The 72,089-nt window shown below is 38.2% G+C and overlaps 3 protein-coding genes across 3 annotated transcripts in view; all 3 read left to right on the forward strand.

The window, feature by feature from the left end:
• Nucleotides 1–449: 449 nt before the first annotated feature.
• On the forward strand, nt 450–16,715 carry LOC108677029 (serine/threonine-protein kinase Genghis Khan-like). Its single transcript, XM_047881383.1, has 7 exons — nt 450–474; nt 1,156–1,220; nt 4,347–4,450; nt 7,813–7,915; nt 9,700–9,817; nt 10,017–10,198; nt 16,560–16,715. The coding sequence occupies exons 1-7, from the start codon at nt 450–452 to the stop codon at nt 16,713–16,715; spliced, it is 753 nt and encodes a 250-aa protein (XP_047737339.1).
• Nucleotides 16,716–39,811: 23,096 nt separating this feature from the next.
• On the forward strand, nt 39,812–50,487 carry LOC108677031. The gene is made up of 7 exons (XM_047881379.1): nt 39,812–39,869; nt 45,602–46,204; nt 46,586–46,911; nt 47,065–47,231; nt 48,280–48,414; nt 48,845–49,037; nt 49,770–50,487. Exons 1-7 carry the CDS (start codon nt 39,849–39,851, stop codon nt 50,008–50,010), a joined length of 1,686 nt encoding a protein of 561 aa, XP_047737335.1. The 5' UTR covers nt 39,812–39,848; the 3' UTR covers nt 50,011–50,487.
• A 17,778-nt stretch (nt 50,488–68,265) lies between these two features.
• Nucleotides 68,266–72,089, forward strand: part of LOC125178193 — a 4,175-nt gene continuing 351 nt past the window's right edge. Inside the window, exons 1-5 of the mRNA XM_047881380.1 lie at nt 68,266–68,868; nt 69,261–69,571; nt 69,719–69,885; nt 70,609–70,743; nt 71,195–71,387. Coding sequence (XP_047737336.1) covers nt 68,272–68,868; nt 69,261–69,571; nt 69,719–69,885; nt 70,609–70,743; nt 71,195–71,387 — 1,403 coding nt within the window. The 5' untranslated portion in view covers nt 68,266–68,271. The remainder of the gene's footprint in view (nt 68,869–69,260; nt 69,572–69,718; nt 69,886–70,608; nt 70,744–71,194; nt 71,388–72,089) is intronic.

A 72,089-nucleotide genomic window follows, 5' to 3' on the forward strand; every position in this document is an offset into this window, starting at 1 on the left:
GCCATTCATTTGCCGTGTGTGTTGCCGTGTGCGTTGTGTGTGTGCTCGAAGTCGCTCCTTGTGTGCGTTCCCACGGACTCACCTTCACCGCTACACGTCGTCCCCTCCCTCCCCCTGTCCTCTCTCCCTCCCCTTGTCCTCTCTCTCTCCCCCTGTCCTCTCTCCCTCCCCCTGTCCTCTCTCCCCCCGCCTCTCACTCCCACATTCCAGGGAACTACAGTTTTATTCTTGTAGTTTCTTCCCATTGTTGATGATGACTGCTGAAGTCGCCGGAAGCTCTTGCGTTTGATCATGTCTCTGCCTAATGAACCGGGCCTATACTTTCAAAAAAAGTTAAGAGATCGTAAGTTCATCCGCCAATAATTAACGACCTTTCAAGCAAAATCCACCAATCATAGACAAGAAAATAGAGCGTAAGTACTTACGTTCACTTAGCGAGTTTTGAAAGTATGGCCCCCGAGCAAGAAGCTCCTCGTAAATATTCGTACATGGACTATTTTGCCGACAACTCTCATGCGATGAGGTGTTCATGATTTTGTTCGACGCTAAATTTAGTGAATGTTGAAAATATTGGAGCACTTTGGTTTAGAACTCATCCCGTCATTGCATGACAGAGACAGTTTCCTCGTTTTCCTCTGGTGTGAAAAATAGCGATGAATGTATTCGAAATATATACGTGCGTTAGATTCAATAATATAATTTTTTGGTCATCAATGCGATAAATAATTTCGGAATAAATTCTTTTCCATTGAAAATTATCTTGATCAATCTGGCTTTTATACGTGTCGTGGTCAAGTGTAGAGCTTAACGTGTAACGAGCGAGTCGCAGTCAAGTTAAGCGTACCTGCTCTGGAGCTCTCGTTGCAGTAACTTTTATTGATTATTCAACTTTATTGTTTCTGATTTTATGCGACAAATTGATAAATCTCAAAAATTATTGGTGCTCGCATTAAATTTTTGCAATCCTTGGCACGAAATATTTAAGCATTGTCATGTTAATTTCCAAGAGTTAGATTTACTGCCTTTGAATACTATATACAGATTAACGGAAGCAATTGAGATTTATGTAGGATCTTTACGGACGGATGTTAATATTTTATACTATTTATATTAAATCATTCAATTTTTATACTGATACTTATTTTTTGCGTGCAGTGAAGCCCGTGGTGCAGCGCGTGAAGGCCCTACGTCTCACCAGGGATGATTTCGACGTCGTCAAGGTAACGTGCACATCACGGGTCAATACTTCTTATGGTTTTATGGCTATATTAATAATCGATGGCAGAGGCCATACTTTCAAAATTGCCTAAGTGAACGTAAGTACTTACGCTCTATTTTCTTATCTATGATTGGTGGATTTTGCTTGAAAGGCCGTCAATGATTGGCTGATGAACTTACGATTTCTTAACTTTTTTTTAAACTATGGCCCCAGGTCCTTTCATCTTGATAACCTCCAGCAGTCTCTATAGTTCTTGAGGAGATACGCAGTGATATATATCATGTTTGATATCATCCCAGTGGGCATTATTATCAGTAACGTCATAAAAGAGGTGCCGGTTCATGCCATTTGACTGCAAACTTCAAGATGGGCAAAATGAAGGGGCTCCGTGTGAATTTGAGAAGCAAAATTATTGGCCTACACAAATCCGGCAATGGTTATGCGTGCATCTCGAAACGCCTGAATATTAAATGATAAAGACAGTGGACGATAAATACGTTTGTAGAGTTCAGTACTGAGCACACACGTTGCCTGGATGAGGACGGAAGCCCAAACTATCGGGACGATAAGTTCCAAAACTGTGTCGTGGGATAAATATGAATCCAAGAGTGTTGAAGGATATTGTTAATTATAGATTAACCAGTGAGGGAACAAGCGGGAGGCAGCTTACCATATGCAGAGTTGTCTCAACATGGATGGCCAGCATGGATGCAGACCTCGACGAGTAGCACTTCTCACACGACGTCATGTTGCTGCTTGTTAGCATACTTGCAAGATCTTACGTGGGCAAAGAAGGAGGCTTTTGGCACCTAGTATTATGGAGTGAAGAAATAAAAATTGAGCTATTTGGACATAATAATATGAAGAAGATTTAGTGCTGAAAAGGCAAAGCTTTCCTTCCGAAGAAAACAATCCCAACAGTCAAGTCTGGGGGTGGGTCAACGATGTTTTGGTGTTGTTTCTCCTCAAGTATAGCACTGGCAAGTTGGTTCCAATTGATGTAATAATGAACTCGTATGTTTATATATCGATTTTGAAGGAAAACCTGCTAACATCCACTCTAAAGTTGGGTCTTGTACGACGATAGATCCTTCAGCTAGATAATGATTCCAAGCATATGCCGATAGCTACGACTACTAGGCTTAATGCAACTAAGGAGCCTTTTCTTCCATGGCCAGCAAATAGGCCCGACTTGAACCCGATTGAGAATTAATGGCAGGAATTGAAAGTTAGAATCAAGAATCGGGCGCCCAATAGTCGACAAGAATTGAAACTATAGTCGCATTTGAAGAATGGGATAATATCCAACCGGATACCACTACGAATCTCGTCAAATCTATATAGGTAATCTTGGTAATCTTGGTACTTGTTTGGGACATAGCAGTCCCAGGCCACGATGGATCGCCGCCTTTGGTTATCGTTCATCCGCCCTCATTTGGGCCACCTGATGCACGATGCTGTTGCTTGCTTCTCGCCGCTGGTAGTGTTGCAGGGGAGGTCGATCTGGGATTGTGCCCAGGAAAACGTCCAGTTGTCTCTTGACGGTCTCCAGGGTGAACTCCCCCTCTTTTAGATCCTTTGGTAGGGCGTTGAACAGCCTTGCCCCTGCCACGGAAAGTGATCCTTCCCGCAGGGATAGATAGAGACTGCCGAAGGTTATCATGCAAGATAGAAGGCCATTGGCATATCCTTTCATCTTGATAACATCGAGCAGTCTCTATTAATCTTTGATTACTTATATTACGGTACATATATGTTATTATTTTTTAGTATTATCCAACTGTACAAATAATTGTGTCTGTAAGTGCTGGGGAAATTTTACTTGTTTAAACGTTTTGAACATTACATTTTATTTTAAAAATGTAGTGTTATTTTCTCTATTACATACTGCTTAGTTCAATCCAATCTTACGCTCATACATTCATTACGTAGGTTCGAGTTATTCAAAAGAACATTGAGAAGAAAGGAGGGTACGAATAATTTCGTCTCTTAACTGTATTGCCGGTCGTTTTGCGATGCATTCGAGCTGACGTTTTTAAATGTATTGTTTTGTGTGCCTTATTTACTGGAATTGCGCACCTTTGCCAAAAGTGTGTTATTGCGTGTGTTCTATGATGACACATTTGCATTTAATTTACAAATATTTCATTTTACCCACTAATGACTTTGCTTCTTTCGTGCTAAATTGTTTTAAACTGACTTGTGATAAATGACCGTAAAATTGACGAATTAGTAAGCGAATATACACGCGTGCTCGAGGAACAAACGGTTTAAGTGCGTTAACACGTTGACTAAGATTGCTTCATCTTGCACTATTATTTATTTTTTTGTACTGTTTTTAAACAGGGTTGCCAGACGGTTATTTTTGCCGGACAAATTCCGCGATTTAGTTTATCTCAATTGCGTTGGCCGGCTAAAATTTATGATAGGGGTACTTCCTTATTAAATTTTAAGTACTGGAAAGAAAATAAATGGAATTTTTATAGCGGAACCTACAAATAAACTAGTATATATTGGGTTATCGGCCTTTTTTGGCCTTTTTTGTTCTCAGATTTGGCCGATTTTAGGCAACCTGAATTATGCACCACTTCGTCCTGGAGAAATATATTTCGTGGTACGCATATATACCACTTCGGAGTCAACGTGTTAATTGAGAATGGCCAAAATGCGTGAAGATGCAGGCAGAATGCAGCTAAGTTAAGATTGGAAACTCGCAGCACGAGTTTAAATTTACTATAGCCAATGGATCACTCGTTCTAATTTGTGCGGTCTAACTTTTACAATTTTTATTGTTTAGTTTGCGTTGACATTCTGATGAAGAAACATTCGCTGCAATTCGGGTGCACTTTATCGTTCGGCCCTCTTAACGAAACTTGAAGCGGAGTTGTATTTTGTATTCACACACGTCATTATATTTCTTTGAACTAGTATGGAGAAAATGTTGTTCGAAATTAGCTACCTCTGCGTTATATATTTTCTATTGTGTTACATTGTGTAAGAAACATTGTAATTGTTTGCCATTGTAATGGCAAACATTCTTGACATTCAAAAAATAATATAATTTGTGTTGCATCATTATAATAATAATAATATATTGGGTAGCTAATAATTACATTAAACGTATCAGGTGATTGGACGCGGCGCGTTCGGCGAGGTGTGCGTCGTGAAGCTGCGTGACACAGACAAGGTCTTCGCTATGAAGATCCTCAACAAGTGGGAGATGCTCAAGAGGTGAGACCAGCGCCTCTGTCAGCAACTGCTGCAGTCTGTATACAGTATATCAGGAATATGGGCTGTAAATATGATACTTCTGCATTTGTCATTTTTAACTTAGAGTTTTGCTAAATTATGTTGTTGGCTGTCTGAATTCAATAACTTGAATAATCGCTGTTTAATTTATATTGATCTGTTGTAATTGTAATGGGGCAGGGTAGCCCAGTGGTTACAGTTCAGAGTACTAGGATTGGAGCAGAGAGGTGCGGGTTCGAACCCAGCTCTGTACGGCAGTTTCTGGTCAGAATCGGCAAGAAGGCCGGGCAGTGAAGCATAGCAGAATTGTATCAATGAGTTGCGTGTTCGAGACTGTAACAAGTTGTGAATGTTCTGCGATGTTAAGAATCGGCGACAGGCGTACGTCCTAGTAAACGCTGGAACGCTGTTATTATTATTATTATTATTATTATTATTATTATTATTATATTATTGTATTTGAACATATGCACGTGCAACATTTTTCCAGTGCTGCTGCAAATATACCTACCGCGTGCACTTGAGATTACATCCCGTACCAGCATCAATTAATGCAGACTGTGATGCTCACACAATAGCACACTGATGACTTTTTGCAATCAATGTTTACGTTTCTTTATTAATGTTCATAGGTTAGCAGTATTACTGAGTCCGATCAGTGTTTCTTCAAGAGAACATCATCTTGTTATTTATACTTTAAAGCAGGGTTGTCAATGATTAAATCAAAATGATTAAATCATGTGATTAAATCACTTGATTTTTTTATAAAAAAAATCATGATTTTTTTGAATTTTTTGATTTTTTCATATATTTAAATATATTGAGTTGCAGTCTTTAATTTATATTGAGGTATTGTTATTCATGGTTTAGTATAAATGTACTATGAATGACAAATTTGTATATAAACTTGTTGCCTTTAGTGCGTATTAGGTTCCAATAAATTGAATGTTTTTGGTACAGAGGCATCAAGTGTGCAATAAATTGTACGTAGCTAGCAGCTTAGCTAATTCTTATTAGGCTATAAGTAGTCTTTAACTATTGACTAGGTATTTGTTATATATTTATTACAATATACAATTTAAATGTGTTAGCTAGCTTATACAGGGTGGGGCAGAACTGACTGAACAGTTTTGAGGCAAAATAAAAGAGTAATGGAGGTACATAAAGAAGAAAGTTTATTATCCTCAGGATTAGCATAGCATACCATAAAATACTTATGTTTTGAAAACAATATCAGGAAGATGGGGTTTGTTAGCTACATCACACTGTTGGAGTCGTTCTTGGAAGTTTCCTACAGCACGTTCACACATATGGCAAGGTATGGCCATAACCTCTGCTGCAATAATCCGTTCCCTAAGCTGTGGTAGGGTGTGAGGGCGACTTCTGAACCTCTTTCTTTTAGATGTCCCCAAAGAAAGAAATTGCAAATACTCGAATCAGGTGACCTCGCAGGCCATTGTAAATCACCCCTCAGAGTCTGGGAACATGCATTTCAAAACATTGAGTGACATTCGGGCTGTGTGAGCTGTAGCCCCATGTTGCTGGAACCACACGTCTCCCAATACTTCATTTTCAACAATGTTTTCCATCCTGGGCTGCAAGAAATTTTGCAACATTGCAGCATAGCGATCGGAATTCACTGTTACGGTTACCCCCTCCTCTGAGAACGACTCCAACAATGTGTTGCAGCTAACAGCCCCCATCTTCCAGATATTGTTTTCAAAACATAAGTATTCTAAATGGTATGTTATGCTAACCTCTAGGAAAATAAACTTTCTTCTTTATGTACCTCCATTACTCATTTATTTTACCTCAAAACTGCTCAATCGGCTCTGCCCTACCCTGTATATTGAGAGGTTGATATTGTATTGACCTTTTAGGGAATTGGAAAGATATTCCACCCTAATACGGGTGTTCTAATTGAAATATTTAATTTCAATCTTTAAATTTAAAACTAAAAAAAAATAATTACAATTATAAGACTATTTATATATATATAAAATAATTAAATGCAGTGAATGGATATAAAATATTTGAATTGTGCACAGGTTCATTTCAAACAGTGTTAGATTTTCTCATAACTCAAGTCTTGTTTCAAGTCGTATGAGGTTTGTTTGGTTATCGTTCAGTTTATGTTTAGTATTGTTTTATTGGTCTGAATTAAGTGGGAACAGTGCAGTCAGTCACTCAGTCACTACTAGTCGGTGTGTATAGAGGGTAGAGTCTGGTAGATTTATAGGACATAAAACTAGTAGATCTATTGATAGTGTTGTGCACTGTACTATCAGCTACCTATCTGTTATGTGACTCTTCAATGTTTAGAAGATCTGCATTCCTGAAGTGTTTTTGTATATTGAAGCCAGTTAAATGGTCAATATTTAGCTCCTTACCTTGCTCCATACAAACTTCACAAAGCTAATGAATAGACTTATCAATATTTGTTTACCCAAAAATCCCTAAGTGGTAAACACCACCTTGGCCTGTTGGCCATTATTGAAGTCAATAAGTGCCCTTTTTAGCCATACATTATGATCCATATGCTGTTATTGTTAGTAGGCTAATTGCAACATAAAAAAATAACACTTCAAAAAGACGATAAAACTGAAAAAATAAAAAATCAAATAAATGAAAAAAATCATGAATAAATCAAAAAATCGCCAACCCTGCTTTAAAGAAATGTTGGGCATGCGTTGCCGCACCAAGATCCCATCACCACGTCCCGCGCTGCTATACGTGCCAATTAACTGCGTGCCGATGCCTTGGCGATATTTATTTGTCCCTTACATGCACTTGCATTCCACTCAATAGTCGCAATTGTTAGAATTTTCCTAAAATATTTAGCATGTTCGGCCTATCCTGAAATATTAGCATATTCCGCTCTTTCTTTAATACACGACAAATCGTAATCCTCTTTCGCGAGACTCGAAACTATCTATGTTGTCTACAGGTATATGGATTCATCGCATTGTTTTTTAGAGAAGTTATGGTATTTGCAGTTCGAGATAACAACTGTAAATCAGCTTCTTATTTATATGCCAAGTTAAGCGTTTCTCATTTCCATACTGTTGCTTATTTTTATTTGCTTTGAACTCGTGCGGCAGAAATAAACTTTTCGCTCGTTTCATCTTGTCTATACTACTCAATGTAGGTTGTTATTGAAATATAGGTAGGTATCTTAGTAAAATATGTATAAATATGTATGTATGTTAGTGAAATATTCAATATCTGTTAGTGTCTTAGTGAAATATGTATTGTTAGTGAAATATGTATAAATATGTATGTTAGTGAAATATTCAATGTAGGTGTTAGTGTTGAGTAAACATAAATGATGGTATTGTGACCAGAGCGGAGACAGCGTGCTTCCACGAGGAGCGCGACGTGTTGGTGTTCGGTGACCAGCGCTGGATCACGAACCTGCACTACGCCTTCCAGGACGACACCAACCTGGTGGGTGTAGAACGCTAAGCGTCCTAGTGTACAGTTCATGAGGTCTAACTTTTGGTTGCTCAGCTCTAGTTGTTCTTAAGCTTAAACTGTAAATGACAATTAACTCGGAGTCATAACGATGATTACAGCCACGACTACCAATTGATTAAAATGGTATAAATGACAATTAAAAAACATGTGACCTGGTGGGTGTAGAACGCTAAGCGTCTGCCTGCCCAGTTCATGAGGTCTAACTTTTGGTTGCTCAGCTCTATTATTTCTTGAGCTTTAACTTTTGGTTTTTGATGTCTAAGTTTTAAGCTCTTACTATTCGTTTCTGAGTTCTAATCCTGGACTTAAGGCCCTTAGTGTATCTCTAGAGACATTATTTTTTGCTTTTTTACTTTTATTGTTGAATTATCAATTTATCAATTATCATTTAGTGTTGAATTATCAACGAATCCCATCGGCTTTTCTGACGAGAACGCGGCTTCAATTGAGAGTTGTTCTTAACTATACCAAAGCCAGGGAAATAAAACCAGCAAATATTTAACTTCTCACGAGTGACGTGTAAGCCGTCATATTCAACCTGTGCACATTCACAGATCAGCATCAGTAACGGCATCACTTAACCCTCTACTGCCGTATATCATTTTCAGGGAACATGACTTTCAATTTAAATTATAAGTGAGTACGTAAACTATTAAGTGTTGCAACCTGAGGACGTTTGTACGCAACAGAGAACATGTTAGAGTTGTCGTACGTGGCGGCAACCATCAGTGCAAGTCATTTTGCGCTCACCAGAACGTATCCTTTTTGGGAAGTAGGCGCGTGACAATATTGCTCCTACTCATGTCAGGCAGTAGACTGGTAGAGGGTTGAAGTATTGGTCGATTGAGACACGCTCTGGATATCTAGGCGCTTATTATGTTTCCAAGATGTTAATCTCCATTAATGTCTGATAAAAATGTAACAGCGTAATTCAGAGACTAAAATGTGTCATCTCATTAATCCATTTTCTTCTAGTGTGTAGGTACATATTTTCAAATAATTGTGGTGTTTTGTAGCCTAGCACCACAAATATAAAGGGGCTGTTTGAGTTTGCATCCTAATAATTATCGTTTTGGGATATTACCGAGACTCTAGAATATATTGTAATAGTATAATAGTAAAGTATTGCAAAGCTGGATGGTAAAGATAGGATCAAAATTTCAAATTTGATTTTCAATTAGTTATTTACAAGACAAATAAATTTTTTACGTTTGGTCATGGGAGTCAAATGGGAGTTCTATAGTTACCTGCGAAATGTTCGTTTGGACAGGGCTTTCTTTAACATGCATACACTAGGTTTATTTTTTAATTTTTTATAATGGGATTCCCGATACCGGTACTATATTTTTTTATTTCAAGCGATTGATTTACTACTTATTTTCGTTTGAACCTTATAATTCCTTCATTTTCAATACTGTAGCTAGGATCTTCATTGAAGTACACTTCGCTTATGTAAATTCTGAGTTAATTTCTCATGAACGTTTGTTTTATACACTTGAAGTTACGTGTTAAGTTTGTACGGCAGACGAGGCCTCCTTATTGTCTTCAACGTGTGCTAGGTAGTTTTAGTGTCACTATAACATTTATTATACTATACGTTGTCCTGGCTGTTGTGTTGTCACCATTGAATGAAATATTTATAATCATAATAAATATTTATCGTAATAAGTATTTGTCATAATAAATATTTATCACAATAAATATTTATCAAAATAAATATCGTGAAGCACTAACGCTGCTTGTGGTCACTGCAGTACCTGGTGATGGACTACTACTGCGGGGGTGACCTGCTGACGCTGCTCAGCAAGTTTGAGGACAGGTTACCTGAAGACATGGCCAGGTTCTATATTGCCGAGATGATACTTGCCATCGGTGAGTATGCCAGTCTATATTTCCACACTTAGTCAAATGATTTCCTGGATAAATGATTCCTCAATTGAATGATTTCCCCGCAGTGTTAAGATGCCGTGGTTCAGTTCTGACATTGCGCTGTGACGCTTGTGACTCGACGCAGACTCGATCCACCGGCTGCAATTGTGTATTGGGCCCTTAAGACTGGACTGTACCGCAGATTCGATCCACCGGCTGCAGTACGTGCACCGGGACATCAAGCCCGACAATGTGCTGCTGGACGCCAACGGCCACATCCGCCTCGCCGACTTCGGGTCCTGCCTCAAGCTGCTGGCGGACGGCACCGTGCAGAGCAACGTCGCTGTCGGCACCCCCGACTACATCTCCCCAGAGATACTCAGGGTGCGTGTCTTTTTGCTGGCCCCTACATTAACTTTTATTGCTATTATAAAGACTACATCTCCTACATCTCATTGCACCCCAGACTACATCTCCCCGGAGATACTCAGGGTGCGTGTCTTGTCGCTGGCCCCTACATCACTTTTATTGCTATTATAAAGACTACATCTCCTACATCTCATTGCACCCCCGACTACATCTCCCCAGAGATACTCAGGGATACTCAGGGTGCGTGTCATGTTGCTGGTCCCTACATCAACTTTCATTGCTATCTTATAGACCCTTTCTGACCATCACTTAAAGAGGTCGTTTATCTTCGGCATAATTTTAAATATTTTGGAAGTTTTTCGTATATACTTATTTATTTTTAGTAGGAAATTATTGATTCTAGTTTCATTTAAGTATTTAGACGGTATTCTAGGAGGCTGTTTCCTTATTGTAGTGGCACTAGAATTTTAATAATTTTGCCTTTTATTGGCCCCTGAATAGCAAATTGATGAAATCAAACAAATCATTTTCAAGCTTTTTTGTAACGGTAGAACATTTTATATTGGATGTTGTTATTATATTATTGATGGCTTGGATTAATTCTGGACATTTGCACTCGCATTTATTATGATTATGTCCAAATTGTGCATGATAACGGATTGAAGTTCAGAGTGTTTTGGATGGTCTCGACATTCTGCATGTATCTCTTAATTCAGTCCATAGGTTATGCTGTACACTAAGCCGATATAGCATCCAGCTCACTTCGTATAGCTTCAGGTCTCATATGTGCGGCCACTTGCATCAGTACGTACGTGAATAATAAAATAATATAAGTGAATAAAGTGAAATAGTAAAGTGAATCAATGCGCAGACAATTCCTTCCCAACATGTTGGTCCACGATGTCGATATCTTACAATTTCATCATTTGCTCTATCATCGTGACTATTTACGAATAGATTTATCTTCTCAGATAAATATTTCAAGTGTCTTCAAACCCGCGCACGCAAGCATTTTTAAAAGACTTTTAAGTTTATGGGAAATTATGGAGTATTTTCATGGTTTATTGTTGAACCTCTAGCCCGGCTTCTATAAATCCCTTAGGATAGTTGGAGTCGATCATGAACCTGGAGCCATACTTTCCAAAAGTTCTTGAGCTTGTCAGCCAAAAACTGACGGCTTTTCAAATTAAACTCATTAATTACTTACGGAAATCAGCTGCTACATGTAGCTACTTAGCGAGTTTTGGCCTGGGACCTATACTTTCAAAAAAAGTTAAGAGATCGTAAGTTCATCAGCCAATCATTGACGGCCTTTCAAGCTAAATCTGCCAATCATAGACAAGAAAATAGAGCGTAAGTACTTACGTTCACTTAGCGAGTTTTGAAAGTATGGCCCCTGGTTCATAATTTGTATCCATGAATATGAATCATCAGCATTACCTTCCTCTGGAGCCCTTTCTTTAATTTTCTTTGAACTAGGTAACTCGACTGAACCATTGAAATCTCTAATATCAGTTTCTTGTAAAGGGTTTTAAATTCCAAAACATTCTAAAAAAAACTTCATTCTTTGGAGTGATAAATCTTCATGATATTAGTTTTCGTTTGTTTTAATCGAGAATTGCTCCGACCATAGGTGTTACTTTTTTACATAGGTGTTCCCGCGTCACCAGCGACGCGGGAACTATTGACACAACGGCCTTTTTTTCTTGATTTTGTAATAATTGCACTTGTTTTGTTGTTTGTATGCACACATGACTGTTCTTGTGGCACTTGTTCTCTTGCGATCAGTTCTATACCTACGTACAGTTGTGCACAGCTCAGTTCTATACACTGCACAGTTCCTGTAATGTATTCTTTGTACTGTGCCCTGAGATTACTGGCCTTCCACTGACACTCCAGACGAAGTTCTCCTCAACTGTGAATTGTCTGTCAATTCTATTTTGATTACCACCTCTCTTTACTATGTCATTCAAAGTGGTTGAGTATGTAAAAAACACAGGATTCTATTTTTGCGTCTGGCAATGAACTCACCAAAAAATAATACTTCAATGGATTTATTCCTCATTATATTGTCAGTCTTTGAGATTCTCGAGACTGAACAACTTTATTGTTCTGACGCGTGTACGTGTAGCCTAGAGCTATGTCCTATGATATAGGCTCCACGTTTTAAATATTATATTAACTTGAGTCAAGAGCTCCGTGTGCGGCGTGTGGTGGCGTTACGAAAGTTTCTCATGTTGTTTTCTTTTCTGATGTTGTTTTCTTTTTGTGTAGGCGATGGGGGATGGCCAGGTACGTAGACCTGCATCATAAAGTCTATGTTGCTCTTCATTGTGTAGTAATAGCGCTTCCGTGCCGCGTTATCCTTACCAATGTTTTGCTTGTAGGCTTTTCTTAGTCACGGCTTTTAGTCTGTGCTGGTCGTTGTATTATGGCAGATGTAGACCCTCAGAGGCTTACACTGTTAGAAAAAACGGTGAAAAAACGGTCCCACTGGCGTTCTAGTGGCCGGTCGCCCCGTGAAAATAAACTGTTTTGCCGTTTTTATCAGATGTTTTACGGATATATAGCGTTAAATTAGAATAAAAACGGTGACACGATGTTTCTTTTCACGTGCCGACCGGCCACTGAAACGCCGGTAATACCGTTAACGGTAATTTTTCTAACAGTGTAGCTGCGTGTGTACCAACATATTCATCGTTCTTGCATCAACCATGTAACGAAATTCAAGTTTGCCCATATCCTGGGCAGTTGATTGTATTCGCTTAAAGTGCTAGGAATTAATATGCTTCTGAAAATTATGTGTACAAAGTGTGACACAAATGATCTATTTTGTCTCGTCCTCTTTAATTAAATGTGTGCTTCGGACTCAATTGTGCGGTTTTGTGGAGAACAGGCGTTGCTTTCTTTCATTTCTTACTTCTCCCTGATCTACCTACACTGTTAGAAAAATTACCGTTAACGGTATTACCGGCGTTTCAGTGGCCGGTCGGCACGTGAAAAGAAACACCGTTTCACCGTTTTTATTCCAATTTAACACCAGAAATCCGTAAAACATCTGATAAAAACGGCGAAACAGTTTATTTTCACGGGGCGACCGGCCACTAGGATGCCGGTGGGACCGTTTTTTCTAACAGTGTATTCTTATTAAGTGTGTGTGCGCGATGTTATAGTTGCTGTTAATTAATTAGTATTGTAATTAATTACTTACTAATTAGTAAGTAATTAGTATAATAATTAGTACCATTGCTGTTTGTTGCTGCCTCTAACCTTCGTCAGTGATACTGAAGGTAATAAAGAAACCCATTGTTTTCCATGACTTTGGCTCAATAATGGTGACAGTTTTCTCGATTATTTCGACATTTCTTTCTTTCTTTATTCTTTCTTTATTCTTTATTCACACAGGAGCATACAAAAAAATTTCATAACAAGAAAATGACAAAAATTTGGAGAAAAAAAATACAAAATGCTTCCATGCGAATGCCCATATAAGCTAAAAAGCTTCACAGGCGACATTAGCGATCTTATTCTTATTCTGTTTGTATTTTGTTTCAGACAAATGCGTCTGAAACACTTGAGGGTGAATGCGTTGGGGTGAAACACTTCGCTGTCGTCGTTTCTCTTTGCTCTTGTAACTCTAGTACGCTAGGCTTTTTTTAGCATTGCGCATTTTTGGACAAAATTGCAAGTATTTACATTTATAATTAGGTATATAATGCAAATATTTATTTTTTACTGAGCAAGTTATCATTTATGATCACTTGAATTGGTGCCTAAATTCGGCTCGATGCAATGTTTGCGGCTCCATTTTGAGGCAATGTTTGGTAACATGTCTCTATATTATTATTATAACATATGATTATATTAGTATTACTTTATTATTATTACTATATTATTACTATATTATTATAACATCAACGCGCTCTACAGTGACTGTGGCACTAAAAATATCATTCCGATTTTTTTTCTCGTGTTTAGCAACCGGGAAAGAAATTTTGATAATCTGATATTAATCGCCACATTGAAGTTAAATTGGTTAAATAAAATAAATAATTAAATTTATTTAATATTTACGAGCTTAATTTGAGGCAATAATGTTTTTCCCGTGTTTAACATCAGTGATAAATGAATACTTTGCTATTTGCCACGTAGTTTTTCAAAATTGTGTAAAAATTCCATGGCTTGATGTATGTGCTACTATATGGGCCATACGTTCTGGTTGTAAGTCTAACAATGTTTGTCTCTGCATTCCAAAGTGAGCTCGGTGAGGAGTTGTGTTCAATTTGTTATAGACCCAACTTTATGTGCAAGAACTTCTCGTCCGTCGTGTGAAGTAACTTGTAGTAGTGAAGTCCCTTTTTTAGCGCATTTTCTCATTTATGGAAAAAATGCACTATTGTGCTCGCCATGTCCGTCCGTCCGTCTGTCCGTCTGTCCGTGACCTCAAGTTTTCGTCGACGAAAAAATGCGCTCTCTGTCACTCACTGCAGTGAGTACTGAGTTATATTTTTACTTTATGTACTCTGATCTCGTGCTTTTGAGGACCATTTATTGAGGATCAAATATTGTCAGCCATAGCAGCCCATTCACCTAATTTGTGGTATCTGTTCATCTCTGTGGTATCTGTTAAGTTGGTGTGTTTGTGTGCGTTCGTTTCTACGAAAACTTTGTGTTTGCATTGAGTCCGGAGTTGGATTCTGTACGTAGCAATATCAGTTGTCCATGCTGCTGCTGTTCGATGTTTTATTTTAGCGTTTGTTCGTTTAGTCTGATATGTGTAGATAAATTCTTTGGCGTGAACGTTTCATTCATATCTTGCGTCTATTCGGCTTCCTAGTTCGCTTCTACTCTTAACTTTAAACATTGGCTCAAATACGAAACCCCTTAGGAGGGAATTCTGACGCGTGTCTGTACTAGTCAGAAGTCCTATGGGATTACACGCTTCTAGGGGGATTGTTCCTGAGCGCCCCGTCGCTGAACTTGCGGTGTCTGACTGCAGGTCTCAGTTGTGGGGTTATTATGTATGTAGGATTCCTTGCATTAAGTTATTATGTAGGTAGGATTCCTTACATTTCCCTCCTCTGTCTCTCTCGTGCGGGCGGCCCCGTGTAAGCGACCTCTTGTTCGAGTGTCTTCGTTTCTGTTACTTGTCACCTGTCCCTCCTTGTCACTTCGTCTCTTTGAGATGCTAACGCTGCTTCTTTCGAGCCAGCTTCAGCGGGCTGGACAATTGAGACCTTCCGCCCCTTGTGGGTGATGAACGATTCTGAATTTAAGAAACTTTTAATAATTGAGACCTCCCACCTCGTTGGTGATGTCCATCTGGACTTTTGGTGCGAGATAGCTAAACAGCTGAAGCAGTACAGTAGTAAACATGTGGGAACTTAACTAACTCAAGAACAAAATTATTGACCAGAATTGAAAAATTTTCGAGCGATATTCGCCCTTCCTACATTCTAAAAGAAGTAATTTTGTTTTCGAGAAAACGAAGCAACTCGTTGTTACCTTCGAAGATTCGTTAAGGTAATAATACATTAAAAAGTTAATGCAATAGCAGAAGAATTTTTAGTAGGTAACATTCTGCAGTTGCAATGCCATTTGTACGGAGCCATACTTGGGCCTTAAACGGCTTAACATGGCTTCCCTGTAGCCTATTTGCTGGGGGCTAAGAAGGTGACGAGCTTAACGTACTTCACAGCTTGTATTAACACAATGTATTTCGGCAACTCATTTCATTTATTTCATCTTGAATTGCATAAAATTGTGTTGTTGAATTGTGTGAAGTTATAAATGCTTTATCTATAACACAATTTATTATACACTTTTTATTAAGCATGTCTAAAAATGGCTGTTTCCTTGGTTGACTTTGGAATGGGGTCTTTTTTTCGAATTTCACGCGTGCGTTTAACCAAAAAATTGCCTTAGTACAAATAAGCCAAACGTCCTCAACCCACGCGCTCCGCAGTGTGTTCATAGCTGCCCTGCGTGAACCAAGTAGAGCAAGCGATATTATCTGCCTCTCGATTAGCGCCATGTTTCTTTTGACTTATATCTCTCTTCGGCATTTTAAAGATGAAGTTCAATGTTAGGCATATGTTGCATTCCAACCTCTGATTAAACCTGTTCAAGGAGGGACTATCAAAAAGATTCATTTCCGTTTGAGATACGCGAAATTTTATTCCATGACTATGCCATCGATGGCAGTTCAAAATCAAATCGTTAAATTAGTGTTAATTGATAAATTATTCTTCATTTGTCTAAATATTCATTTAAATCTCTGTATATTTCAATATACTCTAATATACAAAGTTTAGTGTATAATTGCCAGGTTGTAACAAGGCTTGCATGTTACTGAGTTTATTGTTGCATGTGGCAGGCGATGGAGGACGGGCAGGGGCGGTACGGCCGAGAGTGCGACTGGTGGTCGCTGGGCGTGTGTATGTACGAGATGCTCTACGGCGAGACACCCTTCTATGCTGAGAGTCTCGTCGAGACATACGGCAAGATTATGAACCATAAGGTGAGATCATGAACCATAAGGTGAGATAATGAACCATAAGGTGAGATAATGAACCATAAGGTGAGATTGTGAACCATAAGGTGAGATAATGAACTATAAGGTGAGATTGTGAACCATAATGTGAGATCATGAACCATAAGGTGAGATTGTGAACCATAAGGTGAGATTGTGAACCTTAATGTGAGATCATGAACCATCTACTGCGAGACACCCTTCTATGCTGAGAGTCTCGTCGAGACATACGGCAAGATTATGAACCATAAGGTGAGATTATGAACCATAAGGTGAGATAATGAACCATAAGGTGAGATAATGAACCATAAGGTGAGATTGTGAACCATAAGGTGAGATAATGAACTATAAGGTGAGATTGTGAACCATAATGTGAGATCATGAACCATAAGGTGAGATTGTGAACCATAAGGTGAGGTGATGAACCATAAGGTGAGATTATGAACCATAAGGTGAGATTATGAACCGTAAGGTGAGATTGTGAACTATGAGGTCAGCTACACTCTTCGGTAATGCTGGTCTCGTGCTGTAATTCCTGCCACTCCCTTAACTCTAGTCTCATTACATAAATAAAATCGGTACTATATAACGATTTCTTCAATGACGAAGTCAGCTATTAATACTTTCCAAATTCCTATTACGTATATAGAGCCCAAAAAGTTTTTACTTGTATCCAACCCGATTATATTAATACCATTTATTCGCAATTAACCTGGCGCTGTCTTATCTGCCAAATCCTAGATACAGAACCGCGAAAATGCGGCTTTCATTCAGGCCAGGCTGTTTGTTATCGGTAGCCCTGACCAAATCCCCCCTGCATTACCAGCCATGTGAACCAACAAAATTTCTGTGTTGGCAGAACTGCTTTGACTTCCCGTCGGACTTGGAATACCAAGTATCAGAGCAAGCCAAGGACCTCATGCGCAGCCTCATCTGCTCCTCTGAGTTCCGTCTCGGCAAGAACGGCATCGACGATTTTAAGGTGGTTATATTATACCACTTGTGTCGCTCTTACATTTAATATCATTTGTGTTGCTCTTACATTCAATATCACTAGTGTTGCTCTTATATTCTATACCACTTGTGTCGCTCTTACATTCAATACCACTAGTGTCGCTCTCACATTCAATACCATTTGTGTCGCTCTCACTTGCTCTAACATTCTATATCACTTGTGTCGCTATCCCTTGCTCTCACATTCTAAAGATTCTATGCCACTTCCGCTCTCATTTGCTTTCACATTCTATACCACTTGTGTCGCTCTCACTTGCTCTCTCATTCTAAAGATTCTATACCACTTCTATCACTCTCATTTGCTTTCACATTCTATACCACTCGTGTCGCTCTCACATTCTATATCTAATATTATATAAAATTTTTTGGTGCGGTCGGAGCAGCACCACGGCTAGTAAGTCAGAACCGTTGCCAGCGCTGTCAGGAGGCTATTGAAGCTATCAGCTTTTACGATACGCTGTTATACGATAGAAGGATACGCTGTTTATTCTCACTAGCTTCAGGTCAAGAGGCTTCAGGCGAGGTTCGGATGATTTTTTCCCAATGACAGGTTTGTACAGAAAAGATTTATTTGTTTAATGTCACCTGCCATATCAAAGTGAACATTTTGCTTGTTCCTCCAGTCAAATATGCGACAAAGGAAGCCTCCTTGGAGGAACGACCGCCACACGAGGCTCTGAATTAACTTTCAGTTATTCAGCAATAGTTTTCATCCTTGTACAAAAAACGATTAGACAGGACGCATCCGATATTTTGTATAACTTGACATGTAGTCTTCATAATTTTTGGTGGATTCGCTTCTAATTTCAATTTTCAGGGCAATCAAATGACGACCTGGTCAAACCTTTTTGAAAACTGTAGTGTTTGTTTCATGTACCCTGCTTAACTGCGTAACGGAAGTCTTCACATTTTATGCATACCGCACGTTCCGACGTTCTCTTCATCATTTATGCCAAAAATTGTGTTGACAATTTAAGTCTGCTAAGATTATTTCATTAAATTCTCTCTGGATACTGTCCTATTTCATTGCCAGCCGTGATTTCTGTCGCGTTAGAATTTATTTATATAGCCTATAAAATTAGAAATGAGGTTTTGAATGCAGGGTAGGATAAATTCATGCCAAACTGACGTTGTTTTCAGCGTAACTGCGCATTTACTTTCATCTACAGTGGGATGATAAAGCTCCAAGCTCCGCGAAAGTAGTCTGTATTGAACAACTTCGAAGCTATTGTGCGGAGAAATGGAAGGTTAAAATTTTAAGTTGCTCGTATTGTTTACTAAGGAAAGTCCGACTTAATGAAATTTCTTCTCATTCGTTTGAGTTCATCTGTTCATGTTTTGAATTTCGTCCGAAATATTTGATAAATGATGAACTTTTGTTTTATGCAAAAATTCTAGGTCATGAACTATTTTACACTAAACTGTAATGAAAATAAGTTTAATTCTACGTACCTATTCACCTCAGAACTATCAATCAGCTTGATTCTAGCGCACTCCGAAACGTTATAATAATTATGCGCTGGATGGTACAATTAGGTGAAGGGAATGAACAGTTGAAAGTTCGTCGCGCGATGAATTCTTTGTGTGGATCCTTACCGAATGAAACCATTGTAATTGTTTTTCAATGTGAACGTTTTTCACGTGTCACAGACACTGGTATCAAAAATGAGGTTGTAGCACGATTCTGAATTGCACTGAATTATATAGGTAATCTTGATAAATTGAAGATTTCGAATCGAGCATTTTTCAACGAAACATTCCATCGGCAATGATGAAAATACAATGCCCGAGTCTACGGACAGCTAGTAACAGGCCACTTTTCATATGGAATTTTTTCGAAACTTAATCAATAATTAACGAAATCGGACGAATCTGACAACATAGAATAGCTACTGGCGATGCGTTGATTGAAAATGAAAGTTTATTTCTTCGCGATGTCGCACAAAACAAGCGCTATCATTCGTATTCATAGAAAGATTCTCTAGTTTCATGGTCGAGTTACTCATGAAAGTAAGTTCAAATATTTTACAATTCCTATTGTAGAATCCCTACATCCTTCGGATCGCTGGTCAGACATTTTTTATTCAGCGCAATACTCCTCCCAGGTTACGTAAAGTCTATTACTAAAACATCTCGAACTGTCAGAAGTCAGACCTAACAGAGCGTTGCATTTCGTGTTGTCGGTAGTGGGCTCGGTCCTTTCCGTCCTGCATAGTTAGCAGCAGTCCGTGAAGGCTATGACGCTATGTAACGTGCTACATTTCTGTCGGTTGGCACTACTAGCCCTGTCGACTGCTTCTGTCCTTATCTCAGCGTCTAAATGCTTATTTTAGTGATTTGGGCGGTGACTGCTGTAGAGGTAGTGAATTTGGGCGGTGACTGCTGTAGAGGTGTCAAGACCCCTGAGCTCATCGGGTCGCCTGCCGAAGACCACAACTGCCCTGGATGTAAGATCAGAAAATATATTTCAAAGAAAGTAAGAAATTCATTGCACATGTGTAACATCGGAGACGCAAGCCTCTTTAGAAGTATACGCGGCAGGTGGTGGTCAAGGCCGGAGGAGGACAAAGCCGAGTGGTGCACGGCTGATTGGTGGATATCCGGAGAGATCCAAGGCGTTCGATTGAGGGCTTATTGGTGCACAAAATTGATGGTGCACAGCTACGCTGCCAGCTCATCGACCACTGTAGCTGACGTTGTAAACTAACCCCGACGTTTGACACCAAGTTATTGCAGTTCATGCCCCCTTTCAATCGCAGTTAGGTCTTTACAAAACGCGGTGTAATTAATCAAGTGCTATACATCTTTGTTATAATCCAGTATCACATATGTATGACTTACTTATCAGGTATCATAATCCTGACATAGAGTTCTATTCATGGCAAGGAGACAGTAAAAGTTAAATACTATTTACCATGTGAATACAGAACTGAGCATCCTGTGACATTTATGGCAATGGTGGCATAAACAAAGTAATATATATGGTTCATATAAATGCAGAAACATGCGGGAAATATGTCACATCCTGCGACATATTTCGCGCCTTATTGCCTGGGTATAAGTCGTAAATTGAAGTTTAGTTACTTCTTAATCACTGTTCAGCTTCCGGGTAGCAAGAATTATCGGAACATGTATCCCGGGGCTGGGAGGCCACTTAGTTCTTCCCGACTTTTTTATCTACGTCATTTTGACCTACCTAATTCGATCGCACGTATGTTTGCGAAGTGCTGCAATGCATTAATTATACTGTATACATGTGCTTCTATTCTGACCGATTTACATCCTCTAATAACCTCTCTTGACGTTGATGACCGATTGACTGGCTCTGTTCACAGAGTTGATTTCAAGTTAAAATGCCAAGTGAACCCTTTGTCATCAGTTTCAGGTATTGAACGATCAATCAGTGTTGGGAATTTACAATTTTCTCACACTGCTGGTTAGGCTGTTCAGTTTCCTTCCTTGACAAGTCGCGTGATTTACGAATTTTATAGATCCGAACTATCCAGCCCGGAGCTGTAGCCAGGGATCATAGCATAGCTATGATCCCTGCTATGTTGAATGCAGAGCTATGATGTTGAATTGATCCCATAGCTATGATATTAATTCAACCATGGCTCTGATAGCATTTTTGAATATCATTTAGCTGCATAGCATTTTCGAATTGAGTGATTGATTAAACTTCTTTTTATTTATGCATAATTTATTAATTTATAGGTTAATCGCGTACAAATTCTGTTGATTTAGTATACCTATACCTATTCCCATTGTTCCGGCTGCTATCTCGAATTTCTGTTGAATTCGTTCAACAATTTCTGAATACCGTACGTATATGCTGGTTTATAACATTAGATGTTAAGACGCATTGATTTCCAGACTTGCTTACATATTAGTTTACGTGCGGTAGGATTGGATTGTCTAACCCAACCTAACTATTGCAATAATTTTTGCGCCTAGTGTGTGGTATTAGCCGTATTACAGTATTTTGAATTCCTCAGTAAGTCGTAATTATCCCAACATTATAAATGTTCATTTAATTTTCCATTTGTTTTTTTATTAATGGGGACTTGGGAGGATATATCGGCCCAACTTTGAGCGAATAGTCGGTCGCGCAATACTAACCATGCAACGCTGCGCTCGAAGCTGGAGTTGGAGACGCGAGTTTTCATCGGCTCTGGAACGGGCGGCCGGTCTCAGAGTTTAATGACCATGTAATACGGTATCCCTCAAACCAATAAACGCAGTTCTATGAAATTTAGAACACGTCTTCATTAGAACCTAACTGTGATGTTAAGCTAGTGAAAAATTTCCATTCCCCTCCATTCGTGAGTTATACAGCAATACGGGCCGAAATTTGCTGTGAATAAGATATTTATTCTATACTACTGAACAGGTTTGAACGAAATTTTGAATATACATTCCTAACCATAAAACGGTGATAGTTAGCTCGTGAAGCCGAAGTAGAACACAGCAATAAGCACTTCAATTATCTTCAAATAGCTCGAATTATTCATAGAAATGTTAATTAATACTTTCCAACAGTGGAATTAACGAATTGCCGTATAACTCGCGAACGAAGGAGAAAGCGTAAAAATTTTCATGAGCTCAACATCACCATTATGACATAATAAATACATATACAAAGTTACAGTGAGCTCCGTTCGTTAGTTTGCAAAATATTTCTTGGTCACGGCAAATCAGAAAACTGGCCACAAAATCGGCTTCAGAAATGCTGGTCGTTTCTCCGTATAGCCTTAATTCCTGCAAGCAAACGAAGGCGTAATCGAAATAATTGCCACTCGCTTAACATCGTCGCTTAGTTACATTCAAAGGTTTGGTCAAACTTGTTCAGTAGTTCAGAAGAAATGTCTGGGTCACTACAAATTTCGGCCCGTTTCACCGAAGACTCGCGAATGAAGGTGGAATTGAGAGAATTTTCACGAGCCAAGCATCACCGTTTGGTCCTAATGAATACATGTACCAAGTTTCATCGAGCTGTTTGATTAGTTGGCAGTTATTCCTTGGAGACCAGCAGTGAAACCTGCCGCTAGTCCGGCCGTAGAATTGTTCGAGACGTGGCTTGGCCAGGAATATTTTACGATGCATCCTGATCATCGTTGCAACTGGTCAATAGAAAGCTTCGTTGTTAATAAGGAGAGGATCGGTTCCGATTTGATGAAGTAATATGTGTAGAACGTGTTGTGAAATTTTGTTCCAAAAATTAATTTCAAAAATTTGTCTCCAGTGTTTCAGCGGTCAAATTTTTCATCTTCCAATTAATGTAAGGTTTCGTGAAGAATCTTTCAGGTTCAGCAAAATTGTGCAATGCGCAACTTTCAATTTTACCTATCTGACATGACTGAATATGGAGATGTACGTTATTGCGACTCTCGTTTTTCCCTAATGCATTAAACGAACGTTATATGGCGCATGCAATGATCATTTTGAGCTCCACTCAGGCCTGATAATCTACCACAATTATTACCATCACGAATATCTCGGCTCTATCATTAAAACTACGCGTTGGATGAGACAACCGGTAACTATGCATGGGAGATAGCAAGTGGATTAAAATATTTTGCGCGTAACGAAAGGCACTTGTCTGATTGTAAGGGGGGAAGAGTGGAACGGGTTTGTTACGGATCTTGCTCGAAGTTTTGAACGATTCAATTTCGAAGCCGGTGGCTGCCGGTGGGCGGTGCCCGTGCCAGGCCGCCTGGCGCCTGCAGGCTCAGGGCCTCAGGCTGCCATGTGCGCATTCACGGAGAGACTGTCATAAGGGGCGGATGTGTGTTGCTGCGACAGCTCATCTTTTGAATTTTAGAAATGTCCGCGGTTAATCGTTCTGTGAGTATACCTAGTTCCATTAGCGCATTCTCAAACAGATTGTAGTTCTACCTTCTAGTATTTCTTTATCTTTCTGTCCATGCAAATTTTAGCTTGATGAGTAATTATCACTTTGCTCCTGCAAGTTGCAACTATAGCACTACACGAGATGAGAGGTGAAGACTAAGGAATAAGGTTATTGGGTTTGGCTGTAACTTGGGACTTGTGGAGGAAACTACAGGCGCATTGTAGCGCATCTCTATGGCCTCGGCCCCCTTGAGTTACGGCTGCTAAATACGGCATTGTAAAATCGCTCAATCAAAATTAAATAACGATAATGGGGTGGAGTCAACAGTCAATGGTCATATCATATGACAATTGGGAGTAGATTTTTGTATTCTCTGACGTAGAAGCTAATTTTTCATCCAATTGCTAGGTTACTAGTTGTTTTGCATATGAATTGTTAGAAATTTTTATCTAAAAATATGCATATCTCGTTTAATTATAATGTTTGTCGAGTTTTACACTTTAACGTGCATGGGATGATGGGAATACGATCTTACAAGACTACAAAAATCCATGTACCTAATACATTGCAGATTCGCATGTTCTCTTTAATACGACTTGGCAATAGTACGTCTTGACAATAGTAGGTACGTCTTGACAATAGTAGGTAGCTACGTCTTGACAATAGTAGGTGCGTCTTGACAATAGTAGGTAAGTCTTGACAATAGTAGGTAAGTCTTGACAATAGTAGGTAAGTCTTGACAATAGTAGGTAAGTCTTGACAATAGTAGGTACGTCTTGACAATAGTAGGTACGTCTTGACAATAGTAGGTACGTCTTGACAATAGTAGGTNATCACTCGTTTTAGTGGCATTACTTGCGGTTTAATTTAAACAGCATTAGCGTTGTGCTGCGTTGTTTAGAAATGGCATGCCCTGTTAAGTTGTTAACTTGACAATTAGTGAATTACACGTTTACTAAAATGACGAGTTTGGTATAATAACTATTTTGCTTCTTTGTTCTGGTGTATGTGCTGTAACTAGGTAGGAGTGAATTTCACGGACGGTGCATTTCAGTGACAAATGCAATCCTAAGTGAAATGATTTCACAATGCACCTAATTTTTGAGAAAGTGAGAGTAAATATAAGAGCCCTGATTTTGCAGGCTGTTGAACTACTGAAAATCAAACTCGCTTGATCTCGGTCAGTTTTCCTAGGTAGGTACGAAGCGTTTCTTCTGGCTATATGGGCAACTATTTGAAGTTGTATATACTATGCAATCAATGTTTTGTAGGGATTTGAATCAGTCCTTCGAAAAATTAGTCCTAAACGATTTATTTTCAGCTGCTTTTCATTGGTAGTTCGGGAATGAGCATCACCTAACCTACTGCTAGCCGGCTATTTGGAGAGAGGAATCCAGCGTAATTTGCGCCGCCCATTAGTAAGACAGTCACCGTATGACGCGCAATGAAAGTAGAGTGGAGCCGGCATGTATAAATAGAGATTTTATTGTGGATTACTGGATTGGAAATATCGACCAGCGAATATGCAAGTGAATATAAAGTGCAGGGTTATCCTAAATGGTGAACCAATTAGATAAATTAGTAGTTATCTAAGTATAAACTCAAAATGAATAGTTTGTAAACCAATAGCAAGAGAAAGATTCTAACTTTTTTCTAAATATTTATAAATTTCAATATTTAAACCTTGTGCTGCACGGCAAACCTCGAAACGTTTCCGTCTGTGCCAAACTCGGCGAGTCACTTTCTTGTTATAGGTAATGTTGCATGTGGATTTTGTTGACCCCATTTGTGTATATTGTGTCTGTTGACATTCCCCACTTGGGTGGAACGTAGCTTCATCGCTATAAACGAGCGATGAAATCGGTCATCGCTCGCCAGAAATCAGTCGTCCTCCAGTCTTTGTGTATCGTATAATCACAAAATTCTATACGCTTCTCTTTTTGATGTTAGGTTTCATAGCCTGCGCGAGTTGTAATCATTAGGGTTTAGGGGTGAGTTGTAAGCGATAGGCTAAAAAAACGTTTAATCTTTCTCTTTCCATTGGTTAATGAATTATTCTTTTCTGAGTTTATACGTAAAAATGTATAAAAAAAATTTTTAAAGACCACGTTTTTCATGTGGACTCAAAAGTAGAAAATAATTTTTCGGCAGCTACTGATCTCTGTTTGCTTTCATTCTCTTGGTCTTTTGTATTTCAGTTAAAATATTTTACATCTAAAACGAAAAACGTGGGGCGCATCTTCATTTAGGCATGCCTTAATTTCAATTTTGAATTCAACCACTATTTCTAATTATATCAGCAATACACCTGTCTCTTATACACATCTAGATGTGTATAAGAGACAGGTTTTACATGTTGTAAAATATTTTAACTGAAATACAAAAGACCAAGAGAATGAAAGCAAACAGAGATCAGTAGCTGCCGAAAAATTATTTTCTACTTTTGAGTCCACATGAAAAACGTGGTCTTTAAAAATTTTTTTTATACATTTTATTTTCTACTTTTTAGTTTTTTAAGTATTTTATTTTCTCATTTTTAGTCCGTTGCTACACACGAAACACGTTGTTGCGAGCCAATTTACTTGACTTGATGTACGTATCGATGATACGAAGCGTATCATCGATATACGCAGTCTAAACACGAATATCCTCTCGAGGATGACGTGCATTAAAGGTTCCAACCCCTGCTTGTGAGTTCCTTTAGAGTTTATACGCCTGGAAACGTGCAACAAATAATTGATTAATGTATTGTTATCGGGAGCTGAGCTTCCCTAAAAGTTTCAGAGCGCTAGCTAATGGGAAAGTTGGTGAAATATCGATTGCAAGATTTGATCATCACAGACACGAAAGCGAGCTAAGAAAAACGTAGTAATAATAAATACAAATTTGCAACAGTATCCTTCAATTAAATGTGATGTTGTAGTTTTCCTCGAGAATTTGCGAATAATTAACGAAGAAGTTTGCATTTCTACTTGAGTTAGAAAATAGGGAGAGCTGTAATTGTCATGACGCGCGGTGCCCACTTGAACTAAATCGGTCACCAGTCCGTGAACAGATAAAGATTATACTTAAGTGGAGGCATTGCCTCCGTTGGTAAGTCTCGGTGAAGACACTATCTTGAAAGTTCTGAGAGAACAACCTGTGATGTTAATGCTTTCGCAGTATTAAAACTTTCTGACGTAGGTTATTTCGAGCTGCATCTTAAATCCAATTAGTTGCATTACTTGCATACAACGTTAGTGCATTGATATTCTCACTATTTGGTGGCTAATTTCGCCATTATCCTCGTAGAATGGTGGTAGAAGTGTAAAAATTGTAGTCGTTTACTCGTTTTTAATCGGAAACCCTGGAATCGCAGAGAATTAAGTTGAATTGACGAGTTAGGTACGCTGAAATTAGAAGCGACGGGCTCTTTGGTTTAGTAGGGTCGTCGTTGGAGATTGGGTTTCTCCTGGCATGTCGACGATTCTCTAAATGTACCGTCTCAATCGACCCATTTAATATCTTGCAGCTCGGCATGCCATTGAACCTAATCCAATCCTCGATAATTGGAACTGTTTTTATCTATTATGTTCACTTAGCGGACGTTACGCACAATTTTTTTTATTTCGGCCTATGAATGTCAGAAGTAGTGACTTCACAGTTGAACGAATTTTTTAAAAGCTGTACCAGTAGTAGAATCGCTTCAGAATATTCCATTTTTAAATTTTTAGAGGTATTTACTTTGATGCTATTATTGTTAATTTTAATTAGTCATTATTATGCAGATTGTGGGCCTTACAAATGTTGAATCCACTATCAGGAAAATATTCGTGTACTCGATAATGAAAAAATTATTCGTTTGCGCAGCTTATCTATGTCCCACCCATGGAATTTAACAATTTAATTGAATAGTACAAACTAACGCGGAATATTGTGTAAAGTTCATAAATATTTTCATCATGAATTTTTTTAATTTGGATATTGTACTTGGAATATTGATCGGGCAAGTGTCCCAAGTGATGACCGATGACTTAAGCGCTAAATTTGCGTGGTATTTTTGGAAGAACAAGTTATTATTAATAGATTGATGAGTTGCAAGGTAAATAATCGTATAATTATTCAAACTCTCAATGTGGAATGAGTTTGGAGGCTGGAGTGGAGCATCTCGTTCGTGTGCGACATAATTGTTATGGAGCGTTTGAATGTAGATTCGCTGTCTTGATACCTCAGTTTTTCCTAAATAACCACGTCTTTTCAGAATGCTCTGCGCCTTTTTGCTGCATGATTTTTAACCTATCGCTCTGATGCATCTCGGTAACAAATGATTTCGTACAAGTAATCTGTTGACCAATTAAAATAGAATTCCACAGTTCCTCTTCGTATCAGTTCCACTCAGTTTCTGCGTATTGCTATGCCTCTTGAATGCAATAAAGCTACAGTTAACTCTCCTCCTAATTCCCTTGTTTCGAATTTACGCCTGAAAAACGTCCCAAATTTGCACCCTAGCATCGCCGTGAACGGTTACTACTGCATGCGCAGCTGCCGTGAAAAATTATCTTCATTCTCAACCTAATTAATCATGCAAATTAATTCAACTACTCGTTGGGATCAGACTTGGTTTCTAACTAATAACAAGAAGTTCAAAATTTCGTGATAAATAAAAATTCATAGCAAATGCCGTATAATAGTTTTCAGAGAATTGTTTTCTTCTTACAGAAGAGCAGAATGAACATGCGAACTCAATGCGAAGCCACTTCGAAGCCTGTTTCCCACAACGATAAACCTGGTGCGAATGCTGCTGCAGTAGCTCCTGTAAAACGTTCTGGTAATAAGCCTGACCACGACATGTTTCTTGCACTCGTGCCCTGTCGAATTCTGGTGTTTCAGGTGCCAAGTTGCCACTTGCTGCAAATGTATTTCAGAGCCGCATTATGCCCATGGCCAGATTTCATTACACAATTTAGTTGGTCAGGAATTGTTCGTTGAAGAAGTGAAATCATCCCTCAATGGTGAGCTCGGAAAGCAAAGGCAGTCTTGCCTGAAAGATTCGTTGAGCCTTTGCGACCAAGGATTGGAATTGATGGCATCGATAAAACCGCTCGAAAATGGACTATTGTCGTGGAAGAAACATCTCCTAGATCAGCAAATGAAAATGTCGGCTTCTAATTTTATGAAGACATCCTGCGAGACTACTTCGAAAGCGGAAGTTGATGCATTCCTGAAGGTCATGTCACTCTGTGATGTGGAGGGAGCAGCTCTTGCTTCAAAATTCAGTTTGAATAAGTTCAAACTATATGCCGTTGATGCAGATTTCAAGGTAAAATTCTAACAAGTGAGATATGAAAAATAGTTGTTTGATTGTTGAAAATTTTTGTTGTTCAATTATTTTCATTAGTTTTATCAGTTATCCAAACGACGTTCGTTGAAGATGTTATATGATATTGTTTACCCTCAGTGCATTCCATTTCCGATTTTCTATAGATCCGTGAGAAGCACGCCAAGGCGAGAGTAGTCAGAGTACGAATTGTCAGTTATTATTTGATATTTTGTTCACAGCACGAACTAACACTTCCTTGAAATGCCCGCAGTCGTTGCATCGACTTCTAGAAACCCAGAAAAAACGTCTTCTTCCTGAAGAATTTTTGCGTGTGGACCCAGAAATTGTTGTTGAATGAGAGAGAAGTAGCAAGAAGATAAAGCGCACTTTGCAGACCGTTCAAAGAGGCGAAATTGAAACAGTGACCGTGATATCCTCTGAACAAGAACCCATCCTTAATTTACCGGACCTGCTTATGAAATTGTATGAAGGGGGTTGTGAAATTCACCTCTATTTGTTAGATACTTTTCTCCGCGGCAGCTGTGACGGTTCTAATGATTCCGTGAGGTTGAAACATTTGCATCGAGAATTTGGGTACGTGAAATTAGTTTGCCGGCCTGTCACACGAGTTGATGAGTGTAACTTATTCATGACAAATTCTATATAGTCACTAACTGTTGAGAGCTTCTATCTTGTCACTGAACATCGGTAGTTGCGTTTTGAAAATAAATTTACATTTATCATGCAGGGAGCGCCTTGCATCGTTCTATGGTCACCTCACGTACGCCGCTTGGGCCAAGTTCGGTGTTGTTGGACTGCCGAAGCTTGGGCTGCATCTCCAGTCTCGAGTTGCGGTGACTGATGTCAACAAGATCCTGAATGACAACTTCGGTGCTGAGACTGACACTGAGCGAAGTAGGTTTTCTTTTCGATTGATTTGCTTACATTCATTGTATTTTTTGTTAGCTATCGATTTCCCAGTTAATTACTTCTGATCATTTAATTCAATTAGTTTAACATTTTCATTTGGAAATGGGTTGAAAAATGTACAGTTTTCGATGAAAAAGGACGAAAAAAAATTGTGTGCATTCGAATTCTTTAAGTATATAATTGATTATATATATAATTGTCTATCTACGGTATTTCATATTTTTACTCGTGATTTGGCTAAACAAACCGTGCAATTTTAAATAAAAAGCATGGCTCAGGGCCTCAGTATAAAACAGTAATTTATGTTTTCTGTTAGTTTGCTTGGAAATGTGGATTTTAACATCGTAAGTCGTTTTTATTGCCATAACATTTAAATTATCTTCAAACTGCAACATTAGATATTTGAAGGCAGAATTTAGGACACTAATGATGGACATTTATTGAACTGCTACAAAACACCTGGAAGCGAAAGTCTTTCATTATATATAAATCTAAATTATACTATTATGACAAGTATCTAGGTTGCAGTAAAATGAATATAACTTACCATAATTGGAAAAAGCAATCCGATTAAAAAAAGGTTATAAAATACTGAATTGAACAAATTGGGCTCCCCATTTATCGCAAAGAATATCGCAATGGCTGACGGTCGCACCATGCTAATGAATGAACGTCGGTGTTGTGTACGAACTCTAGCAATCATAATTTAAAGTAATTTTTTTGCAGGCCCTGGCGAAGCGTCAAATTGTGAGGGTGCCTCGTCTTCGTCCATGAGCAGAGCAGCGGTTTTGAGTGGCCGTAGGAAAATTGTCTCGAATCAAAAATTAGTCACAGTGGGGACCAAAGCGCTGTTCGTTGCTGGTACAGTTACTAATCGAGTGTCACGAATCCTGTCAGGCGGCCATGTTAAGCACCACCTGACTGATTATTTATTTCTACCTGAACCTTAAGACAGGGACTCGATGTGCGTAAGGGAAAAGTAAGACTTCATCTGCCTAGAGAACTTATCTGATGTGGTCCATGCTGACTCTAGTCTAGTACTTTTCCATCAGTCTATCGTTTAGTGAACGCCTAGTGAATATTACGTCTCAATTATAATGAATAAAATGAGACGCCTGCTGACACCAGACAATCCTGTACCATTATAACTTGTAAATCTTCTATTTTGAAGTTGTTTTCCATTTTTTATATTGAAAATAAGGTAATATGGGATAGGACTTGTTAAAAGCATTAGAAACGTCCGTATTACTTTTAGGCCGACTATAGAGTAGAAGTTTTCTTGTATTCGCGAAGTCGTTTATTAGTTGTCTGTCAGCTGATGTATATGCATGAACCCCCAGTAATTTGGTAAGATTTGCTTCATTAGTTTAAGGATTAGCTAAAACTGTGAATATTGTCATTATATTTAGATTTGTCTATTTATTTCTTATGCTATGTTTTGTACTGATTTCAGAAACCGGTCAAAAATCACCTACGAAATCCGTGTATTCATTACTGTCCTCTACGACCTTAAAGACCTACAAGGAGAGTCTTTACAGGACTTGTTATATTATAAGATAATTGAAATCCCTTATCTCGTTTGACTTATTTTATTGGCATGTGGTTGAAAGACAATTTATGAATTATATAATGATTATTATCCGTGTAGAAAAACTATAAATGAATATTTTGAATATTATATGTCGCGTACGGTATTATAATGAACTTTCAATTAATTTTAATTCTCGTCTAAAAGCCATTTGATACGTTTGATTCATATTATTTCATCGGATACTCTTTTCCAGTCAGCAATAAATTTCTCTTAAGATGCAAGAATATTAGACTATTTTTAAACGTAAAATAAGTCGTTCAAATTATGCCTGCCTTCTTAGATATTGCCATCAACAAGAGCGTGAGGGTGACCGATATTACTAGATGTCTCGATATGAAGCCCAACTTTAAGTTTCGCCTGCACTTGGTGAAACTGGAGGATTCCGACAAGGACTGGTGCTGCGCAGTCATCAAGGCTTTGCTTCCCGATATGTGTTACGATTTTGACAATCCTTTTGTTATGTGAGTTTGATCGTAACGTCTTGTACATATTTCTGCAATATATTTATAATTGAAGAAAATTTATGCAGATGCTGATGTTTGAGTGTTATTCATGAACTGTACATTGAGAGTTGAATTTTACCGGATGTGGATTTTTTTTTGCAAACTTGTTAAGTATTAGCTATTTCTAAAACAGTGGTTCACAAAAAGAGAGGAATTATCCTCTGTATCAATATTTGAGGGTAACTTGGAGCATCTAAAATTAGCCGTAAATTTCAGTGATGGCAACATGTGTGAAAGTTCTAACCTGAGCATGTTAAATCGACTACCAATGTAAAAGTTTGAGAGCTAAGGAGGCAGTTTTGCCCTTAATTTGCCAGCAGAAAATAATCAGGTCGTTTATTGGCTAGTAGCTTAGTAAAATCCCCAATAGGAATGACATTATTTATTACATTAGTTGTCTGATGCACTGTTACGATTCCTCAATTTACTCGTTTTACATTAGTTGTTCCTGATTTACGTTCTGATAATGGAAAGTACCTAGTACGGTCAAAAAATTTGCTGTCCTACATAAAGATTAAATTTCGAAGAATATAAATGAAATGTGAAATTTGAAGTTTGAAAGTGTGCTGAACAGAGTCATATTTTGCTTACAATTACAAAAACTACACTATATGTTTCTGGTTTATAGGGGATGTGTGAAGTTTTGTGTATTTATTCTTCATCAGCTAGCCTATAATATACTTTACTTTCAGTGACCACGAGCTGTGGATTCACGAGTGTGGAGCCTTATCGCCCGCCATCATGAGACAAGTGAGGGAATATTTGGCCGATAATACGGGTATTGAAGTCGTAATGGTGAATGCTCGATTATTCAGCCAAGTTCAACAAAAAGAGGTAACCGCCCCGTATGCCAGAAAAGATTTTCCTGGATATCATCGTAGTTTGCCAGTGTACTTCAGCATTCCACCGTTCTAATCTTTCATGTCCGAATGGGTGAAATGTTGAGCTCGCGTGAAGGCATGACAAAATTAAAATGCAACCATTGCATTTCTTTTTAGAGTTTCTCACTCTTATGCGAGTCACACTAGTTGTGCATGAAAAGCCATTCAAACTTTTGCTGCGGAGGCTGATTTTATGATTTGATTTGCGTCTGCTCGACGTTAACCAGTCTTAACACGTTGACTACGAAGTGGTACATATGCGTACCACGAAATGTATTTTTCCAGCACGTAGTGATACATAATTAAGATTGCCTAAAATCGGCCAAATCCGAGAACAAAAAAGGCCGATAACTCGATATATACGAGTTTATTTATAGCTTCTGATATAAAAACTCCATTTATTTTATTTTTGCAGTATTTAGAATTTAATTAGGAAGTACCCCTATTATTAATTTTAGCCAGCCAACGCAATTGAGAAAAACTAATTCACGGAATTTGTCCGGAAAAATTACCGTCTGGCAAAACATTAAAAATGGTACTAAAAATGAAATAATAGTACAAGATGAAGCAATCTTAGTCAACGTGTTAAGCAAATATTTAACCGGTTTTGATTGCATTAATTACCACCTTAATTACCGATTGACTAATTAAAACTATTTGGTTGCTATGAGGAAAAGCTTAAAATTATTTATAGGTATCTATTCTCTTACAAAAAAGCTCTCTAAATGTTCATTAGAGCTGTTACGTAGTGTTGTTCCTTCTTGAAAGCTTTTTTTTCTCGCTTTTTACGATGAAGAAAAAATATCAATATATTTTTTCGACTTGTCAACGAATGGGTCTGAACTTGAGTTTGATTATACGTTTTTTTTTTTGAGAAACTGAAAATTAAATAGTCCCCTTGCTTGTGTTGTTTCTTGATAATCTTTTAATCCATAATTTTTTGCTAGTTTAGTTTGGCTGTTGAATTTGGTCGGTAATTTGCTAAAAGTAATTGGGAAAACAATTTCCTGATTTGTCTTAATTTGCCATTGATTTCGTAGTTGCGTAATAAAAATGCATTCATTACCAGTCGTTGCATTGTTGCATTCCATTTTCTAGTTGAAAATGGACGAAAGAGAGGGATAATTACCATTTCGTTTAAAATGTGTATAAGCCAGTGAAGATAAATAGATTGGATCACACTAACGATATTTGTTATTAATAGAGAATCAATTGATAGGCCGAAATTCATACACCAGGGAAGTGTAAGCGTCTAGATGATCATGTACCGCAATATGTTCCTACTATTATGTTTTTTTATTTATGCGAACGTTTTCTAGCTTTTTGAAGGCGGTTATATTCAATGGAAACGCAATAGCAAATGATTTGTTCACTAACCCGTGTTTGCAGTGAACAATTCTTCCTACGTGCTATAAAGTTTATTGGAAGTTAGTAGCGCGACTAACGTCTTTCTAGACAGACAAGTAGACAGAATACATCACTTGATCAAAACCAACTTGGGAAGTATATTCAGTTTTTTAGGTAATTTTGTAATGTATAATTAAGGAGATTGATTTGAGGAAGCTGGCCGGAAAAAGTTTCGGGTTCAGAATGAAATGTGCAAGAATACTGTAGTGAAAAGGAAATTTTGCCTAGGTTGGCGATGGCAAGCAGTTTTGAATATTAATATTTCGAAAATTTTAAAGGCATGAAATTAAATGTTGGAGAAATAAGGGTTGGTTTTGATGCAGAAGAATGAATCTTCTCGGAGCCTATTTTCTATGCAGATCATTAGCAAAAAATGCTTTTTAGTTGGGCAGCAGCTCCCATTGTTCTGCTTGATGCGTGATAATTTACTTCCACAAATTATTTAATATAAGATTTTTTGTTAGTATGAAACCCATTCTAACATATTGAGCGGAAAGCGGTTTTCTAAACTCGAAGACCAGTTCATAGTTCATTTTCGGATTTTTTAGCCCAAATCTTAGCTAATATCATAGCAAAACTAATGAGCTCACAAATGTTTTGAATTAGATCTGACAAAACTGTGCATCGTGATTTTAGAGGAAAAAAATATTTTATTTCCATAAAAATTGTGAAGTTGAAAATCGTGAAAGAAATGGTAAAATTATTAGGACCTCATTTTATTGTGGAATAATTAAATTTGGCGAAATTCCGAAGAACTTGTGTTCACTGGTTCAATAAAATGTCACCATTAAGTCTAGTCTTAACTGTTATTGTAATTCGGCTATGTTTTAGGGCCTATTATTTTTCTACTTCATTTATTCATCTGTTTGGGTTTTAGGCGCTTGCAAAATGTGGCAGGTAATAATTTCCATTAAATCCAAATAACTGGTATAGGCGCAAAGGGAATGAATTTTCAGTTATTCAGCAACAGTTTTCATCCCTGTACAATAAACGTTTAGACAGGACGCATCCGATATTTTGTATAACTTGACATATAGTCTTCATAATTTCGGTGGATTCTATTCTATTTTCAATTTCCAGGGCAATCAAATGACGACCTGGTCAAACCTTATTGAAAACTGTATTTTGTTTCATGTATCCTGCTTAACTGCGTAATGGAAGTCTTCATATTTTATGTATACTGCACACGTTCCGACGTTTATCTGCATCATTTGTGTCAAAAAATTGTGTTGCCAATTAAAGTCTGCAAGATTTTTTCCTTAAATTCTCTCTGGGCACTGTCCTATTTTATTGCCAGCCGTGATTTCTGTCGCGTTAGAATTTATTTATATAGCCTATAAAACTAGAATTGAGGTTTTGAATGAATGCAGGCTAGGATAACTTCATGCCAAACTGACGCTGTTTTCAGCGGAACTACGTATTTACTTTCATCTACAGTGGGATGATAAAGCTCCAAGCTCTGCGAAAGTAGTCTGTATTGAACAACTTCGAAGCTGTTGTGCGGAGAAGTGGAAGGTTAAAATTTAAGTTGTTCGTATTGTTTACAAAGGAAAGTCCAACTTAACGAATTTTGTCCGAAAATTATTGATAAAATTTTTGTTGTATTTCGGCTATTAGTTGATGCCAAAATGTGAAATTTTCCACGTGTTCAATTGAATAAGCAATCTAAACTTCTTTCATTTCCCCTTACAAACCCATGCGAAAACCTCGAAACAGAATTATCAGTTTGTATTTTACCACAAGAAGTTGTGATGATAGAGCGGCAGGTTCTGTATCCTGTGACCTAAGTTGAACGCCAGTTAAATTACAAACTTCTGTCTCTATAAGAGGACTTGTCCACATGCATAAGAAGGCCACAATACTAAAATTGATCGAGATGAACTTTGTATTATACAGAAATTCTAGGTCATGAACTATTTTACACTAAACTATAATGAAAATAAGTTCAATTCTACGTACCTATTCACCCCTAAACTATCTATCAACCCGATTCTAGCGCACTCTGAAACGTTATAATAATTATGCGCTGGACGGTACATTTAGGTGAAGGGAATGAACAGTTGAAAGTTCGTCGCGCGATGAATTCCTTATGTGGATCCTTGCCGTATGAAACCCTTGTAATTGTTTTTCTATGTAAACGTTTTCCACGTGCCACAGACACTGGTATAAAAAAATGAGTTTGTAGCACGATTCTGAATTGCACTGAATTATTTAGTTAATCTTTATAATTGAAGATTTGGAATAGAACATTTTTCGAAACGTTCCATCGCTAGTGATGAAAATACAATGCACGAGGCTACGGACATTAACACGCCATTTATATTGTGGATTTTTTTCGAAACTTAAGCAATGATTAACGCAATCAGACGAACCTGACAACCTAGGATAGCTACTGGCGATGCGTTAAAAATGGAAGTTTATTTCTTCAGTCTTCATGATATCGCACAAGCTCTATCAATCACCGTCATAAAAAGACGCGCTGGTTTCATTGCCTTCCCGTCTTGCATAGTTTGGCGGCAGTCTGTGAAGGCTATGTAACTTGCTCCATTTCTGTCGGTTGGCAGTAACTAGCCCTGTCAACTGCTGTTCTGATCTCAGCGTCTAAATGCTTATTTTAGTGATTTGGGTGGTGACTGCCGGTAATCAGCCTCGACCTCTAAGCTCAGCGTCAAGACCCCTGAGCTCATCGACCTCTGTGGCTGCCGTTGTGAACTGGCCCCGACGTTAACGAATGCTCTGTATAGCATTCCTCCTTTCAATCGCAGTTAAATATTCACTAAATGCGGTGTACTTAAACAAGTGCTATACATCTTCGTTATAAGTCCAGGATCACATGATATGTATGACCTACTTATGAGTTATCATAATCCTGACATAAAATTCCTTTATGTCAAAGGTGGCAGTAACGAAGTTACTAACTATTTTTCATGTGAATACAGAAATGAGAATCCTGTGGCATTTATGGTAATGGTGGAATTAACAAAGTAATATACTTTTGTTCATATGAATACAGAAACATGTTCCGGAAATATGTCTTATCCTGTGACATATTTCCGCTTTATAACGAGCCTGCGTATAAGTCGTCAATTGAAAGTTTAGTTACTTTTTAATCACTGTTCAGCTTTACGAGTAGCAAGCATTCTCACATGTGTCCCGAGAGGCAACCTTAGTTCTTCCCGACCTTTTTATCTACATTAATTTTACTTAATTCACACGTATGTTCACAAAGTGCTGCGATGCATCAATGATACATGTGCTTCTATTCTGATCAATTTACCTCCTGTATTATAATCTCGTTTAACGTTGATGACTGGCTCTGTTCACAGAGTTGATTTAAAGTCTAAATGCCACGTGAATCCTATGTTATCAGTTTCACGTATTGTGCGATCAATCGATGTAGATGGAAATATCTAATTTTTCTCAGACTGCTGGTTAGGCTGTACTGTTTCCTTCCTTGACAAGTATCGCGAGTTACGAATTTATAGATCTAAAAAATGTAGATCCAAAATTTATAGATACAGTTCATAGTGGTAGCCAGGGATCATGTATCGTTTAATTTCGAATTGACTAATTAATTGAACTTATTCGTTTTTGCACAATTTATTGGTTAAACGTGCAAAAATTCTGTTGCTGTATTAAACAACTGTATTGTAGTAATTTTTGCACATAGTGTATGGTATTAGCCGGATTACAGTATTTCCAATTTCTTAGTAAGTCATAATTCTCCCAACATTATAAAATTATCATTTAATTTTCCATTTGTATTTTTATTTATGGGGAGAATATGCGTTGTCTTGATGGGGAAAACGTATCGGCCCGACTTTCAGCGAACTGTCGGTCGCGCAATACTAACCTTGCAACGCTTTACTTGAAGCTGAACTTTGATACGTGAGTTTTCATCGGCTCTCGATTGAGCAGCCTGACTGAACTGCCGTGGTTTGGACACACGTCGGGCAATTTTACGGTCGGACTCTCGGCCGGTCTCCAAATTTAGTGACCAAGTAATATCTCTCGAACTATTGAACGTAGCTCTATGAAACTAGGTACACGTATTAATTAAACAACTGATGTTTAGATAGTGAAAAAAATTTCCATGTCACGGTCATTCGGGAGTTGTAGGCGTAACCGGCAATAATTTGCAGTGACGAAGACATTTATTCTGAACTAATGGACAGATTTGAACAAAATTTTGAATATACATTAATATATATCCAACGGTTATGTTTAGCTCATGAAGCCGAAGTGGAACACTTCGCAAATGCAAATTGCACTTGAATTACCTGGAATCAAGTTCGAATTATTCATAAAAATGTTTATTCATACGTTCAGCAGTGGATGTAACTTATTGCTGTTACATCCCCCGGCCCAACGTTCTGATTTAACCTATTGCCGTTAAATCAGAAAACCGGCCTCAAAATCGGCCTCAGAAATGCCGCTCGTTTCTCCGTATAGCCGTATTTCTCGCAAGCGAAGGCAAAATGGAAAAAATTTGCCACGAGCTAGACATCACCCCTGGGTGGTTAGGAATGTATATATAAAGTTTCGTTCGAACCTGTTCAGTAGTTTAGAATAAATGTCTTAGTCACTATAAATTTTGGCCTGTTTCGCCCTATGACTCACGAATGATGAAGGTCGAATAGATGAAATTTTCACAAGCTAAGCATCACCGTTAGGTCCTAAAGAATACATGGACAAAGTTTCATCGAGCAGCGTTCATCAGTTTTACATTCTAAGCATCACCGTTAGATCCTAAAGAATACATGGACAAAGTTTCATCGAGCAGCGTTCATTAGTTTTACATTTCCTTGGTCACTGAATTGGAAGATATTCCTTGGGGACCGGCCATGAAATTGTACCGAATCGATAATTCTCCGGTGATTCGGTTGAAATTGTCCAAGACGTGGCTTGGACGGGAATATTTTACCATGCATTTTGATCATCGTCGCAACTCAACAGAAAGCTTCGTTGTTAATAAGGCGAGGATCGCTTTCGATTTGGCGAAGTAATGTGTGTTGACTTGAACGTGCTGTGAAATTTTGTCCCAAAAATTCATTTAAAAAAAATTGTCTCCAGTGTTTCAGTGGTCAAATTTTTCGTCTTCGAATTAACGTAATGTTTCGGGTAGAATCTTTCGGGTTCAGCAAAATTGTGTAATGCGCAATTTTTTAATTTTACATATTTGATACAACTGAATACGGGGAAATAAATTTATTGCGAGTCTCATTTTTTCTTAATGCATTAAACGAACGTTAGATGGCGCATGCAATGATCATATTGAGCCCCACTCTAGAGGTCTGATAGTCTACCACAATTATCACCATCACGAATGTCCCAGCCCTATTATTAAAGTTACGCGTTGGAAGAGACAACCGGTAACCATGCATGGGAGATAACGAGTGTATTAAAGATTTTGCGCCCAACGAAAGGCACTTGTCGGATTGAAAGTGGAAATGGTTTGGGAGACGGATCTAGCTGGAGGTGGAAATTCCTATTCGATTATGAAAAGTAAGAATGCTGACCACTGACGAGCCTGCGCCTGCCGGCCTGCGCCGTGCGGCGGCTGAGGCGGCGCGGGCGCGCGGCCCTGCTCATTCACGGAGAGACTGTCTTCAGGGTTGGATGTGTTGCAGCGATAGCTCATCTTTCCAATTTTTGAAATGTCAGCGATTAATCGTTCTGAGAGTATAGTTCCATTGGCGCATTCTTTACCCGATTGTAGTTCAACCTTCAAATATTTCTTTATCTGTCTGTCCATGCAAATTTTAGCTTGATGAGTAATGATCACTTTGCTCTTGCAACTATAGCAATACAAGAGATGTGAGGTGAAGACTAAGGATATTGGGTTTGGCCGTTAACTTTGGACTTCGGAAACTACAGGCGCATTGTAGCGCATCTATGGCCTCGAACGAGTCGAACCCTCGAGTTGCGTCATTGTAAAATCGCTCAATCAAAATTAAAAAAAAAATATTGGGGCGGAGTCAATGGTCATATCATATGACTATTGGAGTCGATTTTTGTATACTCTGACAGTCTGACGTAAAGACAAATTTTTAAACCAGCCGATTAGTTTTTTGCTTAGGCCTACAAATGGTTAGAAATTTTTTTTTCGAAAATTTGTGTAGGTACATCATTTAATTATAATCTTAAGTCGAATTTTACGTACATGGGATTTAAAGACTACGATCTTTTAAGGCTACGAAAATCCATGTACCTACCTACCTAGTACATGCTGATGCAGTCGCAGATTTGCAGCGCAGGTTCTGTTTAACTACGTCATGACATTAGTTTGATTCAGTCGCATCCTCGCATGTGGGTCTGATTATTTAATTCTATCCAATTTAGCCGCATGAATTTTTTTAATTTTAGATGTAATGAAATCGCTCCTTCAAGTGGCATTAGTAATGGTTTTAATTTAAACAGCATGTGCAGCAATTTTGAGCATTGTGCTGTGTGGTTTAGAAATGGCATGCCCTGTTATCAGGCTGTTAACTTGCTAATTAGGGAATTACACTCGCTAAAATGACAACTGACAAGTCTGGTACAATATTTTGCTTCTTTGTTCTGGTGTATGTGCTGAAAATTGGTAAGAGTGCATTTCATGGTCTTGGTGGTGCATTTCGCAATGCCGCTACCTATTTAAGTTTTGAGAAAGTGGGAACAAATATAATAGCTATGATATTGCACGCTGTTGAACTATTGATTATGGAACTCGCTTGATTTGTCAGTTTTCCTACGAAACGTTTCTTTTGGCTGTATGGGCGGGCAACACTACTCTTTTGGCTATATGGGCAACCCGCAACTACCTATTTGAAGTTGATTAGGTATAATATGGAAACAACGTTGTATAGAGATTTGAATCAGTCGTTTGAAAAATTAGTCCTAAACGATTCATTTTCAGCTGCTTTTCATTGGTAGTTCGGGAATGAGCATCACCTAACCTACTGCTGGCCGACTATTTTGAGAGAGGAGTCAAGCATATGTTGCGCCGCCCGTTTGTATGACAATTCCAGCCGTCGAAACGAAACGTTTCGAAAGTTCAAGCTAGTTGAAACTACTGTTTCAATTATTTGTTAATATAGTGTACTTCGAAAGCTTGAATGTAAAACGCGCATTGAAAGAAGAGCGCAGCAGGCATTTATACTAAATCGAGATTTTATTGTGGATTACGGGATTGGGAACATCGTTTAGCGAATATACAAGTGAATATAAAATGCTGGGTTATCGTAAATGGTGAACCAATTCGATACATTCGTAGTTATTATAATTTAAGTATAAATCCAAAATGAATACTTTGTACACCAATAGAAAGAGAAAGATTCAAAGTTTCTTTTTAATATTTATAAATGTTCAATATGTTAACCTTGTGCTCTGTGCTGCATTGCAAACCTCGAAACGGATCCGTTTGTGCCAAACTAGGCGAGTCATTTTCTTGTTATAGGTAAAGTTGCTGGTGGATTTGGTACACCCCATTTGTGTACATTGTGTCTGTTGACTTTTCTTTTAGGTGAAACTTAGCCTCATCGCTATAAACGATGCTTGCTTGAAATCAGGCGTCCTCCATCACGTGTATCATATCATCACAAAATTCAACACGCTTCAATTTGTCCTCAGGTTTTATAGTCTGCACAAGTTGTAATCAATGTAATCAATAGGGTAAGTTGTAATCAATAGGGTAAGTTGTAATCAATAGGGTAAGTTGTGAGAGATAGGTTAAGAAAACTTTGAATCTTTCTCTTTTCATTAGTGAATGAATTATTATTTTTAAATTTATACTAAAATATATACGAATTACGAAAATCGGGCTATCAGTAGCATTCAATTAAATGTGGTGCCCAAGTTTTCCTCGACAATTTGTGGGAACAGTTAACGAAGAAGTTGACATTTCTCCATAAGATGGAAGATAGGGAGAGCTATAATTGTCATGACACGCGGGGCCCACTAGAACTAAATCGGTCGCCCAAGTCCGCGAACAGATAAAGATTACTGCAGAAGAGGCATCACCTCCGTGGTTAGTATCGGTGAAGACATTGTCTTGAAAGTTCCGAGCGAACAATCTGTGATGTTGATGCGTTCGTAGGTAGAAACTTTGGGTGCGCAGCCGTAGACCAGCAAATTAACGCTCAAATCAGCCCTGGAACCAATATCAACCATCTAAATGCTATAGATATTGTCATCCTGGCACCTAAGCAGCTGTAGTCAATTGACCTATCTCACTACACGAACTTTAAACCAACACTGCTTCAGCACACAAGCTGCTACTCCACATAGTTAACGGTCAATACGTTGTTCTCCAATGCTTTATAACCCATACCATCACTTCTTACACATGCTGTTATCCCAAGTGTCCGCTGACCACACTGTATTGTCGCAAAAGTGAACTGCACCAAACGGTAATGTGTCATCACCTTACTTACTCCGCAAGACGTGAACCCAGCATACTTCTCATTAGCTCGCTGGTTAATTTCCATGAAGGGGATTTGTACCTTTGGCTTTTAACATATAATCTCTTAGTCTACTCTGCCCTTTAGCAGGCTTACGCACGGAAAGGAGGATGAAAGATATGCTGGTCTTGGGCTATGCTGGCCTCCGGCATGCATCCCGAAACTTTCAGGACCCAAGCCATCTCGAGTTGTCTCTTAACCAGTGGTGGGCACAGTTCCGCTAATCCGCTAACCGCTAATTAGCGAAGCTAACTTTTCCTTATCGGATTAGCTGTTCAGCTAACTTTGAAAACCTTTAGCGGACCAATTAGCTTCCGCTAAATTTAGTTCCGCTAACTGGTAGTCCGCTAAAAATGTTTTAAAATCTCTGATTTAATGCTATAAGTATCGTCGCCACGCCCACACTGACGGCTGACATCGTCATTATATGTTCGTCAGCCAATCACGTCTTGTGTTACTGGCAGTAACACAAGACGTCCTATACTGCAGTCCTCTGGTGGACGCAATGCTGGCAGGCATCACGAAAAGGTTGGGGTCCCTCCTAGAAGACAAGGAGTGCCAGCTGGCAGCGACCTTCCACCCCAAGTTTCGCCTGTTCTGGCTGGAAAAGCATAATCACAGCCATCTCAGGAGGGTACAGAAGGTCATGGAGACCGCCGTGGAGACAGCCCTGAGGGAGACCGTTGAGGAGGGCAGCAGCACCACCAGCAATGACGAGGATGGGGAAGATGACTTCTTCAGCAGCATTACTCAGCCCATGGAGTGCAGGAGGAGCCACTGGTCACTGAAGTCCAAGGCACAGAATTTGGTGATGACCTGGCTAGGAAGCAGCTCGAAGGAGGAGTTGACTGACGTTGCCTTCTTGGGCGAGCAGGTTTTGATGAACCATTTCGTTAAGTACAACACAGCCATCCCATCCAGTGCTGCAGTTGAGCGCCTGTTTTCCATAGGCTAGGACATCTTGAGTGTCAAGAGAACCACCCTGTCAGATGCCAACTTTGAGAGGCTGATGTTCATGAAGGGCAACAATCACCTCGAGGAGATGAAGGCGAAGGGCAAGCCAGAGTAAAAGGAGTGTGTAACCCTGATGTAACCTTAATATTTCTTATTCGTTTAATAAACTGTATGTTGAATGTCAACTAATGCCTAATTTCATTTGTTCATTTAATTATTTATGTTACGTACATCTTGATCATCATCTCATCTTGGCATGCTACATCTTTTTGGAAAGCTCCTTTTCAAGGCTTAAAGTTCAGCTCTATAGGCCTTTTTTTTCAGAGTTCCCTCCCAAAAACTAGGCCAAATCTTAATTTATATATTAAAAATTAGCGGTTAGCGATTAGCGGCAAATTCCACTACATTTTTCGGTATTTATCGGTTGAGCGTTATCGAAGCTAACTTTTCAGTTAGCGGATTAGCGGTTATCGAAGCTAACTTTTAGGTTAGCTGTGCCCACCACTGCTCTTAACTCCAATTATTTACATACAACGTTAGTGCATTGATAATCTTACTAAAGTTACTATTTAGTTGATACTTTCGCCATTTTGCCTCGCAGAACGGTGGTAGAAGTATAAAATTTGTAATAATTTTTAATCGGAAACTCTGAAATGGCAAGACGAGGATAATTACAAGAATTAAGTTAAATTAACGAGTTACGCTGAAATTAGAAGCGTTGGGCCTTGATTCGGCCTCTTTGGTATAGTAGGGTCGTCGTTGGTGATTAGGTTACTCCTGGCCTGTTGACGATTTTCACAATGTTGCATCTCAATCAACCTATTCAATATCTTGCAGCTTGGCATGACAATGAACCTAATTCAATCCTCAATAATTGGAACTGTTTTTATCAAATCTTTTGTTCACTTTGCGGACGTTACTCACAATTTCTTCAGTTATGAATGTCTGAGGTAGTGACTTTACAGTTGAAAGATTTTTTTAACAGTTGCACCAGTGGATGTAGAATCTCTTCAGAATATTCTATTTTACGATTTTTTAATTTTTTTAGATGAAATTACTTTGGTGCTATTAATATTAATTTTAATTACTTCTTATGTAGATTGTGTGCCTTGCAAATGTTGATTCCACTATCGGGAAAGTATTCGTGTCCTCGATACTGAAAAATTCTTAAGTTTGCTCTGCTGTTTATGTCCCACCCATCGAATTTATCAATTTGGTTTAATGTTTTAAATTAACGCGGAATTTTTATAACGGAATTAACGCGGAATTTTATAAATTAATTAAATTTATAAGGCGAATTTTATAAATTTTGTCAAGTTGATAAATCTATTAGAGATGAATTATTTTATATAGATATTGTACTTGGAATATTGAGCGGACATGTGATGATCGACGAGCTAAGCACTTAAATTTGTGTGGTATTTTCGGAAGAACGAGTTATTATTAGATTGATGTAGTTGCAAGGTCAATAATTATATAATTAGTCCAAACTCTATGTGGAATGATCTTGGAGGCTGAAGCGGAGCATTACGTTCGTGTACGACATAATCGTTATGCAGCGTTTGAATGTAGATTAGCGGTCTTGATACCTCAATTATTCTTTTCTAAATGCACAGCAGCTTTGTTGCTGCATGATTTTTTACCGATCGTCCTAAGCATCTCATCATGATTGAGTCGACAGAAAGCTCATTTGCGTGCAGGTAACAAATGATTTCATACAAGTAAATCTGTTGACTAATTAATATCGAATTCCGCAGTTCCTCTCCGTATCAGTTGCACCCAGATTTTGCGTATTGCTATGCCTCTTAAATGCAATAAAATAAAACTACAGTTGACTCTCCTCCTAGTTCCCTTGTTTCGAATTTACGCCTGAAAAACGTCCCAAATTTGCTTCAAGTACACGTTAGGATCAGACTTGGTTTCTAACTAATATCTAATGAATTTCAAATTTCGCGATTAATAAATATTCATAGCAAATGCCGCATACTTTTCAGAGAATTGTTTCTTTCTTTCAGAAGAGCATGATTAACATGCAAATCCAATGCGAAGCCACTTCGCAGCCTGTTTCTCCCAACGACAAGCCTGGTGCGAATGCTGCTGCAGAAGCTCCTATGGAATGTTCTGGTGATAAGCCCGACCACGACATTTGTTTCTTGCACTCGTGCCCTGTCGAATTCTGGTGTTTCAAGTGCCAAGTTGCCACTTGCAGCAATTGTATTTCAGAGCCGCATTATGCCCATGGCCAGATTTCATTAAAAAATTTAGTTGGTCAAGAATCTTTCGTTGAAGAGGTGAAATCATCCCTCATTGGCGAGCTCGGACAACTAAGGACGCTTTGCCTTGAAGATACATTGGACCTTTGCGACAAAGGATTGGAATTTATCGCATCGATAAAACCGATCGAAAATGAACTATTGTCTTGGAAGAAACATCTCCAGCATCAGCAAATGAAAATGTCGGCTTCTAATTTTATGGAGACATCCTGCGAGACTACTTCGAAAGCAGGAGTTGATGCATTCCTGAAGGTCATGTCACTCTGTGATGTGGAGGGAGCAGCTCTTGCTTCAAAATTCAGTTTGAATAAGCTCAAACTATATGCCATTGATGCAGATTTCAAGGTAATAATTAATTAATTCCTCTTTCGGTTCATTTTTTAGCCTGTTGTGTTTCTGCCGATTTACATCGCAATAGAAATTATCAACTCAATTTGATGTATTGTTGACGATGGTAGGAAATTTTGATCAAGTGAGATATGAAAAATAGTTGTTTGTTGATTAAAATTTGAAAATGTTAGTTCAATTATTTTCATTAGTTCAAAAATGATAGTTTTGTTATAAAAAAACATTCGTTGAAGATGTTATATGATATTGTTTACCCTCAGTGCATTCCATTCCGATTTTATATATATCTGAGAAGCACGTCGAGGTGAGAGTATGAATGGTCAATTATTTAATATTTTGTTCACTGCACGAACTAACTCTTCCTTGCAATGTACGCAGTCGTTGCATCGAAATCAGGAAACCCAGATAAAACGTCTTCTTCCTCTTCCTGAAGAATTTTTGTGTGTGGACGCAAAAATTGTTCTTGACATTGAGAGGAGCAAGATGGAGCGCATTCGGCAGACCGTTCAAAGAAGCAAAATTGAAACAATGACCGTGATGTCCTCTGAAAGAAAACCCATCTTAAATTTATCGGAACTGCTCTTGAAATTATATGAAGAGGGTTGTGGAATTAACCTCTACTTGTTAGATACTTTTTTTGGGGGCAGCTCTGGCGGGACTAATGATTCCGTGAGGTTGAAACTTTTCCTGCACCGAGAATTTGGGTACGTGGAATTAGTTTGCCAGCATGTTACAGAGTTTCACATTTCACCTGTCTTGCGAAATTCTTTATAGTCACTAATAACTATTGAGCGCTTCTCTCTTATCGCTGATCACCGGTAGTTGCGTTTTGAAGATAATGAACATTTATCTTTCAGGGAGCGCCTAGCATCGTTCTACGGTCACCTCAAGCACGCCGCTTGGGCCAAGTTCGGTGTTGTTGGACTGCCTAAGCTTGGGCTTCACCTCCAGTCTGGAGGTGACTTGGCTGATATCAAGAAGATACTGAATGACAACAGCGGTGCTGAGACTGGCACTGAGCCAAGTAGGTTTTTTGTTAAGTTGATTTGCTTTCATTCGTTGTATCTTTTGCTAGCTATCAATTGCCTTGCACTTAATTACTCTCTGTTCATTTCGTTAAATTAGTTTAAGATTTTTGTGGAAAATTGCTTGAAAAATTTACGATTTTTGATGAAAAGGTTGGACGAAAAAATTGTGAACACTCGGATGTTTTTAAGTATATAATTGATTATGTATTCGACATTATATATTCACTGTTTTTTGATTTGGCTAAACAAACCGTGTGATTTTGAATAAAAAACATGGCTCAGGGCCTCAGTAGTGTAAAAGTCATTTGTAAAGTAAAAAGTGTCATTTTTGTTTTCTATTAGTTTGATTGGAAATGTGTAGTTTAACATCGTAATAGTCTTTTTTAGTGCCTGACAATAGAATTATTCTCAAGCAACTGGAATCTTGCATATTCGAATTTAGTATTTAGGACACCGACAGAAATAATAATAGCGGTTTCAGCGTTTAGTAGGCCGTAGGCCTGTTGCCGATTTTGAACATCGCAGAACATTCACAGCATTTCGCGGTCTCGAACTCGCAACTCCCTGCTACAATTCTGCTTTTGCTTAACCGCCCGGCCTCCGTGCTGATTCTGACCAGAAACTGTCGCACAGAGCTGGGATCGAACCCGCGCTTCTCTGCGCCAATCATGGTACTCTGAACTTTAACCACTGGGCCACCTGCCCATGTGCGATTGATGCAGGGTGGTAGCAGATGATGTGCGATTAAACTGCTACACAAGAGTACTCGCTAGTACATCGAAAGTCTTCCATTATATAGGAATTTAAATTATACTATTATGACTAATATCTGGGTTGCAGTAAAATGAACATACTGTACTTACCGTACCGAGAAAAAGCTATTGGATTTAGAAAAAACGAGTTTCAAAATACTGAACTGAACAAATTATGCTCCCCATTCATCACAGTAAATAACACAATGCCCGGCGGTCGCACCATGCTAATGAATGAATGTTAAGTTTTGTACGAACTTCAGAAGTGATACATGAGGTAATTTTTTTGCAGGCCCTGGCGAAGCGTCGAATTGTGAGGGTGCCTCGTCTTCTTGCAAGAGCAGAGCAGCGGTTTTGAGTGGCCCTCGGAAAGTTGTCTCGAATCAAAAATCTGCAACAGTGGGGACCAAAGCGCCGTTCGTTGCTGGTACTGTTACTATTTGTCATGAATCCTGTACAATTATAACTTTTAAATATTCTATTAAAAGTCGGGTTTTCTTCAGTTTTTAAATTGGAAAAAGGTAGTATGGGATGGGACTTGTATTATTAGATAATTTGAAATCCTTTATTTCTTTTGACCTATATTTTTTGGCATGTGGTTGGAAGACAATTCATGAAATAGATAATGATTATTATCCTGTGTAGCAAAACTCTAAATGAGTTTAGCGTATTATAGCATTTAAACGTTCAATTAAATTTGAATATCGGTTCTAAGCCATTTGATACGTTTGATTTTTATTATTTCTTCGGATACTTTTTTCCATTTAGTAATAAATTTCTCTCAAGATGCCAGCATATTTATTATTTAAGATGCACTATTTAAACGTAAAATAATCAAAATATGCCTGCCTTCTTAGATATTGCCATCAGCAAGAGTGTAATAGCGACCGATATTACGAAAAGTCTGGAGGTGGAGCCCAACAGGAAGTATCGCCTGCATTTGGTGAAACTGGAAGATCCCGACAAGGACTGGTGCTGCGCAGTCATGAAGGCTTTGCTTCCCCGGAGACGTTATGATTTTGACCGCGTTTTTGTTTCTGGAGGCGAAGTGTGAGTTTGATTGTGATATCTACGTATTTCAACAATATACCGGTATTTATCATTGTAGAAAACTCTTGCAGATGATGAGGTTTGAGTGTTTTTTGTAAACTGTACCTTAAGAGTTGAATTTTACAGTATATTGAGTTTTTTTAGCAAATTTGTTAAACATGAGCCGTTTCTTAACCATTGGTTCACAAAAGGAGGAAATTATCCTCTGTATCAATATTTTGGGAGTAACTTAGAATCAATGAAATGCAGCCGTACATTTCAATGGTGACACGTGTGAAAGGGCTAATCTGAGCTTGTTAAATGGGCTAACAATGTAAAAGTTTGGGAGTCAAAGAGGCAGTTTTGCCCTTAATTTGCGAGCAGAAAATAATCAGGTCGTTTATTGGCTAGTAGCTTATTAAGATCCCCAACATGAACTAAATTATTTATAACATTAGTTGTCTAATGCACGGTTACGACTCCTCAATTTACTCATTGAATATTAATTGTTCCTGATTTACGTTCTGATAATGGAAAGTATGCTCAAAAAAAATTCGTTGTCATACATCAAGACCAAATTTCGAAGAATAAGAATGAAATGTGGAGTTTTCAAGTTTGAAAAGTATGTTGAACAAAGTCACATTTTACTTACAATTACAAAGACTACACTATTTTCAATGTTCCTGGTCAGCAAGTCATGTGTGAATTTTTATTGATTTATTGTTCATCAGCTAAAATATGTTTTACTTTCAGTAAGCACGAGCTGTGGATTCACGAGTGGGGATGCTTATCGCCCGCCACCATGAGAGAAGTGAGGCAATATTTGGCCGATTATACGAGCATTCAAGTCGTGAGGGTGAATGTCAAGTTATTCACCCAAGATCAACAAGAGATAGTAAACGCCCCATATGCCGAAACTATTAGCCAGTCATCTACAAATAGTGTGCCCGTGTATCGTAGGTTGCCAGTGCAATTCAGCATTCCACCTTTCTAATCTTTCATATCCGAATGGGTGAAATGTAAAGCTCGCGCGAAGATATGACAAAAATTCAAATGGAACCATTGCATTTATTTTTAGAGTTCTCACTCTTATGCGAGTCACACTAGTTGTGCATGAAAAGCCATTCAAACTTTTGCTGCGGAGGCTGATTTTATGATTTGATTTGCGTATGCACAACGTTCACCAGTCAATGATCTATTTAACAGGATTTGATCGCATTAATTACTTTTATTTATTTATCACTTTGATTACCGATTCACCAATTGAAACTGTTTTGTTGTTAAGAGAAATAGCCTAAACATTTATAGGTACATGTATATATTCTCTTGACTAAAAATCTCAGAGTACTCTCTAAATGTTCACTGGAGCTCTTATGGAGTTTATTTTTCTGGTCATGCTATCTCATCTCTAAATTTTTCTCAACTGTTTTAACTGGCTATTGATACGAATTGTTTTAGCGGGCAACGTGTACTGGATGTGCGTCTATCTCTAGATATCTCGCGAGTTGATAGCTTGGAGCCGCCAGAAGGTATGATGGAGCAAGGTAAACAGCGATGGTTACGCGCAGATGTCATAAGCGTATGTTGAAGCTGTAAACAGATCCCATTTTGCATGGGCAAGACGTAGGTGCATGATGCAATACCGTGTGTGCTGAGGTGTGCAAAGGAACCAGGTTATTTGGAAAGCTGATATATAATCAGGCTTGCACTCTGAAACGGATTATTTCTTTATAGTTAAAACACTCTGGTACTTTCTGGAAATTTCAAATTTAACGGCGGATGTTGTTCATTTCACTTATTCTTTGCTTGGTAGTATGTTAGTATTATTATTTTCTTGCCTTTTATCTATATTGTTCCGGGAATTTCTTCGTTATCCAGAGTTGTGAGCGTTTCACTCTGACAACAACGCACGAGACACGCGTTAAGAGTCGTGACAGGGATGCTGCGCTTCATTCATCTTATTGTTTTTACACACGTTCTCACGGGGGTATTTATTTCCCGTCTTAATTTCCTCCACTTTTCGACTCGGGCCAAAATTGTTGTTCCTTCTTGAAAGCTATTTTTTCTCGTTTTTTCAGAAGAAGAAAAAGTATCAAGATATTTTTTGGAATTGTTAAAAAAATGGGTTGGAACTTGCGTTTGATTATGCGATTTTTAGGAATGGAAAATTCAGTTTCCCGTTGCTAGTTTTGTGTTTCTTCATAATCATTTAATCCATCATTATACTATTATGTAGGCCGTACAATTAAATTGGAAATCTATTTCCTCATTTGATTTATGTCTTCATTCGCCATTTGTTTTGTAGTCGCGTAATAAAAAATGCATTCATTGCTAGTCGTTGCAAAGCTTGTTGCGTTCCATTTTCTAGTTTAAAATGGGCGAAAGAGAGGGATAATTACTTATTCGTTTATGATGTGAATAAGCCAGTGAAGATAAATAGATTGTAGCACATGTACGATATTTGTTTGCTGTATTTTTTGTGGAAGATTTATTTTTATTACTATAAAATCAATTGATTGGCCGAAATTCACACACCAGGGAAGAGTCAGCGTTATAATCATGTACCGCAATATATTACTATTATTGTGTTTTTTTTGTTTGTTTGTTTCTAGTTGTGCGTACGTTTTCTAGCTTTTTGAAGGCGTTTTCATTCAAATTAATGGAAATGCGATAGCGAATATTTGTGCACCAACCCGTGTTTCCAGTGCACAATTCTTCCCACGTATATACTGTAAATGGAGATGGACTATCAATTTTATTTCAACATGTGCCATCAATATTCCGACAAGTAGACGGAATATATCGTGTGGCCGAAACCGTCTTGTGAAGTAAATTTAGTGTCTTTGGGTAATTTTGTAATATATAATCTAGGAAATTGGTTTGAAGAGATTGGTCTTAAACAGTTATCGGAGTCAGGAATTCAGGATGAAATGTGCAAGAGTAATAGGGCAATGTTGCCTAGGTTGTAGACGACAAGGAGTTTTGAATATTAATATTTCGAAAATTGTAAGGGCATGAAATTAAATGTTGAGGAAATAAGGGTTGGGTTTGATGCCAAAGGATGAAACTTCTCGGAGCTTATTTCCCATGCAGATCATTAGCAAAAAAAAAAATGCTTTTAGTTGGGCAGCAGCTCCTATTGTCCTGGCTGATGCGTGATAATTTACTTCCACAGATTGTTTAATTTGAAATTTTTTTTTACTATCCATTCTAACATATTGTGCGTAATTTGAATTTTTTTAATATGAAATCCATTCTAACATAATGAGCGGAAAGCGGTTTACAAAAGTCGAAGACCAGTTCATAGTTAATTTTCTGATTTTTTTGCCCAAATCTTAGCTATTATCATAGCAAAATTATTGAGCTCACAATTGTTCTGAATTAAAACTGACAAAACTGTGTATCGTGATTGGAGATCAAAAAATATTTTATCGTGATAAAAATTGTGAAATTTAAATCGTGAAGCGAATGGTAAAATTATTTGGAGCTCATTTTGTTGTGGAATAATTAGATTTGACGAAATTTAGAAGAACTTGTGTTCACTGGTTCAATAAAAGTCGAGGCTTAACTGTAATTGTAATTCGGCTATGATTTTAGGGCCTTTTTTTATTCCAGTTAATTTTTGCACCAATTTGGGTTTTGGTCGATTGCCAAAGGTCGCATATGTTGAAAATGGTAAATTCTGATACATTAACCGTAAATTGGTCATTAAGTGCATGGTACATCTTGTGCTACAATTAAAACTCAAAAATTTGTGGATCCACAGCTTCATAGCGTTAGCAGTTATGTGGCAGGTAATGATCCATTCATTCAAAATAACTGGTATTGGCGTAATAGGAATGAATTTTCAGTTATTCAGCAACAGTTTTCATCCCTGTAAAATAAACGTTTAGACAGGACGCACCCGCTATTTTGTATAACTTGACATGTGGTCTTCATAATTTTGGTAGATTCGATTCTAATTTCAATTTCCAGGGCAATCAAATGACGACCTGGTCAAACCTTATTGAAATCTGTATTTTGTTTCATGTATCCTGCTTAACTGCGTAATGTAAGTCTTCACATTTTATGCATACTGCACAACTGCACACGTTCCAACGTTTCTCTGAATCATTTGTGTCAAAAAATTGTGTTGCCAATTAAAGTCTGCTAAGATTTTTTCATTAAATTCTCTCTGGGCACTGACCTGTTTTATTGCCAGCCATGATTTCTGTCGCGTTAAAATTTATTTATATAGCCTATAAAATTAGAATTGAGGTTTTGAATGCTGGGTAGGATAAATTCATGCCTAACTGACGCTGTTTTCAGCGGAACTACGTATTTACTTTCATCTACAGTGGGATGATAAAGCACCAAGCTCTGCGAAAGTAGTCTGTATTGAACAACTTCGAAGCTGTTGTGCGGAGAAATGTTACACAATAAAATGTTACACAACAATACGAAACTGTTGTTCGTATTGTTTACAAAGAAAAGTCCAACTTAACGAATTTTGTCCGAAATTATTGATAAAATTTTTGTTGTATTTCGGCAATTAGTTGATGCAAAAATGTGAAATTTTCCACGTGTTCCATTGAATAAGCAATCTAAACTTATTTCATTTCCCCTTGGAAACCCCTGCGAAAACCTCGAAACAGAATTAGCAGTTTGTATTTTACCACAAGAAGTTATGATGATAGAGCGGCAGGTTCTGTACCCTGTGACCTAAGTTGAACGCCAGTTAAATTACAAACTTCTTTCTCTATTAGAGGACTCGTCCACATGCATAAGAAGGCCACAATACTAAAATTGTTAGAGATGAACTTTTGTATTATACAGAAATTCTAGGTCATGAACAATTTTACACTAAACTATAATGAAAATAAGTTTAATTCTACGTACCTATTCACCTCTGAACTATCAACTAGCCTGATTCTAGCGCACTCTGAAACGTTGAAATAATTATACGCTGGGCGGTTCCCAAACTTTTTCAGGCTGGCGCCCCCTTTGGCTCCGTTTGAATTTCTCGCGCCCCCCACAGACAAACGCCTATTTCTTGAAATTTAGTACGCTGCAATTTTAAAAGATGGAGATTAAACACAACTGTGTATTTCACAAATACAACCCCATTTAGTGAATCAATATGTTTTTCAGCTGTTTTAACTGTTTCGGCACTAGAAACCTAGGACGGCCGGTCTCACGACCAATCTCCAAATTCAATTATCAAGTAATATCTCCCAAACTAATGAACTCAGCTCTATGAAACTTGGAACATGTATTCATCAGAACCTAGCGGTGATGTTTAGCTCGTACATTTTTGTTAAATTTCACCTTCATTCGTGAGTTACGCGTATATTGCGAAAAAGGCCGAAATTCGCAGTGATCAAAGAATTTCTTCCAAACTATTGAACAGATTTGAACGAAATTATGAATATACATTCCTAACTACCAAACGGTGATTTTTATTTCACCGTCATTCTTGATTTCACACTTCCTTATATTCGGCCCGTATCGCCGGGTAATTTGTTACTTAAATTCGCGGCGATCAAGAAATTTCTTCTAAACTACAGAACAGATTTCAACGAAACTTTGTGTATAAATAACCTAGCCTCTCAACGGTGACAATTTTTCTATTTCGTGACAATTTTTCTATTTTGCTTTCGTTCGCGAGTTATATAGATATAGGAGGAACGACCGGCTTTTCTACCGGTCGGTTTAACCAAGACCCTTATACGTACAGCCGTATAACTCGCAAACGAAGGCAAAACGAAAAAATTGTAAACTTCACCTTTGCTGAGGTTAGGTATTTAAATACTAAGTTTCGTTCAAATCTGTTCAGTAGTTTGGGAAAAATTTCTTGATTACTGCAAATTTAAGCATGTAGGTATTGCTGTTTTAATCACAAATGAAGGTGAAATGAAAAAAAAAACTCGCGAACGAAGGCACAATCGAAAAAATTTTCTTGTGCCAAACATTACCGTTCGTTAGTTAGGACTTTAAATTCAAAATTTCATTCGAATCTGTTCAGTAGTTTGGAAGAAAATACTTGATCACTGTGAATTTCGGCCCGTATTGCCATCTAACTATGGCAAAAACAAACGATGGCACTATTCAAACAATTTTCACGAGCAAAACATTATTGTTGTGTCCTAATGAATACGTGTACCAAGTTTCATCGAGTTAAGTTTATTAGGTTGAGAGATATTCAATCAATGATATGTTCAATCAATCGATCAATCAACCCTTGAACATTGAATTTGGAAATTGGCCGTGAGACCGGCCGTTAATTTGTCCAAGACATAAACCCAGGAGAGGTTAAAAAACTGATCTGGGTGAGAAAACCATCGCTGGGAGTCATGTGCTGCACGTGTTGTTTTCAAATCGTCAAACAAACGTTCGAACTTCTGACATTGACTTCGGACTACCGCGCCCCCTATCGCCCCCCTTCCGCCCTCTTCTTCCTTACCGCCCCCCAAAATCTTTCCACCGCCCCTAGGGGGGGCGATATCGTCCACTTTGGGAACCACTGATTTAAGGGAAGTGAATGAACAGTAACAGTTGAAAGTTCGTCGCGCGATAAATTCCTCATGTGGATCCTTGCCGTATGAAACCCATGTAATTGTTTTTCGATGTAAACGTTTTTCACGTGCCACAGACACTGGCATCATAAATGAGTTTGTAGCACGATTCTGAATTGCACTGAATTATATAGTTAATCTTGATGATTTGAAGGTTTCGAATAGAGTATTTTCAACGAAACGTTCCATCGCGGGAGAGCAGCCGTGCACCACCAATTTTGTGCACCAATAAGCCCTGAATCGAACGCCTTGGATCTCTCCGGACAACTACCAATCAGCGGTGAACCACTCGGCTTTGTCCTCCGGCCTTGCATAAAACCTGCCGTGCACCACCAAGTCGCGGATCGAATAGGACTTCCGGGCATCGTTAAATTACGTAATTTTACGTTCACTGCATCTGAGGTTAGGTTTCAGATGGCATAGTTCTATTCCAAAATTTATCGTCCTTCAACGAGTGGTCATTCGACCGAGGGCTGGTTCGACGCACGGCCTATATATGATTGTCCAGAAGTGTTGAAGGCTACGCTCCGGAAGACAGGAATCATGATGGTCCATTACATCCAGGGCAGTGGTGGTCTTCGGCAGGCGAACCCCATCGCTAGTGATGAAAATACAATGCACGAGTCTACGGACATTAACACGCCATTTTTCTTATGGAATTTTTTCGAAACTTAAGCAATGATTAACGAAATCAGACGAATCTAACAACCTAGGATAGCTACTGGCGATGGGTTGAAAATAGCAGTTTATTTCTTCACTCTTCACGATTTCGCACAAGCGCTACCAATCGTCGTATTCATAAAAAGATGATCTATTTTACAACACTTCTCTTTAACTTCACTTCTTGTTTGTCTGTCTGTTTGTCTGTCTGTCTGCTACAAATCTTGTAATCTAAATTTAATACAACAATTAATAGAATAAATAATTTTGAAAAAAATTATATATTAAAAATTTATATATTAAAAAAATTGAAAAATTAATTTTTTCAATATTCGAAAATTGAATGAGAAATTCATGGTACATCTTTAAGATTGGAGACACTGGATTCTTTGGAAGTGTTGTCTTTAAAAAGTAATTTTTAAACGTATATTATTATTCATTGTCAAGTTACTGATGAAAATAAGTTCAAATATTTTACAATACCTATTGTAGAATCCCTAGATTCTTCGAATCGCTGGCAAGATATTTTTTATTCAGCGCAATACTACTCCCAGGTTACGTAAAGTCTATTACTAGAACATCTCATACTCGAACTGTCAGAAGTCAGAGCTAACAGAGCCTTGCATCTTGTGTTATTGGTAGTGGGGATAATAAGTTGGCATTGGTCCTTCCCGTCTCGCACATTCTGGCGGTAGTCCGAGATGGCTATGTACGTGCTTTATTTCTGTCGGTTGGCAGAAACTAGCCGCATTTAGACTGTCACAGCGTCTAAATGCTTATTATAGTAATTTGGATGGTGACTGCCGGTAACACTAAGCTCTGTGGAAAGACCCCTGAGCTCATCGACCTCTGTGGCTGACGTTGTCAAATTAGCCCCCGACGTTTTGACCACCAAATTATTGCTAGTTCATGCCCCCCATTCAATCGCAGTTAGGTCTTTACAAAACTCGGTGTAATTATTCAAGTGCTATACATCTCTGTTATACATCCAGAATCACACGATATGCATGACCTACTTCTCATAATCCTGACATAGAGTTCTATTAATGACAAAGTTGGCAGTATTTAAGTTATATACTATTTTCCATATGAATACAGAAATGAGCAGCCTGTGACATTTATGGCAATGGTGGCATAAACGAAGTAATATACTTTTGTTCATATGAATACAAAAACAAATTCAGGAAATATGTCCAATCCTGTGACATATTTCGCGCCTTATTACGAGCCTGGGTATAAATCGTCAATTGAAGTTAAGTTACTTTTTAATCACTATCCAGGTAACGTGTAGCAAGCGTTCTCGCAAGATGTATCCCGGGAGGACACCTTAGTTCTTCCCGATCTTTTTATCTACGTCAATTTGACCTAATTCGCACGTAGGTTCATAAAGTGCTGCAATGAATAATTATACATGTGATTTTATTCTGATAAATTTACATCCTGTAATAACCTCTCTTAATGTTGATGACTGACTCTGTTCACAGAGTTGATTTCAAGTTTATATGCCAAGTGAACCCTTTTGTCATCAGTTTCAGGTATTTAGCGATCAATCAGTGTTGAGGGAAATTTACAATTTTACAATACAATACACTTCTGGTTAGGTTGTTCAGTTTCCTTCCTTGACAATTCACGTGATCTACGAATTATAGATCCGAACTATCCAGCCCAGAGCTGTAGCCAGGGATCATGTACGGTATACTGTATAGAATTTTCGAATTAAGTAATTGATTGAACTTATTTTAATTTTTGCACAGTTTATTGGTTAATCGCGTATAAATTCTCTTGAGCTAGTACACCTATACGCTATATTATATTCCCATTGTTCCGGCTGCTATCTGGAATTACTGTCGAACTCTTTAAATAATTCCTGAACGCCATATATAGTGGTGTTTAATATTAGATGTTCAAACGTATTGATGCCCAGGCTTGCTAACACATTAGTTTTCGTGCGGTAGGATAGGATTGTTTAATAAAACCTAACTATTGCAGTAATTTTTGCGCCTAGTGTAAGGTATTAGCCGGATTACAATATTTCGAATTTCTTAGTAAGTCATTATCCTCCCAACATTATGAAATGTTCATTTAATTCCCGTTTGTGTTTTTATTCATGGGGAGAAAGTGCGTTGTCTTGATGGGGAAGAAAGTATCTGCCCAACTTTCAGCGAACTGTCGGTCGCGCAATAGGAACCTTGCAACGCTTTACTTGAAGCTGAACTTTGAGACGTGAGTTTTCATCGGCTCTAGATTGAGCATCCTACCTGAACGAACGGGCGTGGTCTGGACAAATGTCTGTCAATTTAACGGTCGCATTCGCGGCCGGTCTCCGAATTTAATGACCAAGTAATATCTCTGGAACTAAATAACCTCTTGATCCTTCAGAGACGAGCCCACAGCAGTTTTGTTTTTGTAGTAAAAATTCGCACTTTGCTAGACCAACTTGGCCAGAAGAAGCTCCAGGCTGTGCTGCCCAGGCTGGACTTTCAATAGAATCCACAATCTCGTGTGAGGCATAGTGCAGGGCATGTTAGTAGCCATTAACCTGGGATGAAATATGCATATATCGCTCAAATAAATCTCTTATATTATTCATAATTGATTTTACCGTCCAGCAGCTCCATCTCTTAACATCGCTGTTCTTTGCAATGTCTTATTTTTGGCTTTTTGCCCACAGTTGCGCGAATCCTGAGCACTATTTTGTCAGGGGGCTACCTTGGACGAGTCTCCAGAGCTCCCTCAGCTCTCAAAGAAGAAAGAAAGAACTAAAGAACGTAGCTCTATGAAACTTGGTACACATATTCATTAGAACGTAACTGTGATGTTTAGCTAGTGAAAAAATTTTCCATGTCACGTTCATTCATGAGTTATATGGCGTAACGGGCAAAAATTTGCAGTAGCCAAGACATTTATTCTAAACCAGTGGTTCCCAAACTTTTTCAGGCTGGCGCCCCCTTTGGCTCCCTAGTGAACTTTAGCGCCCCCCACAGACACATATAAAAACATACGCCTCTTTCTTGAAATTTAGTACGCTACAATTATAATATATAAATGTTAAACACAAATGTGTATTTCACAAATAGAACCCCATTTTGTGAACCAAAATGTTTTTAAGCTGTTTTAACTGTTTCAGCACTAGAAACCTAGGACGTCTCGGGCAAATTCACGGCCGGACTCGTGACCAGTCGCACGACCAATCTCCAAATTCAATTATCAAGTAATATCTCCCAAACTAATGAACGCAGCTCAAGAAAACTTGGAACATATATTCATCAGAAGCTAACGTTGATTTTTAGCTTGTAAAAATTTTTAAATTTCACCTTCATTCGTGAGTTATATTTCGATAAAGGCCGAAATTCACAGTGATCAAAGAATTTCTTCCAAACTACTGAACAGATTTGTACGAAATTTTGAATATACATTCCTAACTACCAAGCGTTGATTTTTTTTTGGCTTTTAAAATTTTCGATTTTAATTTCGTTTGCGAGTTTTTTTTTCATTTCACAGTCATTCTTGATTTCACACTTCCTTATATTCGGCCCGTATCGCCGGATAATTTGTCGCTTAAATTCGCGGCCATCAAGAAATTTCTTCTAAACTAGACAGAACAGATTTCAACGAAACTATGTATATAAATACCTAACCATTCAACGGTGATGTTTAGCTCGCGACAATTTTTCTATTTTGCTTTCGTTCGCGAGTTATACAGATATAGGAGGAACGACCGGCTTTTCTACCGGCCGGTTTAACCAAGAGCCGTTTACGTACTGTATATCCGTATACGTATAGCCGTATAACTCGCAAACGAAGGCAATAGGAAAAAATTGTAGCGAGCTTAAACATCACCGTTGCTGAGGTTAGGTATTTAAATACTAAGTTTCGTTCAAATCCATTCAGTAGTTCGGGAAGGAATTTCTTGATTACTGCGAATTTAAGCACGTAATGCTGTTTAAATCACGAATGAAGGTGAAATGGAAAAAAACTCGCGAACAAAGGCACAATCGAATAAATTTTCATGAGCCTTTTCATTTCATTAACGTTCGGTAGTTAGGACTGTAAATTCAAAATTTCGTTCGAATCTGCTCAATAGTTTGAAAAAAAATTTATTGATTACCCGGTAATGTGAATTTCGGCCCGTATTGCTATATAACATATAACTATGGCAAAAACAAATGAAGGCAAAATTTAAAAAATTCATGAGCTTAACATTACCATTAGGTCCTAATGAATACGTGTACCAAGTTTAATCGAGTTAAGTTCATTAGTTTGAGAGATATTACTTGAACATTGAATTGGAAATTTGCCATGGCCGCGAGTCAGGCCGTTAATTTGTCCAAGACGTAAACCCAAGAGATGTTAAAAAAGCAGATCTGGGTGAAAAAACATCGCTGGGTGTCATGATGTGCTGCACGTGTTGTGTACAAATCGTCAAACAAACGTTCGAACTTCGGACTACCGCCCCCCTATCGCCCCCCAAACGCCCTCTTCTTCCTTACCGCCCCCCAAAATTTTTCCACCGCCCCTAGGGGGCGATATCGCCCACTTTGGGAACCACTGTAATCTAAACTAATGAACAGGTTTGAACAAAATTTTGAATATACATTCCTATTTATGAAACGGTTATGTTTAGCTCGTGAAGCCGAAGTGGAACACAGAAATTTGCACTTGATTTACCTGCAATAAAGTTTGAACTATTCATAATGTTTATTCATACGTTCAGCAGTGGATATAACGTATTGCTGTTAAATCCACTTATTCAACGTTCTGATTTGACGTATTATCGCCGTTAAATCAGAAAACCGGCCGCAAACTCGGCCTCAGCAATGCCGGTAGTTTCTCCGTATAGCTGTATTTCTTGCAAGCGGAGGCAAATGGTAAAAATTTGCCACGAGCTATACATCACCCCTGGTTGGTTAGGAATGTATAGACAAAAGTTTCGTTCAAACCTGTTCAGTACTTTAGAATAAATGTCTTGGTCACTGCAAATTTCGGCCCGTTTCGCCGTATGACTCACGAATGAAGGTCGAATAGAGAAAATTTTCACAAGCTAAGCAACACCGTTAGGTCCAAAAGAATACGTCGACCAAGTTTCATCGAGCTGCGTTCATTAGTTCTACAGATATTCCTCGGTCACTGAATTGGAAGATATTCCTTGGAGACTGGCCGTGAAATTGCACAGAATCGATACTTCTCCGGCGATTCAGTTGAAATTGTCAGAGACGTGGCTTGGACGGGAATATTTTACGATGCATCGCATCCTGATCGTTGCAACTCGTCAACAGAGAGCTTCGTTGTTAATAAGGATAGGATCGGTTTCGATTTAACCAAGTAATGTGTGTAGAACGTGCTGTGAAATTTTGTCCCAAAAATTAATTTCAAAAATTTGTCTCCAGTGTATCAGCGGTCAAATTTTTCGTCGCCGAATTAACCTAATGTTTCGTGTAGAATCTCTCGGGTTCAGCAAAATTGTGTAATCCGCAATTTTTAATTTTACATATTTGACACAACTGCACACGGAGAAATAAATTTATTGCGAGTCTCGTTTTTCTTAATGCATTAAACGAATATTAAATGGCGCATTGTGCTCCAATCAGAGGTCCGATAGTCAACACTCTACCACAATTATCACCATCACGAGTGTCCCAGCCCTATCATTAAAAGTTACGCGTTGGACGAGACAATCGGTAACTATGCATGGGAGATAGCGAGTGTATTAAAGATATTGCGCCCAACGAAAGGCACTTGTCTGATTGAAAGTGGAAAGGGTTTGGGAGACAGATCTAGCTGGAAGTGGAACTATTCGATTATGACGAAAGACACTTGTCTGATTGAAAGTGGAAAGGGTTTGGGAGACAGATCTAGCTGGAAGTGAAACTATTCGATTATGATGAGTCAGAATACTGACCACTGACGTGACGAGCCTGCGCCTGCCGGCCTGCGCCGTGCGGCGGCTGAGGCGGCGCGGCCCTGGCCAATGCGGAGTATTGGCGCGTATTGCACAGTGTTGCCAGATGGGCCTTTTTCAGGCCAAATTTCGCAAATGTGGCCTTTTTTGAAATGCATTGGCCTGAAAATTTTTATTTGGCCTTTTCGTCCGTTTTGGGCCTTTTTTATGAAAAATGTAACTCGTTTTTTTTTTATGATAATTTGGTCCTTCAATTTTATCCAAGACGAGTGCACCCAAATTCAGTTTTGCCCAATACGAGTACACTCAAATTTTGACACGAAACTGTGTCAACACTTCGGTTTAGGTGGCAACACTAGCGAGTGCCGCCTAATCTGGGCAACACTTTGGTTGAACCATGGGACTATATCGAATTGCCGACTCGTATTAATTAAGAACCATGGACGGCAGAGCTGACAGAGCGTATAATCGAGTATAGTTTTCACTTCTAAAGAGCAGTACATTTAGCACTATTTTTTGAGGTTACAGCACAGCTTCTCGATATATTCAGCCTTCTGGTGTAAGTCACTTCAAGATATCACTTTGAACAAATAAATTTTATTTCCTATGCAAGTAATGATAGGCAATATATTATTTTCCTGCGCATTCAAAAGTTGTGATAAATTTATAGAATTTACTTATAATATTTAGATTAGTCTTGCAAGGACCACATCATCTCTATACCGCAGAAATGAGATTAAATTTTTTCATCTTCCGAGTATAAATATTCTACCGTCAATGCCAACATGTCAAAAACTTCGCCATATGGGTCGCCTGCCGAAGACCACTACTACCCAGGTTGTAATGGACCATTATGATTCCTGCCTTCCGGAACGTCGCCTTCATCACTTGAAGCCGTCTGGATCTAGGCCGTAGGTCGAACCAGCCCTCGGTCGAACGGCCACTTGTCGAAAGACGATAAATTTTGGAACAGAACTATGCTATCTGAAACCTAACCTCAGATGCGGTGAACGTAAAATTACGTAATTTAACGATGCCCGGAAGTCAGATTCGATCCGCGGCCTGGTGGTGCACGGCAGGTTCTATGCGAGGCCGGAGAAAGACAAAGCCGAGTGGTTCACGGCTGATTGGTGGATGTCCGGAGATATCCAAGGCGTTCGATTCAGGGCTTATTGGTGCATAAAATTGGTGGTGCACGGCTGCACTCCCCGCCAACATCCCTTATGACGCCTACCACTTTACTATCTATTTTGTTAGCAAAATAGCAAAACTGAGCCCAAACTCTCTAACGCGAACGAAAAGCTTTATGGTTGTTAGGTGGCAATTGAATCCTCAATATCATGTATTATACGGTTTTATTTACGGTCGGCGAGTAACGTGCAATTTGCTGCAGGCTGGCGGCTTATGTAGCATTGACGGTAATTCAGCTCATACACGTGATGAAATTGGTGTATTTTTTGCTGTCTGAAAGCCTTGAGAGTAAATGCATGCACTGCAAATGGTTAGAACTACCTTAAATTTAAAAATTTTCTATTAATTTCAAATGGGGCCTTTTTGGGCCTTTTTTGTGGGTCAAATTGGCCTTTTTCTCTTGGCTCCATCTGGCAACCCTGGTCACTATTGCAGACTGCGCATTCACGGAGAGACTGTCATCAGGGTCGGATGTGTGGTGCTGCGACAGCTCATCTTTCCAATTTTTGAAATGTCAGCGATTAATCGTTCTGTGAGTATAGTTCCATTGGCGCATTCTTTACCCGATTGTAGTTTAACCTTCAAGTATTTCTTTATCTGTCTGTCCATGCAAATTTTAGCTTGACGAGTAATGATCAGTTGATCACTTAGCTCTTGCAAGTTGCAACTATAGCGATACAAGAGATGTGAGGTGAAGACTAAGGATATTGGGTTTGGCCGTTAACTTCATAACATGGGACTTCGGAAACTACAGACAGGGGCATTGTAGCGCATCTCCATGGCCTCGAACCCTCGAGTTGCGTCATTGTAAAATCGCTCAAATCAAAATTAAAAAACAATAATGGGGCGGAGTCAATGCCTCAATGGTCATATCATATAATCCCTAATTCAGTAATTGGAGTCGATTTTTGTATATTCTGACATAAAGCCAAATTTTTAAACCAGCTGATCAGTTTTTTGCTTACAAATGGTTTGAAATTTGTTTCCGAAAATTGTGCAGCCTACATCATTTGATTATAGGTAATGTTAGTCGAATTTTACGTACATGGGATTTAAAGAGTAAAGACTACGATCTTTTAAGGCTACGAAAATCCATGTACCTACTAGTAGCCTACATGCAGTCGCAGATTTGCAGCGCAGGTTCTGTTTAATACGTCTTGACATTAGTTTGATTTAGTCGCATCATCGCATGTGGGTCTCAGGGTCTGATTATTTAATTCTATCTAATTTAGCCGCATTAATTTATTTAATTTGAGATGTAATGAAATCGCTCGTTAAAGTGGCATTAGTAATGGTTTTAATTTTAACAGCATGTGCATGAGCATCGAATGCATTGTGTTGTGTGGTCTAGAAATGGCATGCCCTGTTATTAGGCTGTTAACTTGACAATTAGTGAATTACACGACAATTAGTGAATTACACTCGCTAAAAATAAAGTGATAAGTCTGGTACAATATTTTGTTTCTTTGTTCTGGTGTAGGTATGTGCTGAAAATTGGTAAGAGTGCATTTCATGGTCTTGGGCCGACTTGGGTTTGGGGGTGCATTTCACATTCACATTGCCTATATTTAAGTTTAGAGAAAATGGGAACAAATATAATAGCTCTGATATTGCACGCTGTTGAACTATTGATTATGAAACTCGCTGAATGCGGCTTGATTTGTCAGTTTTCCTACGAAACGTTTCTTTTGGCTATATGGGCAACTAATCGAAGGTGATTAATGATTATACTATGGAAACAATGTTGTATTACTTGTATAGACTATAGAGATTTGAATCAGTCGTTTGAAAAATTAATTCTAAACGATCCATTTTCATCTGCTTTTCATTGTTAGTTCGGGAATGAGCATCACCTAACCTACTGCTGGCCGGCTATTTTGAGAGGAGTCAAGCATGTGTTGCGCCGCCCGTTTGTATGACAATTCCAGCAGTCGAAACGAAACGTTTCGAAAGTTCAAGCTAGTTGAAACTACTGTTTCAATTATTTGTTATTATAGTGTACTTCGAAAGTTCGAATGTAAAACGCGCATTGAAAGTAGAGCGCAGAAGGCATTTATACTAAATCGAGATTTCATTGTGGATTACGGGATTGGGAACATCGACCAGCAAATATACAAGTGAATATAAAATGCTGGGTTATCCTAAATGGTGAACCAATTTGATACATTCGTAGTTATTTAAGTATAAATCCAAAATGAATACTTTGTACTCCAATAGTAAGAGAAAGATTCAAAGTTTCTTTTTAATATTTATAAATGTTCAATATATTAACCATTTGCTCTGTGCTGCATTGCAAACCTCTAAACGGATCCGTTTGTGCCAAACTAGGCGAGTCATTTTCTTGTTATAGGTAAAGTTGCTGGTGGATTTGGTACACCCCATTTGTGTACATTGTGTCTGCTGACTTTTCTTTTAGGTGGAACTTAGCCTCATCGCTATAAATGATGCTTGCTTGAAATCAGGCGTCCTCCATCACGTGTATCATATCATCACAAAATTCAATACGCTTCACTTTATCCTCAGGTTTTATAGCCTGCACAAGTTGTAATCAACGTAATCAATAGGGTAAGTTGTAATCAATAGAATAAGTTGTTATCAATAGGATAAGTTGTAATCAATAGGGTAAGTTGTAATCAATAGGATAAGTTGTAATCAATAGGGTAAGTTGTGAGAGATAGGTTAAGAAAACTTTGAATCTTTCTCTTTTCATTAGTGAATGAATTATTCTTTTTGAATTTATACTAAAATATATACGAATTACGAAAATCGGGCTATCAGTAACATTAAATTAAATGTGATGCCCAAGTTTTCCTCGACAAGTTGTGGGAAAAGTTAACGAAGAAGTTGACATTTCTCCATAAGATGGAAGATAGGGAGAGCTATAATTGTCATGACACGCGGTGCCCACTTGAACTAAATCGGTCGCCAAAGACCGCGAACAGATAAAAATTACTGCAGAAGAGGCATCACCTCCGTGGTTAGTATAGGTGAAGACATTATCTTGAAAGTTCCGAGCGAACTACCTGTGATGTTGATGCGTTCGTAGGTAGAAACTTTCAGACCCAGGCCATTTCAAGTTGCCTCTTAACTCCAATTATTTACATACAACGTTAGTGTATTGATAATCTCACTATTTAGTTGATAATTTCGCCATTTTGCCTTGCAGAACGGTGGTAGAAGTATAAAATTTGTAATAATTTTTAATCGGAAACTCTGAAAAGGCAAGACGAGGATAATTACAAGAATTACGTTAAATTAACGAGTTACGCTGAAATTAGAAGCGTTGGGCCTTGATTCGGCCTCTTTGGTATAGTAGGGTCGTCGTTTGTGATTAGGTTACTCCTGGCCTGTTGACGATTTTCACAATGTTGCATCTCAATCAACCTATTCAATATCTTGCAGCTTGGCATGACATTGAACCCAAATATCCTCAATAATTGGAACTGTTTTTACCAAATCTTTTGTTCACTTCACGGACGTTACTCACAATTTTTTCAGTTATGAATGTCTGAGGTAGTGACTTAACAGTACTTCACGGACATTTACTCACAATTTTTTCAGTTATGAATGTCTGAGGTAGTGACTTAACAGTACTTCACGGACGTTACTCACAATTTTTTCAGTTATGAATGTCTGAGGTAGTGACTTAACAGTTGCACCAGTGGATGTAGAATCTCTTCAGAATATAATATTTTTCAATTTTTGAATTTTTTAGATGAAATTACTTTGGTGCTATTAATATTAATTTTAATTTCTTCTTTATGTATATTGTGTGCCTTACAAATGTTGACTCCACTAGCGGGAAAGTATTCGTGTCCTCGATACTGGAAAATTCTTACGTTTGCTCTGCTGTCTATGTCCCACCCATCGAATTTATCAATTTGGTTTAATGTTATAAATTAACGCGGAATTTTTATAACGGAATTAACGCGGAATTTTATAAATTAATTACATTTATAACGCGGAATTTTATAAATTTTGTCAAGTTGATAAATCTCTTAGAGATGAATTTTTTTATTTAGATATTGTACTTGGAATATTGAGCGGACATGTGATGATCGACGAGCTAAGCACTAAATTTGTGTGGTATTTTCGGAAAAACAAGTTACTATTAAATTGATGTAGTTGCAAAGTCAATAATTGCATAATTAGTCCAAACTCTATGTGGAATGATCTTGGAGGCTGGAGCGGAGCATTACGTTCGTGTACGACATAATCGTTATGCAGCGTTTCAAAGTAGATTAGCTGTCTTGATACCTCACTTATTCTTTTCTAAATGCTCAGCAGCTTTGTTGCTGCACGATTTTTGACCGATTGTCCTAAGGCCATCTCATCATGATTGGGTCGACAGAAAGCTCATTTGCGTGCAGATAACAAATGATTTCATACAAGTAAATCTGTTGACCAATTAATATCGAATTCCGCAGTTCCTCTCCGTATCAGTTGCACCCAGATTCTGCGTATTGCTATGCCTCTTAAATGCAATAAAACTACAGCTGACTCTCCTCATAGTTCCCTTGTTTCGAATTTACGCCTGAAAAACTTATACAAGTAAATTTGTTGACCAATTAATATCGAATTCCGCAGTTCCTCTTCGTATCAGTTGCACCCAGATTCTGCGTATTGCTATGCCTCTTAAATGCAATAAAACTACAGTTGACTCTCCTAGTTCCCTTGTTTCGAATTTACGCCTGAAAAACGTCCCAAATTTGCGCTTTCTTCCTCACCCGAGCGTCGCCCTGATCGGTTGATTACTCAGGCATGCGCGGCTGCCGTGAAAAATTGTCTTCATTCTCAACCGAATTAATTATGCAAATTATTTCAAGTACACGTTAGGATCAGACTTGGTTTCTAGCTTATATCTAAAGGAATTTTAAATTTCGTGATTAATAAATATTCATAGCAAATGCCGTATACTTTTCAGAGAATTGTTTCTTTCTTTCAGAAGAGCATGATGATCATGCAAACCCAATGCGAAGCCACTTCGCAGCCTGTTGCCCCACACAACAAGCCTGGTGCGAATGCTGCTGCAGAAGCTCCTGTAAAACGTTCTGGTAACAAGTCTGACCACGACATTTGTTTCTTGCATTCGTGCCCTGTCGAATTCTGGTGTTTCAGGTGCCAAGTTGCCACTTGCAGTAATTGTATTTCAGAGCCTCATTATGCCCATGGCCAGATTTCATTAAAAAATTTAGTTCGTGAGGAATTGTTCGTTAAAGAAGTGAAATCATCCCTCATTGGCGAGCTCGGATACCTAACAAAGTTTTGCCTTGAAGATGCTTTGAGCCTTTGCGACAAAGGATTGGAATTTATGGCATCGATAAAACCGATCGAAAATGAACTATTGTCTTGGAAGAAACATCTCCAGGATCAGCAAATGAAAATGTCGGCTTCTAATTTTATGAAGACAACCTGTGAGACTACTTCGAAAGCAGAAGTTGATGCTTTCCTGAAGGTCATGTCACTCTGTGATGTGGAGGGAACAGCTCTTGCTTCAAAATTCAGTTTGAATGAGCTCAAACTATACGCTATTGGTGCAGATTTCAAGGTAATGATTGATGAATTCTAATCTCTGTTCATTTTTTATCCTTTTGTTGTTCTGCCAATTTACATCGCAGTGTAAATTTAACGACTCAATCTCAATGTGATGCATTGTTGACGATGGTAGAAAAATATGACGATTGAGATATGAAAAATAGTTGTTTGTTGATTGAAAATGTGCGTTGTTCAATTATTTTCATTAGTTTGAAAATGATTGTCTTGATATCCAAACGTCATTAGTTGAAGATATTACATGATATTGTTTGCCCTCAGTTCATTCCATTCATATATTCTATACCTAAATCTGTGAGAAGCACGTCAAGTTGGAGAGTTCAGACTGTTGATTATATTTTGTTATTGTTCACGGCACGAACCAACACTTTCTTGAAATGCCCGCAGTTGTGGCATCGACTTCTAGAAACCCAGAAAAAAAGTCTTCTTCCTGAAGAATTTTCGTGCGTGGACCCAGAAATTGTTGAAGGAGAAATAAGGAGCAAGAAGATGGAGACCGTACAAAGAGGCGAAATTGAAACAGTCACCGTGATATCCTCTGTAAAAGAACCCATCTTAAACTTACAGGACCTGCTGAAAAAATTGTACGAAGAGGGTTGTGGAATTCACCTATGCTTGTTAGATACTTTTTTCCGCGGCAGCTGTGACGGTACTAATGATTCCGTGAGGTTGAACCTTTTCCTGCACCGAGAGTTTGGGTACGTGGAATTAGTTTGCCAGCATGTCGCACAAGTTTCGCATTACGCCTGTCTTGACAAATTTTTATAGTGACTCACTGACTGCTTCTATCTTATCATTGATCATTCACTGTTGCTTTTTGAACATAATGAACATGTATCTTGCAGGGAGCGCCTAGCATCGTTCTACGGTCACCTCACGCACGCCGCTTGGGCCAAGTTCGGTGTTGCTGGACTGCCTAAGCTTGGGCTGCACCTCCAGTCTGGAGCTAAAGTGACTGATGTCAACAAGATTTTGCATGACAACAGCGGTGCTGAGACTGACAATGAGCCAAGTAGGGTTTTTGCTCGATTGATTTACCTACATTCGTTGTATTTTTTGTTAGCCATCGATTGTCGTGCAGTTGATTACACCAATCATATCATTCAATTAGTTTAAGATTTTTATTTAAATTGGTTGAAAAATTTACGATTCTTGATGAAAATATTGGGACCAAAAAAATTGTGAACACTCAAATGCTTTTTAAATATATAGTTGAATATATATTAGACTGTTTATCTATTCATTATTTTGTGATTTGGCTAAACATGGCTCAGGGCCTCTGTATATAAGCAGTCATTTTTGTTTTCTGTTAGTTTGTTTGGAAATGTTGATTTTAACATTGTAATAGTCGTTTTTTATTGCCTTACATTAGAATTGTTCTCAAACAACTGCAAACTTACATATTTGAAGGCAGTATTTAGGACACTAATGATTTACAATTATTGAACTGCTACACAACGGTAGTACATGGAAGGTGTTCCATTATATAGAAATTGTAATTATACTATTATGGCAAATATCTGGGTTGCAGTAAAATGAACATAACTTACCCCAGAGGGAAAATCAGTAGATTTAGAAAAAAATGAGTTGCAAAATACCGAATTAAACAAATTATGCTCCCCATTCATCGCAATCAAATAACGCAATGCCTGACGGTCGCACAATGCTAATGAATGAACGTTAATGTTGTGTACGAACCTTGACAGTCATACTGGGAGGTAATTTTTTTTTGCAGACCATGGCGAAGCATCAAATCGGGAGGGTGCCTCATCATCGTTCATAAGCAGAGCAGCGGTTTTGAGTGGCCGTAGGAAAGTTGTCTCGAATCAAAAATCAGTAAAAGAGGGGACCAAAGCGCCCTTCGTTGCTGGTACAGTGACTAATTGAGTGTCATGAATCCTGTACAATTATTACTCGTAAATCTTCTATTCGAAAGTCTGTTTTTCTTCAGTTTTTAAATTGAAAATAGGGTATTATGGGATGGGACTTCTCCTATTATTAGATATTTTGAATTCCTTTATTACTTTTGACTTATATTTTTTTGGCATGTGGTTGGAAGACAATTTATGAAATAGATAATGATTATTATCTTATTATCCTGTGTAGCAAAACTCTAAATGATAATATAATGGATATTAGGTGTCGCGTTTTATAATATTTAAACTTTCAATTTAATTTAAATCTCGCTTCTACGCCATTAGATACGTTGGATTAGATTATATCATCAGATAAACTTTTCCATTTAGTAAGAAACTGACATAATAAACATAGGAGACCATTAAAACGTAAAATAGTTTTTCAAAATTTGTCTGCCTTCTTAGATATTGCGATCAACAAGAGGGTAAAGGCGACCGATATTACGCAAAGTCTCGAAGTGGAGCCCAACAGGAAATATCGCCTGCACTTGGTGAAACTGAAAGATCCCGACATGGACTGGTGCTGCGCAGTCATGAAGGCTTTGCTTCCTCAGATCCGTTATGATTTTGACCGCGTTTTTGTTTCGGGAGGCGAACTGTGAGTTTGATAATGTCATCTACGTATTTCAGCAATATAATTATCATTGTAAAAAATTCTTGTCGAGGTTTGAGTGTTTTTCATAAACTGTACCTTAAGAGTTGGATTCAACGGGATGCTTAGTTTTTATTTGACAAATTTGTTGAACAAGAGCCGTTTCTAAAACAGTGGTTCACAAGATGGAGGAATTATCCTATATCAATAATTTTGAAGTAACTTAAAATGCTTAAAATTTAGCCGTACATTTCAATGGTGACAACGTGTGAAAGGCTAACCTGAGCATGTTAAATCGGCTAATAATGTAAGATTTTGAGATCCAAGGAGGCAGTCTTGCCCTTAATTTGCGAGCTGAATATAATCAGGCCGTTTATTGGCTAGTAGCTTAGTAAGATCCCCAACAGGAATGAGATTATTCATTACATTAGTTATCTGATGCACGGTTACGACTCCTCAATTTACTCATTGTGTGTTAGTTGTTCCTGATTTACGTTCTGAAAAAGGGAAGTAGGCTCAACAAATTTATTGTCATACATCAAGATCAAATTTGGAAGAATATGAATGAAATATGGAGTTATGAAGTTTAAAAGTGTGCTGTATAATGTCGCATTTTACTTACTTACTTACTTAATCGCTATTCTCGATGTTCATGGTCTGTAGGGCAGGTATGAATTTTTATGGATTTATTGTTCCTCTGCTAATATA

The sequence above is a fragment of the Hyalella azteca genome, unplaced genomic scaffold (assembly GCF_000764305.2).
Source record: "Hyalella azteca isolate HAZT.00-mixed unplaced genomic scaffold, Hazt_2.0.2 contig7741, whole genome shotgun sequence".
NCBI classification, from domain to species: Eukaryota; Metazoa; Arthropoda; class Malacostraca; order Amphipoda; family Hyalellidae; genus Hyalella; species Hyalella azteca.

What these genes read in the sequence shown, in the direction of transcription:
- LOC108677029 (XM_047881383.1), top strand. Translation starts at nt 450, where the DNA reads ATGGCCCCCGAGCAAGAAGCTCCTC. An exon ending in CCCCGAGCAAGAAGCTCCTC is followed by an intron (nt 475 to 1,155) that starts GTAAATATTCGT and finishes TTTTGCGTGCAG; the next exon opens with TGAAGCCCGTGGTGCAGCGC. An exon ending in TCTCCCCAGAGATACTCAGG is followed by an intron (nt 10,199 to 16,559) that starts GTGCGTGTCTTT and finishes TGCATGTGGCAG; the next exon opens with GCGATGGAGGACGGGCAGGG.
- LOC108677031 (XM_047881379.1), top strand. Translation starts at nt 39,849, where the DNA reads ATGTCAGCGATTAATCGTTCT. An exon ending in TTCCTGCACCGAGAATTTGG is followed by an intron (nt 46,912 to 47,064) that starts GTACGTGGAATT and finishes TTTATCTTTCAG; the next exon opens with GGAGCGCCTAGCATCGTTCT. An exon ending in CAAAGCGCCGTTCGTTGCTG is followed by an intron (nt 48,415 to 48,844) that starts GTACTGTTACTA and finishes CTGCCTTCTTAG; the next exon opens with ATATTGCCATCAGCAAGAGT.